At 43.7% G+C, this 72,089-nt stretch overlaps 1 protein-coding gene and 1 long non-coding RNA gene across 2 annotated transcripts; both read left to right on the top strand.

Annotated features, from left to right (window-relative positions):
• Nucleotides 1-4,498: 4,498 nt before the first annotated feature.
• On the top strand, nucleotides 4,499-5,399 carry LOC146030740 (uncharacterized). Its single transcript, XR_014456235.1, has 3 exons — nucleotides 4,499-4,625; nucleotides 5,122-5,174; nucleotides 5,290-5,399. It is a non-coding gene; the product is annotated as an uncharacterized LOC146030740 (long non-coding RNA).
• An 11,963-nt stretch (nucleotides 5,400-17,362) lies between these two features.
• RHOF (ras homolog family member F, filopodia associated) lies at nucleotides 17,363-70,889 on the top strand. The gene is made up of 5 exons (XM_083151302.1): nucleotides 17,363-17,690; nucleotides 38,084-38,171; nucleotides 55,746-55,855; nucleotides 63,837-63,971; nucleotides 68,794-70,889. Exons 1-5 carry the CDS (start codon nucleotides 17,535-17,537, stop codon nucleotides 68,959-68,961), a joined length of 657 nt encoding a protein of 218 aa, XP_083007428.1. The 5' UTR covers nucleotides 17,363-17,534; the 3' UTR covers nucleotides 68,962-70,889.
• Nucleotides 70,890-72,089: the final 1,200 nt, after the last annotated feature.

The following is a 72,089-nucleotide window of genomic DNA, read 5'->3' as shown; positions in this document are numbered from 1 at the left end:
GATCAGGCCTGAATTGGACCATGGGATGGAATTCCAGTTTGGACAAAGGGTGCAAATTGCTGTTGCCAGGGACTTTGTGTAAGGAGTGGGGACCCAATGACGTCACAGTACGATACCACTAACAATATTGGTCAGTGTGTATGCGCTATATAGTTCACCTGGGAGTTCGAGGGAAATAGTTGACAATATCATTCCTACATTATATCATCTAGTGCAGGCATTTCCAAACTTATGCCCTCCAGCTGTTGTGAAACTACAAGTCCCATCATGCCTTGCCACCGTGTCGCTATTAGAGAATGCTAAAACTGTGGCAAGGCATGCTGGGATGTGTAGATTCACAACAGCTGGAGGGCCATAGTTTGGACATGCCTGATTTAGTGTGTATTGGGCTTAAGACCATATACCTCATTCTGTAAGCTGCAGAACTATTTATGCAATGGGTATCTTATTAGTCACTTTTCTCTTACACATGTCTCTTATCTTCATGTATTACGAATCTCACATTGCAACCCATGTTGTGAGCCCAAGATGGCTGCTTCGCCTGGTTCTCACGTGTGAATTATCCTTTGGATTGATGACCCAAAATGGCTGCCACACCTTTGTATTATGTTCATGATTTGTGTACTTTTGGAAAATCTAAATCTCTGCATCATGTTAATAGTATCTGCAAAAGTGCCTTGAGTCCTAGTGGATAAAATTTCTATATAAATATAAATATTATTTTTCTCCTTTTATTATATTGTATTATTATTATTGTTATTAAATAATAATAATAATGAATTAATTAATCACGAGTTTACAAACCATATATCATGATATTAATGACTTGCATTATTTTTTACATACAATGGCCAGTATTCAATGCTGCCAGCGAGCCCGCTGCATTTTGTGGCAACTCCCGCTGTTTTGATGGCCGCCTTGCTAAAAAGAACCAGTGAGGTGGAAACGGCTCACCCTTTAGCTAGCCGGTGCTATTGAATATACCCCAATGTCTCCTTACCAATCCTTACATACTACCCAGAAGCATCAATCCATTCTAAACCTTTCTCCAGAAAATACATTTTTAAAATAACTGATATCTTGTATGATGGTATGATTACACTTCATTCATCCTATTTAGAAATCACTTTGTCTACTTTACAAAACAAACATAAAAGCACTGTACTTTGAACAGAGGGCTGCAAGAAATGAGTCAATGTGGTATCTCTTACTATAAAGAATGAAACTATTTCATTACTCAAAGGGCTACACCATGTTAGTCACTGATAAGAGGAAAAAGTGAGTTTCGTTGATGATTTTCAATAAAAAAAAATCCAACTTTTAAGCCTGAGAAGAAAAGTTTGGGACGTGTAGTGCAAAAGTAACTAATTACTATCTATATCTCGCCCAGCGCTGCAGCCTATGGTCTCCCTGCCTGTGTGTGCTCTTCCCCGCTTCACATGCGGGGAAGAGCACGGAAAGCTCCCCCTGCACTTGACCTGACAGGGACCACAGGCAGCCGGAGGGGGGATTTTGGTAGAGCCTGCGGTTCAGGGCTGTGGGCGGCCGAGTCCCGCGGCTTTGAGCCGCAGATGAGATACCCGCCGCCCGATACCACCCGCCGATTATTCCAGCTGTCAGCTGCAGTGCTCCACCGCGCAGGGCTGTGGACGGCCAGATGAGATACCCGCCCGCCTGCTACCACCCGCTGATTATTATTACAGCTGTCAGTGTCAGCTGCACCCCTGCGGCGGCCGGCCGGTAGTAGCGGTACTCACTGCTGTTGCCCGCTAGTCTCCTGCAAGCGCCGCTACTGCCCCTACTTGCGCCAGCCCAGCGGCACTGCTGCCCCTAACCCTAAAGCTGCTCCTGCCAGCGCTGCTTCTGCCCCTACTCCCACCAGCCCCTTGGTTAAATTAAATATAATCAGTGTGTGAGTGTGAAATAAAACCAGGATGCATTTTTTATATGATAGAACATGTTATATTATATAATGTGTGTCATTTCTGTGTGTAAGTGCAGTGTTAATTAACTAAACACTTACATGCTGCTGATCAGGTCCCTGCAGCAGACACTGACAGTGACACTGTGCAGCTCAGGGACAGTGGATACAGGCTGTCAGTGAGTGACAGCCTTCTCCGCTGTCCTATCACATCTGGCGTGCGTCCCTGTCACTGAGGCAGAGGAGTAGATGCCGCTTCCCCATTCAATTTCAATGGGCTTCTCAGCATCTTTTCTCCCCTACAGGTTATTCCTGCACCCTGCTGCAGGGCAGTTTTCAATTGTCAGCAGGAGGCACAGCTCACGCTGCCGCCCAGCCTCCCACAGTGTCCGCTCCAGTCCCACCTCATAAGTTAACTAATTAAAAAAAAATCGAATAAGATATTTATAACAGCATATATGAAATAAATATCATCTTTGTATTTTTTTTTAATCAGTTATGACAGGAGAGGCTCTGCATCCCCTGCCTCCCCTGACTGCACGTCACTGAAGAAAACATGTACGTCAAATTAGCGGCTAACAGAATTAGCCCCACCATCTCACTATTAATATATCAGGGTTTGTAATTGGAAGATAGGATCTGTCAACAAAGGGTCCAAAATATAGTAGAATTAATGACAACAAGACAGAACGAGGTTACCCTGCTTTCTTTATCCACAAGGGAAGTCTTTTATAGTGTTCATTAGAGATATATTTATCATACTAGGGTTCTGCTGGTCACTCACAGAACCCTACAGAGCCGGCCCTAGCCTAAATGATGCCCTAGGCAAGATTTTGGCTGGTGCCCCCTAGCACCGCCACTAGTTCCGCCTCTGACCCTGCTCCCCTTTCCCAGCACCATCAACCCTCATCATAGCAGTCATCATTTTGGTGCTCCTACCTGCAATATTTTAAATAGAAACAGGGGTGTGTTCTTGCTGGGAAGGAGCATGGCCACCCAATAGTACCCCCAATTCAAATTATGCCACACAGTAGTGCCACTTTATTCACATTATATCATGCAATGGTGTCCCTTATTCACGTTACATCACACAGTAGTACCACTTTACCTTATATACATTATTCCTCACATTATTCACATTATACCCTTAGAAAAAATCCTGAGAAAATATTGTATTTTAAGCACCTCCATATCCACACTGCAATCCAGCACAAAGCAGTGTGTGCTGGGCAGAGGAGAAGAGCTGCAGCTGCTGCTGTCACTTAAGGGGAGGGGCCCGTGGCCCCCACTGGGCCCTTCCATCAGACTTTGGCCTGGTTAATTTGTACCCCCTACCCCTTTCTCTCGGCACCCCTGATAATACCACACAGTAATGCCCCTTACACATTATTAATGTCCTTATAACCATAATGACCCTTACACATTATGCCAACCTTTATTAATGCCCTTCATATACATAATGCCACACATAATGCCCCTTACACATATGCCGAACACTATTGCACAACCAACCCACCCGCAGACAGCACTCCCACAGCTGCTAACACTGTGACCTCTGCCTCTGCTTGGATACTCTCCTCTGCTTGGATACAGACGTTTCCTCATACATCTTGCCTCAATAGGCCATGCAGCTCCTGGCCAGTTCTGCTAACGTTGGGGGCATTTTTTGCTGAAAATTCGTCTTATTTGCATTGTTATGACCAGCACACACAAGGAGCTTCCGAATGATTAAAATTATATGTGGCATGAATATATTCTGTGTGTGACTGTGGCGGTACCTGCATACGGAATGCTATGTTACAGTGATTTCCATGAGTACACTATTTCATATGCAGATACAGCCTCACTCACACACAGAATATAGGCATGCCGCATATCATTTTAATCAGCAGAAGCTGCTGATGCCCCTAGGCATTCCATATGCCCTAGGCAATTGCCTAGTTGGCCTATGCCTAAGGCCGGCTCTGGAACCCTATTATTTTATGGACAGTGTGATAGGGAAATGCAGTGCTGGTGGTTGGCATTTATAAAATATGTGGACAAATAGAAGCACAACGCTGACTACCACAATATAATTAAAACTAAAGATGACAATTGACTTCATTTATTATTTTTTGATGGATTTTTAACATAGGTACCATGAAGGAAAGGCTGTTTTTCTGTGATTCAAGAAAGTATGCAAACCACTGCCCTAATTGCAAAAATTTTATATTCCCCTAGTTTTGCAGCTGTCATCGTGAAGGACATTTTGCAACTACTATGTATTTTTTGCCGATGATGTTCAGATACTGTATTTGTAACTAACACATGCTACGTGTGATAATACCACTTCTCCCCCATATATGATGGGACTGGTATTTGATAAAAGACAGCTGAAGCATATGCCCCTGACATTTTCACCAATGCTATCTATTATACCGATATGGAGGGGCAATATTTGAGTATCAATTTCAATAGCTGCAGGTGTCGCTACCCTATTTCCACAACAGGGACAGCTGTGGTGGTTGCCGGCTCTGGGGTGCTCAGGAGATCTTGCGTGAGTAACGAGATCTCGCACATGCCTAGTACAGCCAGCCGGGCAGAGAGCCACAGCGCGTCATCACTAAGCTAATGTGCTGTGCACTCAAGGGGATATCTCCGGAGGGGGAGTTTTCACTTTCAGTAAGTCCAGGACTATTCAGAGACTGCACACAGTCATTCGATGGTGAGTGAGCTGCGAATAGATATGCAACTTTTGGCTGGGGTGCAACATCTTCGCTACCCATTTGCAGGCTTACAAAAGGCAACTGGCAGGGTGGGGGCTACCTATTTGTTAGAACTTGGGGTGGTGAGCTCAGGAGCAAAGATATAATTTGTGCCCCCCTTCTCCAAACATACCACAGTAGTGAGTGACGGGGAGATGCAGAGGGTGATAGGGAGAGGCAGGTGTGGGCAAATTGTGACAGGGAAAAACCGTGGGAGACAGGAAGAGGGTGAAAGGGGCAGCAGTGGGCCCCTTAGTACTCAGGCACCCCGGTGCACTGTACCAATGCTAATTCGCTGTTAATTTGGATTCCCAGACAGTGAAGACTAATCACAAATAAGGTCACATTATTCAGAAAGTATGGAGTAGAAGTTTAGTTTTAAATAAAGAGATTTCTAAACTCAATCTGTCTTTAAGAGCTGGAACAAAGCTGACTTTTGATGTTTCTTTTCTGCAGAATCCTTTCATTTGACCAGAGTCCATTGGCTGAATGCAAGAACAATTTAACAGGTATCCAAAAAAAAACAAAAAACAGAACTTTAGCAATATTTCACTATTGGACATGTGATCACCAAAATGATAAAAATAATACTATTTGTTTACTCCTGGACACTATTTTATGCAGGCGTATAAAGGGTAGAAGAAAGGTGAGAACGTCATTCTGATATCAATATCTACTAAACTGTGAATCAACATCTAAATCTCCTTGACAACTATGATTGGAAGAAGACTGGCACAATACTTTTTTTGACAGAATAATGGGAAGGTATTTATGCCAAATCCAGTGGTACAGTATGTCTAAGGGCACCCATTTATTAATAATAACATTTAAAATGTAATCTGGGCATGATATTAGCGCCCATAAATGAATTGCAATATGTGATTGCTCCTGGTGAATGTATTATACAGCAATGACAGGAACATGGGTTCCAAAAGTAACCCACTTTTGCCACATAAGGATTCCTGCGCATGTGTGGTCAGGGGTGGATCTACTATCAAACTAATGAAGCATAGGCTTCTGGGCAGCTTTAGGCATTTGTGCCCCCCCCCCCCCCCCGGATGGAGGTGAACTCTCTTTCCCCACCCCCCCAACAACTCGGCAGTGCGGGGTTACCCGCGGCGCTGTCTGCAAGCCGCGGTCAGGGGGGTCCCTGGGGCGCTGTGTATGAAGTTGGCGGAGTCCCTGCAGTGACTTGGAAATAACTAACGCTATCCGCCGGGCGGTGGCGGGGGAATCGCTGCTGGGTTTGCAAACACTTGCCGCACGCTGATTGGCTGAGATTACCGCAGGTGCCCCTCAGCCTTCCCCCCCCCCCCCCCCCCGAAGCCGCCCCCCACCCCCACCGTGGAGCAGGCTAGTCCCCCCCCCCTAATCGCACCGGCCATGGTTTAACTGCAAATTTTAAAAGAACAGTGCTTTTATTAGCAAAAAAAAGGGTGTATGACTGGTGCTATTACCTTGGCAACAGTTGCTGCGCTGATTCAAAGGTTTTTTGTGTTCTTTCTCAAAAGCACCACTAATTTTGCTATCACTATTTACAGTAAGCATTAGCAGATACCTGAGAGGGGGAAGTTGCACTTCCCATTGACTGTTCTTGTAAGTTGTACAATAATAACAATTAATAATTACTTATAAGTTATAAAGTACAACGGAATATGCTGCGCTATAAAATAAACTGTAAATAAATAAAGAATCAATCATAATAATATTTATTTAATAATGAATAAATAATTTATCTATAGTAATATAAACAATGAAACTGGGGTCATTCAACCCCCAGAAAAACTGACATCTGACCAATGTCAACTGTCATGAGATACCAATCGCAAGAAAAGGGGAAAAAGTTTTCCTATGCCCTTGCCTAAAGAAATAAAATGTTGTCATAAGAATTTACCATCAACCAATGTTATTATGGTTAAATTCTGATCAGACAATTTTATTTCTGCTATTTGCAATTGTATTTTGTACAAGCTTGTCTTTTTCTGTCAATAAAAGATAAAAAAAAAAAAAATGTTGTCATATTTGCTGTGCCCTAGACTACTATTCTTATATATACACAAACACCACCCCCCCCCCCCCCACGCAAGAATCATCATTGCAATACCACGTATTTGTTACGTCGTCACAAATATACGTTGTCAACAATACCAGACATCTCCAGATATAAAGGAACATGCTGGAGAATCACATACTGTATAATATATACAATAAGAATACAAGTGAACATAAAAAAGTGCGGTAACAATGAATGTACACAATTAAATGTACCTTGCTACACATTCATTGTATAATAGTGTGATTTATGGTCTCTAGTGTAATAGAGGTTCAATTGTACTTCAAACAGTTATGTCACTGTCTATACTGCTATACCAGCTATTGCAGGTTACACCCTGACAGAAAGTATTTTAAGTCACTGGCTCCTCACTTATAACTCCTTGTTATATTACAATATGCTGTGTTAGTCATTACACCAAGAACTCCTTGTTATATTACAATATGCTGTGTTAGTCATTACACCAAGAACTCCTTGTTAAAACAAAGTCGCAGGTGAATAAGGCTAATAGATTATACCGAGGGCGGACCTCGACCTTTCTTTTAAGGGGGGCTGTATTCCTCCCCAACAATTTAACAATAGAAAGATGTCATGGTTGGGGGGGTGGGGTGTAGAGGAAAAAATGCCTTAAATAATTTTGAACAATTTTATTGTTTTTTTTTGTTTGTTTATTTTAACTGCTAGTGCAAATTCAGGATTACAGCACAGTGTGCCTGTGTGGCCCTGCGCTGCTGCCTCATGCATGTGCAGAAGAGATCTGGGCTGTCTGGCAAAGTCTCTTCTTACTGCTGCCAGCCAGTATTTTTATTTATTTATACCCCTTTTACACCAAAAACGCCGGGTCGCACCCGGGTTTTTGATCCCTGCTTCAAGCCGGGTGCGACCCGGCGTTTGCTCCCTTTTACACTGCCCGTAGCCCTCCACTTGGAGATGACGTCATCTCCAAGCGCCGATTGCCGGGACCCGTACCGCTGCGCTGGGGGCAAGCCCAGCACTAAGGTAATCTGCTGGGCTGCCCCCAGCCCCCGTGCACCCACCAGCCCTTATCCAGGAGATGAATGGATGCCGCATACAGGCATCCATTCACCTCCTCCGCTGTCTGCAGGGTATAGCAGACAGCAGCGCAGGCTATCTGTGCCCCCCCCCCCCCGTCCAACCTGCGGACGCTGCGGTCCGCAGGTTGTACGTTCCCCCCATTGATGTAAATGGGAGCCAGGTCAGATGACCCAGCGTACCCATTTACACCACCCTCTACCCAGGTCCTAGCCATGTTCTACCCAGGTCAGGACCTGGGTAGAAGTCCCGTGTAAAGGGACACGACGTGTCCCATTAACACCGCTGCTGACCCGGGTCTGACCCACCTAAGACCCAGGGTTTTGCAGCGGTGGTAAAAGGGGTATAATTAACAGTTTCTTATATAGTGCAGCATATTCCGTTGTGCTTTACAAAAAGAGACAGTGATACAACAAACAGGGTATTTACAGACAGTCAAATAACCAAATGTTTAATGGTATGTTGCAGAATTGCTGCCACAAGTGCCAATAAAAAAACCTCTTCTGTTGCCACAAATCAGGGGAAATTCAAAAGTGGAGACATTTGCAGCGGTGACTTTATGTAAATGCTGGAGCCAATGGGCATCTTCTTTAAACATACACCAACAGTGGCATGCAACAATCAGCTGCACTCTCGGACATTGCATATTCCTATGGTAAGAGTAAAATGCCTGAGGAACCATGGCCACTGGCATGCTCCCACCTGTTAGCCAACGCTTGTAGGAATCACCTAGGAACACCCATCAAAATTTCCATGAATCTCCATGCAATTTCGATCTGCAGTACTGGGATGCATTCGCAGAGGGAAAGCGCCCCTTCCGTACATCCTGGCAAAAAGTCTATTCTGACTTCTGTAAATCACAGGTATTCAGGGCGCTGAGCTTAATGCAGGGAAGTGCCCATCCCCATCAGGTTAGTTATAGGCTCAGGTTAGTGCTTGCTCTCCTTTCCTTTCTCTCTCTCCCCCTCTCTCCTCCACACTCTATTTCTCTCCCTCGCTCTTCCTGACACACTCCCTCTCGCCCTGGCACTGTCATTCTCTCTCCCTGACGCTCTCTCTCTCTCCAACAGAATATTTTAAGCAGCTCTGGGACACCTCTAACATGAATGTGACACCTCACATTCCTCCATACAATACCACAGAAAAGCTTAGTGTATCCCTGGGCGCTGATTTTTGATAGGGCGAGAAAAGAAAAACAAAAATACAATCCAATAGTGAAATATTGTTTGCATGAATGTAACACTACTATTAAGGTGAAACACAGGGTATTAATAACCCGTACCGTTTGGGGTGGTCTACAAAACGTAGACTACTTTTGCATGGGGAGACACTAATGTCACCATAGGCATACAGCTCACACGTTCCCAATGATGATGGCAGTATGCAATAGAATGAATCATAAAATAGTGTAACAACCTTTTTAATAAAAATAAATACAGAATAAAACACTGGAGTCTAAGTGCAGACAGGACTCTCACCAAACAGGGTGGTTCACCAAGAAAGTAGATATTATTAGAGGCATAAGATGTCTAAAACCACACACGTCCCCGTAAGTCCTCTAAATCCCTCTCCCTGATGCTGTCACTCTCTCCCTGACATTTTTTCTGATGCTCTCTCCCTGGACTAGATGTACTAAGCTGCAAAAGTGATAAAATGGAGAGTGATAAACAGCCAACCAATCAGCTCCTACCTGCCATGTCACAGACTGTGTTTGAAAAATGTGAGGCAGGAGCTGATTGGCTGGTTGTTTATCACTCTCCATTGAATCACTTTTGAAGCTTAATGCATCTGGCCCCCTAACTGTGATCACATAGCTGCCACCCATACAGAGTGAAAACCCGCCCTGTGCACATCTGCGATTGACTTGCCAATGGATCGCTGATTTCATACCATCAGCAAATTTAAACACAACTCACTCACCATCCAATGTTTCTCCCAGTCTGTACAAGTGTGTGTAGCTCTGATCCTTCCACAACTCTGTTACAGACTGGGAAGGGTTAATGTACAGGGCAGTCAGGTTGGTAGAAGGGGATAGACCAAACATCGAACATGTGGGACTGGTGCTTACTTGCGCAGCTGGTGTTGGTTGCCCACAAAATCCCTTTGGACAGAAGGACAGAGATGGACAGTACACTGAAGTGCCTGACATAGAGGTTGTCCTAGCCTGGAATGTCAGATGATGCCCAGACCAACTGTATGTCCTGTTTCATACATTACCTTTACATTAAATTACCAGCTTGGGCCCTCCAATGCTTGTGTTTCCAGGTCTCTGCCTTACAGCAAGTTGCTGTGGACATAGCAGGTCCCCTGCCTGTGCCCTGTAGATCAGGGAAGCCATGCAGCCTCCCTGTTTTGGATGCACCAATGGAACCAGATGCTGGTGGTCTGTCCACCATTTCCCTGGAACATGTATTGGATGAGTTGGTAAGGGCAGTCCTAGGTGACAGATCATATTCCTGAAGTCATAGGTCATTTGGGGAGGATTGGAGTGCAGATCTGAGAGTTAGTGCAGATAGATGCCCAATATAAATGACAGAGATGCAGTGAGTATAGTGTGGGAGGAGGTATGGTGGCCTTGGCACTGAGGGGGTTAACTCTTGTGCTTTTGCAGCATGTATGAATGGGCCAATCAGCGTGGAGATGCCAGTCGTGCATGTGAGAGCTGTTGGCAAGGAGAAGGACTGCAGCTATAAATGGTTTAGACCAAAGCTGCAGTATAAGGCTGGCCTTTGCATGATGCTAGGGGCACAGCATGGACATGGTCCAGTGCTATAATAATCTATAAAATATACCTTGTTGTAAAGCACTGCCGCTGATCTGCAATGCATTGGCATATAAAGCAGAGTATATTTAATAGTCTGTGACATGTTTATAACTAAGATGTATTTCAAAGAGAGAAATGTTCATGACTAGAAAAGAAAATCGGTATGCTAATTCCCATTTTAAAACAAAATACTGGTGGATGACAAAGCTTTTGATATTGGCCAGTGTTCTTACCCCAGGTGATGTGCCTCGAGTTGCAGCTTCCTCTGGGAAGGTATTAGTGAAAGGAAATTCGTGAATTAGTGTTGGTGTTTATTTATGTAAAGTGTGATAAAAGTGTCTGGTTGAAAATAATTTGTTTATTTTCAAGTATAAAGGACAGGATGCAAACAATCTGTTCGTTTTCAAATTGTTTTCCTGTACCTTTTGTATGTTTAGCAAGTCAAATGTGAATATTATTGCTGTATAAACTATATACTGTAGATACTTTGGCGAAAATTGACTAAGAACAACCGATGCCTGTCAGATGGGTATGAATGGGATCGGCCGACTGACCACAAATATGAATGAATAATATGACAAATTTATGAAGCTGCTGTATTCTCCAGATTCGTATTTTCCGATGCAAATTCCTTCTCAAATGGACAAACCCATGTGCAGTGCAAGTGGGGCAGATGTAACATGTGCAGATAGAATTAGATTTGGGTGGAGTTTTTCTTCAAGTGAGATCTATATTACAGTGTAAAAATAAAGCAGTCAGTATTTTCTCTGCACAGAAACAAAATAAATCTGTCCCCTGCAGTGCACATGGTTTTGTCCATTTGAGAAGGAATTTGCCTCTGAGAATGAACCAGAATAAGGCCCTGTATTTGGTTCCCCCCGCCCAGCTATAACTATTGAAGAAGTCCTGGTATTAGAAATTCACGAAGACAAAAAAGTGGTTCCCCCCCCCCCGTATTTCTATAACCGGCTCAAAGGCCAGTCCTGGTTCCAAAAATATGGGGGACAAAATAAATAGGGGTATTTTGACAACCAGCACTGGGCCCAAATAGTCAGCAGGCTAATGTCACAGCCGGGGGAAACTTTTTATATAAGTTCCCTTGCCAAATCATTAACCTTTGACTGGTTAGCCCGGGCAAGGACCCTGGGGTTCCCCTCCAATAAAGGGTTCCCAGCTCCAGACAACCCTTTGCCTGGGCTGAATCCGGGGCTATCCCCAGTGCCCCTGGGCTATCCCCAGTGCCCCATGGCTATCCCCAGTGCCCCATGGCACTGGGCTGATAGCCAAAATGTATAAAAAATAGAATAGTCAACTTTTGAGTTAAGTTGTGGAAGCCTCCTTTGCATGCAGGGACTTGGAGAACCACAAGTCCCAGCATGCTGGGAATTAAAGGGCCTGCTGGTACTTGTTCTTCTACGACTTAACCAATAACACACAGACACCTTAGAAAAACTAAACTTTAATTCATACTGCATTCACTCATACATACTTACCTATAGGTTCCACCATAGAACAAGCACAATAATTTTTTGCAAAGGTATAACTGTGCCAATACAGGCTGCAGCACTGTGTCACACCAAGGGATACCAACCCCTCACAAACTTCTACACAAAACCAAAAAGGTGACACTGATGCGCTGTCTCTAACAGTGACGTCTATTCCTCTTTCTTCAGATGGATGTCCCTCCACAGGTAAGTACCCATACGAAGAAGAAATAGAGAAGAAAAGTCAAATAAACAATTCCACTCCAATACTCTTCAAGAATTATGGTTTCCCTTTTCAACTGACCTGTGTCACAGGCCCTATGTGCATATAAAGGTATCTTTCAGGTCATCATATACTCCGGTTCCATGAATTATAAGCTCACCTTTAACTGGTGCCCTATTTTCACTGAAAGGCTTATTTTTTGGATTTCCACAGACCATCAGTAAGATATCTTATATCCAGACTTTGTCATACAGAAAGGGTTATTCCAAAAGCAATCACAGCACATAACATTTTTTTCTTTTAGCCAATAAACATTAAATTGAAAGAAGAAAAGAGGGGGTGGTCCCCGGACATCACTAAATCCACAATGCCTCCACTCACTCGGGTTACTGAGGGAAGGTGGTCGCCCCAAGATGGAAAAGGAGCTTGTAGGAAAAGTGATGCCAGGTAGTCCTCCTCAACACCGATGCATTTCGGGCCCCAATTGGTCCTTTTTCAACTAATTTTTTAAGAAAAATTCCACTAAAAGCCTGTGCGTATATATCTTTAGGACAGGCCACTTGCATATATGGCAAATGGGTCTGCCTATTGTTCCTTGTAACCCAGCGGCTGGGTCCTTGGCCCTTATTCTGGTTTACTCGCAAAGGCAAATTCCTTTCCAAATGGACAAAACCATGTGCACTGCAGGGGGGCAGATGTAACATGTGGGTGATGTTACATTTGTGTCAGTTATTTTGTTTCTGTGCAGGAAAATACTTGCTGCTTTATTTTTACACTGCAATATAGATCTCACTTTGAAGTACAACACCCAGGCACCGGAGCGCCCCAGGTGTGTGTGTGTGGGGGGCTCTACCCGCAGAGAGCTGCGGCAAACTTACCCCTGCAGGTCCTCTGCAGTATCCCATCCAGGTCCTCTTCAGTTGCGGTCACCATAGACCTCCATCCAGGGGGGGGCTGCTCCAGACTGGTGCCCTCCAGTGGCCGGCCTAAGGCTGCCTAGTGGTGGCACCTGTCCTGAAAACACCACCCAAATCTAATTCTCTCTGCACATGTTACAGCTGCCCATAGGTGCCGATTTGTGTTTTTGCTGGCGGGTGCTCAAGCCAAAAATATAGAGGAGTGGCTTCATGGGGAAGGGGTGTGGCCACAAAATAATACTAATTTAAATTATGGAGCACAGTTGCCTCCAATATTCAAATTACAGCAACAGAGTTCCACATACATAAATGCCCCCACAGTGCAGGTACATAAATGCCCCCACAGTGCAGGTACATAAATGCCCCCACAGTGAGGGCCGGCGCCACCACTAGGCAGGTCTAGGCATTTGCCTAGGGGGCCGGCCACTGGAGGGCGGCAGTTTACACCTCGCCCCCCGTGCAAAGGAAGTACCAGCTGCGCCGTCTGGGGAGTGGGCAGGGGGGTCCATGCCGGCTTCTGACAGGATAAGATAAGATAAGATAGATAAGATAATTTATTGTCATTGTAAAAAGAACAACCAACATAGTTGCCAACACAACGAAATTCCAATCTTAGTCTCAGAGAAATACATCAGAAGACAACAGTGTTAACAGTTTAGGTTAAAATCACGCACTGCGGTAGGGAAAAAGCTATTTTTCAGACGAGAGGTTCTAGCTTTTATACTCCTCAATCGTCTATTTGATGGTAAAAAGGAAAAGGCATAATTGTAAGGGTGATGTTGATCTCGCATAATGCTTTCCCTCTTTCGTCTACAATTTTTTACGAAAATATCTGAGATGGTAGACAAATCGCAACCAATAATGGTTTCAGCGGTATGTACTACTCTGGTTAGTTTCTTCAAATCCTTAGTTAAACTATTTCCAAACCATACTATAATGCAATAAGATAAAATGCTTTCAATAACACAGCTATAAAATCTGACTAAGTTTTCCTGGGAAAAATTAGCTGCCCTCAATCTCCTCAAAAAGAAAAGACGCTGTTGGGCTTTTTTGGCTATCAACCCAATATGAGAGGTCCACTATAGGTCCTCAGAGATCATAGTCCCCAGTAACTTGAACTCCTTCACACGTTCTACCTCCAAATTGTCGATGAACAGTGGTTCTACTACAGTTTTCCTCTCCCTTCTAAAATCGATGATTATTTCTTTAGTTTTTGCCTGATTCAACAGAAGGTTGTTTTCCTTACTCCAGCTAACCAGAGTCTGAACCTCATCTCTATATGCGGATTCCTCGCCATTTGAGATGAATCCCACTATTGTGGTATCATCCGCAAATTTAATGATTAAATTAGAGTCAGATCGCGAGTGACAGTCGTGCGTAAACAAAGAGAATAAAAGTGGACTCAGCACACAACCCTGAGGGGCACCTGTGCTCAGTCTCTGCACCGATGACACACACCCCCCCAATTTAACATATTGGGGCCGGTCTAACAAGAAATCTAGAATCCAGCTACAGAATCTCGGAGGAAAGCTCAAATTCAACAATTTAGTCACTAAAATGTTAGGTATTATAGTATTAAAAGCAGAACTATAATCAATAAACAACACCCTAACATAAGAATTTGATTTTTCCAAGTGTGAGAGCGAGGGGTAGATTACCGACAGTAGTGCGTCCTCAGTGGATCTTTTGGGTTTATATGCAAACTGATTATTATCAAAACCCGGAGGCAAAAGCTTTTTAATGTGCGCCATAACCAGCCTCTCGAAGCACTTCATAATCAGCGAGGTCAGAGCAATAGGGCGGTAATCATTCAGGCTCTCAATCTTGGGTTTCTTAGGAATGGGAATGACCATCGTAGATTTAAAAATGTCAGGGACGATACAGGTCTGTAGGGACGCATTAAAGATGAGGGTAAAAATCGTAGTTAGTTCACTAGCACAACCCTTCAGGACCGTACCAGGGATACCATCGGGGCCGGCAGATTTTCTGGCATTTATACCTAACAACCCTCTTCTAACTTCATGTTCTGTCAGTAAGAGTGTTGCATCCCCCTCAAGTAAGGGGAGTTTAAAGGCCGGTGACTCATTTCCCACATCAAATCTAGCATAAAACTTACTGAGGTCATTAACCAGCGATGCCTCAGCTTTACTAATTCTAGATGCACCCCCTTTGTACTCTGTAAGGGTGTGGATTCCTTTCCACATACTCCTTGAGTCCTTATCATCCCTAAACTGAAGTTCAATTTTCCTGGAATACTCCTTTTTAGCTAAGGAGATTCCTTTTTTTAATAAAATTCTAGCTTCTCTATAAGCCCTCAAATCCCCACTCCTAAAAGCCACATCTCTATTTCGCAGTAAAGCCCGCACCTCCCCCGTAACCCAAGGCTTGTTATTTGAAAACTTTTTCACCGGCTTCAAAACTGTAACATTATCGATGCACCAATTTACGTAGGTTAATACAGTAGTCCACCATAAAATCCTTGGTGGACTCTTGAATAAACATATTCCAGTCCGTCGTGTCAAAACAGTCTCGCAAACTGTCCATGGACCCCTCCGGCCACGACCGGACGACGGTTTTAACCGGTTTAACTCGCTGCACAACGGACTTATACTTTGGTGCAAAGAATAAAGAAACGTGGTCCGAGAACCCCAAATGAGGACGCACAACCGTCTTGGAGCCTGCAGTGGTGTCCTTGACGTGCGGGTACCTGCGGCGCTGTGTATAAAGCTGGCGGTGGCGAGGGGTCCCTGCAGTGAATAAGAAATAACTAGCGCTATCGTCCGGGTTTTCAAACCCTGCGGCGCGGGAAGTGCTGCCGGGTTTGAAAACACTGGCCCCACGCTGATTGGCTGAGGTGCTTTATACACAGCACCGCAGGTACCCGCACGGCAAGGACACCACTGCAGGCTCCTGTCAGATGCCAGCATGGACCTCCCTGCCCGCTCCCCAGACGGCGCAACAGGTACCCCCGCCCCCACCCCGACTCGCCTGGGGCACTCCGGTGCCTTGCACCGGCCCTGCCCACAGTGCAGGTACATAAATGCCCCCACAATGCAGGTACCGTACTCCGCAGACAGAATACACTCTTCCCGGCACACTGTTTCCCAGGTGGCGGGTCTGGCGATGTGGGTGCTGCAGCCGCAAATTAGCAAGTTAATATGGTGGCCCAGCAGCGGGACTCGGGCCCGTGGGTGCTCATCAATTTCCGTGGGTGCTCGGGCCCTTGAGCACCCACAGAATCGGCACCTATGCAGCTGCCCCCCCCCCCCCCCGGCAGTGCACATTGTTTTGCCCATTTGAGAAGGAATTTGCCTTTGCAAGTGAACCAGAATAAGGGCCCTTATGTGGTTTATCTCACACAGGGGTAGATGTATGAAACAGTGATATCACTGCTTCATACATCTACCAAATAGTGTAACCTTTATAGAGAGGGACAGGCAGGAGGGTGGTTGCTTTGGTCCGGCCATTTTTTTATGGGCATGCCCACAAAAATGGTGATTGCGGCCATGGAAACGCTGGGGTTGCCCATGTCTGCTTGGGGCATTCACATGACGTCAGCACCTGCCCTGATTTCGCATGATAAAAGTAAGTTCAGGCTTACTTTTATATATGAAGAAAGGAGAATTCATTCGATGGTGAGTAATCTCTGTGCGGATGCATTGGCAGGTGGGCATGTGTTCGGCGGGGCGGCGGTGTTTACCTGCTGTGTAGGCAGCAAATATACTCAGCCTAGCCAGCAGGTCTGAATTACCCCATGTTTCTAAGTGGTGTCATTTGAATTGGGGGTACTATTGTGAGACCATGCCCCTTTTTATTGCGTCTTTGATGAGTGATGTTTCTTTCGATTGCTGGGAGAGCAGGCACGTACAGCCATAGCAGTGGGGAGAGAAGGGAGTTGCCGCTGCCTCCTCTGCCAGAGATCTGAACAGCGCTATACTGTACGTGAAGGAGCCCGATGCAGGAGGCAGTGAGATGGGAGAGTTCGAGTGTCCTCTAGTGAGGGATTGCAGGAATGCTGGGGATGGGGTGGACAGCTCGGTCTATACAACTTCTTCCTCTACAGAACACGTTTTCTGCAGCTAAATGCTTGCTGTCAGCCCAGCCCCGCTCATCATCAGCAGCAGCAGGTACATGTCACTTGTCTGCACTAATTGTATACTTTTTTTTTTTTCCAGCCACAACTTTTCTAGCGTGTAGCCTAAATTGGGCGTTTCACGTGACGTGCCTAGCCAATCGCCGGCAGCGGCTGTGAGTCTTTGGCTTGTGCAGGGTGGTTAGACTTGTCAGAGCTGCTGGTGTGGTGTGCGGCGGCTGCAGCAGGTGAGGTGCGGTGTCCCCTGTCCCGCTAACGCTACATGGACTGAGCTCCGGCAACATGACACAACCCAACGGGACTGTCAGCAATGGGACCAGGGAGCCGGGCAGGGGGCGCGACAAGGGCAGAAAAGAAGTCAAAATTGTCATAGTTGGAGATGGAGGATGTGGGAAGACTTCATTACTCATGGTTTATGCCAAGGGATCCTTCCCCGAGGTGGGTACAAGCCTGCCACCACCACCCTAAATCTGTCTGTCTGTCTATCTAGCTATCTACTGCACTTGTCTAACAAACCCTTAATGCAGCTGCTGACTGTCATGTCTGGAACCCATGCTAATTCCTGTATTGCCACACCTGCAACCACCATCTGTACTATATAATCCATTCTGTACCCTTCTCCAGTTTCTGTTTGGTGTGGTTATGTTCTATAGGACAGGGCAATGTACTGTATAATATAATCATTACTCCAGATCACTATATATTGGTGAATGTGTTGCTGTAGTTATTATTGGAGGTTTTACTTTGATGGTTCCAGTTTCATGGCTGTGACTCGCATAAACTCAGGGCTCGCTCTACCATTAGGCAGCTGCCCAGGGCGCTGGGATCTGGGAAATCGGTGCTGAGTCTGCCTATTAGAAAATGAATAATGGCTATAGATTGAAATTTTACTGAAGGTGGCGAAAAGATTAATGTTGGCCCTGGATAAAGCATCTCTACGGGCATGAGCCACTGCATAAGTATCCTCATAGAAACAGAGAATGTGACGGCAGATAAGAACCACTAGTCCAGTGGTCAGGGAACTCGGTCCTCATTACCCCACGCAGTGCATGTTTTGCAGGTCTCCTCACAGAATCACAAGTGAAATAATTAACTCCACCTGCGGACCTTATAAAATGTGTCTGAGAGTAATTAGTACACCTGGGTTACCAGCAAAACATGCACTGTGTGGGGTAATGAGGACCGAGTTCCCTGATCTAGTCTGCCCCCTCGTAGTTTGGAGAATCTGTGTTTTTGTCTAATGACAAGTCTGATCACAATAAACAGAAAAAACAAAGTATTTAACCAATACCTTTACAGGGTAATTGGCATTTGGATTAGAACACACCAACTTGTGGGAGTATATTCATGCTGTAATTCGTGAAATGTAAGTAAAATAAAACTGTTGACTGTAGCAAATTGCAGTTGAAATCTTATTACATGTAGAATTGTTTTTAGTAAGGCCAGGTCTACTGTATGTAGCGGGTATGGGTCATAGCTTCGACTCAAAGTCCACATACGTTGGGTATACCACTGAAGGTCGACACCTGAAGTAGATCAACATGGCTAAGGTCGAAAAGGGTCAGAAGGTCGGCACAAGTGTTGGGTCGACAGTCAAAATGTCAACACGACTTTTTTCACTTTTTTTTTGTCCTGAATGTTGACATTGTACCACTGCGCTCGCCATGCTTCAGGCACGGTGCCTCCGCTGCGCTCGGAACAATTGTATTTTCGTCCATGCCCTAGTAGGGTATGAAATACTGGGTAAGGTTTAATAGGATGAGAGATTCAGAAAGTGAGAGATTTGATAAGAAATCTCCAGTTTTTTTAAAGCGGCAATCATACTGCAAAACCAGTTTAATTTTGCAGTGTAAATGATGGCCGCTTTAAAAAAATCCCTGGAGATTTCTTATAAAATCTCTCACTCTTACTTTCACTTTCTGAATCTCTCATCCTATTAAATCTCACCCATTGCCTGTCGGCTCCATAAAAAAAAATGAAAAACTCCTGTGGACATTATGTATTGACCTAAGTCCTGACGACTGTCAGTGGTTCACCCAATGTTGATGGTGCAAGAGAGCTATTAAATTAGAGCTGAGTGTAACCGGTTTCTAGGGAACATAATATGTATGCATTTTGTTAACTTCGGAAATCAGTCAGTTCTGCCTCCTTCATGTGACAGGAGGAGGTGAGCGGGGACGGGCACCTCGGGCTGGGGTGCAGGCGGCTGTCTGCCTGGACTCACCGGTTCTGGAGCAGCAGCGGAGTGCGGGCAGCGGGAGCATGACGTGGATGTCCCGCTGCCTCCTCGCCCTCTGTGGGGGTGGGAGAGACGGCACTGGGCACAGGCAGCAGCAGCGCAGCAACAGTGTGAAAAGCCGTAAAGCCCCCCCCCCCCCCCCCTCCAATGCTCGTAGAGACAGTCTGACACAGGCAGTAGCAGCGCAGGGTGTGCTGATGATGAGAGGGACGGAGAGCAGCCAGCGGTGCAGCTGATGGAGAGCGGGCAGGGGGGCGAATGGTGAGGTGATGCCCCCAATCACCTCACCATGCGCCCCCCTGCCCGCTCTCCATCAGCTGGACTGCTGCAGTCCCTGTCAACATCAGCACACCCTGCACTGCTGCCTGTGTCGGACTGTCTCTACGAGCATTGGAAGGGGGGGGGGGGCTTTACCGCTTTTCACACTGTTGCTTTCACACCGCAAACCTGCTTTAGACCAGGTATTTACATGCGGTGTGAAAGGGGTTAAACTTGTTCTGACCCGTTTCAAAAAACGTTTTACATACCTGGTCTGAGCAGGTTTTGCGGTGTGAAAGCAGCATAAGTTTCATTTATTTAGCCATGTGTTTAGTAGTGATCTGAATGTACAGTCTAGTGTTTGTTTTTTTATTTTATTTTTAGCTTCTTATGTTTGAATACCAACAGGTTTTTTTTTTTTTTTTTAACAAATCCTGTGAAATAAAACCACTGAAGGGCACTGCAGCCAGCCTCTCCCCACCCTGACATGCTGATAACCTATAACAATAGCATAGACCTACACAAAAATGTAAATACAATGGGAATTATCTGTAGTTTCTTGCTTGCACCTCCCTGAACTGCAAGCAAAAACAAGTGTATCTATAATAACATAGTATTAGCCCAAGAGGTTTTCCAAGTACTAATATGCTGCTGCCATTCTGTTACCAGTAGTGTGCCCATTACAACAAACTTAAAACCTATTTTTTGACTACTTACTACCTTGTACCCACTGGTTATCTGGTCCTGGAAGATGGCTAAACCGAAGAGAAAGTAGACCCACAGATGTTTTTGTGGACCCGTGCACCTCCTGGAAAAGCAATCCTGGTGCCACCGCTACAACCATGGCGAATTACCCCTACCGTGTGGGTCTCTGCCAGCCTGAGCTTGTGGAATCACAGAGCAGAGCCTAGTGCTGGTTAACCTAAAATCAGGAGTGCTCCAACTTTGTGGTAACACCACTAGTCTGAAAACACTAGTTATGAAATTGGGGGATCCTCTTGCATTATTCTTGTTGGTGTGTTTTTTATTATTATTATTATTATTATTATTATTATTATTATTATTATTATTGGTTTATTTTACATTGAGGGTGCAGTGAAGCTTGCGTCATAGAAAAGCTCCCACTGTCTAGCATTTAGTTCAAATTTTGGTTAAAAGCTTCATACAAATTAGATGAAATGGCAAACGATTGTATGGCATCTGCAAATTTCCTTGAACTCCCTAATCAATGATAATATGTACAGTATGTGGTCATTGACGATGTCCTCAAATTGAGCTAGTGTTAAAGCTGGCCATACAATATTGCGACTTGGCCGATTTTATCGGATTTCGACAGATTGGGATGAGAATTTGAATGAAAAATGGCAAAATCGCATGTATTTGACATCCCATCTGATGTGCGGTCCTGTGTGCATCAGGTTGGCAATCGGGCCTGCTGCATGTATGATTAATCAGTCAAGTACAAAATAATATGGAAGGACTCCTGGGAGCTGCCAGGGGAGTTCTAGGGAAATCTGATGTGACTTGAGTCTCAGACAAGTCACAGTAGTGTATGGGGGTCTTAACACCCTGAATCGTCCAAAATCCATGCAGTTCCTCTTCTCTGCTTCGTTTGTAGTTCTTTTCTGTTGCGATTTTAGTATAGTGAGGTCTGTATTTCAGTACCGATTTGCAGACCAAGCCTGCGCTAGAATGAACAATATTGAGCTACATGTACAGCAGTGGTTCCCAAACTGTGTGCCATGGCACGCAGGGGTGCCCTTGGTTGGTGGTCCAGGACCAGTTCAAGTTTTTTATGTCCATTATAACAGTCAAATTGTGGACAAACAGAAGTGAATCCTGTCCATTACCACATAACTGACCATAATAATGAGATATAAACACAATTTATTTAAATTAATATTTGTTTCTTCCTTTCTCAATAAGAAACCTTTTAGCCTAGGGGTGCTGCAAAAAACATTTCTGATGCTTTGGGGTGCCGTGCTTCAAAAAGTTTGTGAACCCCTGATGTACAGACTGCACAGGACATTGCTTTCTACTCACAGTGCGCATGGTTAACGATAGTGTGTATACACTAGACCAGGGGTTCCCAATCTTTTTAGAATCATGGCACCCTAGAGCAGGCATTCCCAACCACGGTCCTCAAGGCACACCAACAGTGCAGGTTTTGTAGATATCCAGGCTTGAGCACAGGTGACTTAATTAGTATCTGAGGGATTCTGATTAAACCATCTGTGCTGAAGCCTGGATATCACTAAAACCTGCACTGTTGGTGTGCCTTGAGGACCGTGGTTGGGAATGCCTGCCCTAGAGCATGGGTCTTCAAACTGTGGCCCTCCAGATGTTGTGAAACTACAAATCCCATCATGCCTTGCCACAGTTTTAACACTCCCTTATATCAAAACTGTGGCAAGGCATGCTGGGATTTGTAGTTTCACAACATCTGGAGGGCCGCAGTTTGAAGACTCATGCCCTAGAGTAACAGAATTTTCCCACAGCACCCCTAGGCCCCCCCAAAAATATATAAATTTAAATAGATTGTGTTTATACAGTATGTGCTTCTTAGGTTTAGTTATGTGTTTTAAAGGGTATAATTTGCTTCTGATAGTACACATATTGTATGATTGGCAGCCACCAGCACTGGTTTTGTCCATAAATAATTGATGATAAATAGTTTGAATTGGTCCTGGACCACCAACCCGAGGCACCCCTGCAAGTGCACCCCAGGGAGCCACGGCACACAGTTTGGAAACCACTGCATTAGGCAATATGCATAAACATTTTGTTCTGACTGGTCATTATTGCGGATATTATCTAATGGGTAAGCAGCTTTATGAGTCAAATGACAATCTGATAAATGCATGAGAAGAAAAGGTTTGTGCCCAGTAACCACTACAGACAGATTATCGGGCAGATCTGATTAAAGTTTGAATTTTTTATGGATTCATACTTCATGATAGTTTTGCTAGTCAGAAATTTGTTCACTGGGTAGTATATGGCCATCTTGTGATGGAGAAATATTGTTACCTCCTTATTTATTCAATGCAAGCCAGACTCTGCATTAGCATATTAGTTGTGCGATATTGCATAGCTGCTTCCCTGTGGCTCTGCAATACCATCGGGTGGGGGCTCTGGTCCTCCCATGTACAGGCCACAAAGAAGCGAAGTATGCGCACAATAGAACCAAGAGTCAACATCACCATTAACTTTGAAATTATTTTGTAATTTTTTGTAACAGCTGGTAACTGGCATAGCATCAGCATCCATTGTAAAGCAATGTGCTTCATAGACATCAAAACAATGCACAGTGGCCCTTATTCTGGTTCACTCACAAAGGCAAATTCCTTCGCAAATGGACAGAACTATGGGCACTACAGGCAGGGCAGATATAACTTGTGCAGAGAGAATTAGATTTGGGTGGGATTTTACTTTAACGTGAGATCTATATTGCAGTGTAAAAATAAGCAGTCAGTATTTTCCCTGCACAGAAACAAAATATCTCACCACGTCTAATTCTCTCTACACATGTTACATCTGCCCCACCTGCAGTGCACATGGGGCTATACTAGTTCACTCTTTCTGACAAAATCCTTCTTAGATGGACAAAACCATGTGCACTGCAGGTGGTGCAGATGTTACTTGTGCAGAGAGAATTAGCTTTTGGTGGGGTTTTACTTCAAAGTGAGATCTATATTGCAGTGTAAAAATAAGGCAGCAAGTATTTACCCTGCACAGAAACAAAATAACTCACCCAAATCTAATTCTCTTTGCACATGTTACATCTGCCCCTCTGCAGTGCACATGGTTTTGTCCATCTAATGCTGTGTACACAGGGGGGAGATATATTGCTCAGCCATATATGGCTGAGCAATATATGGCTGAGCAATATATTGCTCAGTTTCTACTTTACATCAGCGCCCAGAGATGGTCGCTGATGAAAAAAGAAACTGCCGGGGGAGCCCGGCAGTGGTAATCAGCTGGTCGCAGGAGCATGTTCCTGCGACCAGCGATCACCACAGGGGCAAAAACGGGAGCGCGCACCTGGCGATATATCGCCGGTGCACACTCCCATTGCGGGCAATATGGTCGCTCAGCGACCATATTTCCCGTGATTTTGCACAAAATCGCCCCGTGTGTACTCACCTTTTAGAAGGATTTTGTCAGAAAGAGTGAACTAGAATAAGGCCCAAGGTACCAGAGGAGGCAGCCACCTTGGGCGCACTGTTTAGGATTACCTGAGCTTTTTCTTGATCGGTAATTGTTCAACTTTTTGTAACTGTTCATTTTCAAATAAAATATGTACACTTTTGGGCAGTATTCAATGAAAATTTTGACGATGTGCAGCGAATCCTGTTTAGGATTCGCTGCACATTCACCACTGCCCGCCGCATTCCAGAGCCTCGCCGGCTCCAGTATTCAACGAGTCAGGGGCTCACTGCCCCTGACCGGCGAATTTTAACCTGAGGACGGCGGCAGGCAGGGAGATGGAAGTCTCCCTGCCTGCCCCAGAACGTTTGTGGGGGGGAGGTGGGCTCCCCGGGAGCCAGGCAGCACAGGCTGCCCCCCGGGATAGCCAACAGGGGACCGGGTATCACCACACCCGATCGTGCATATGTAATGATCGGGTGCAGTGAATATATAAGAATATGTAATGAGAGGCTCGGCTCCTGGCCCCCTGCTGGCTGCTCTGAAAAAAAAAAAATATATATATATATCAATCATACATATACGGCGGCACTCTCAGTCGGAATAATGACAATGACACGGCTGTCTAGTGTCCAACGTTTCAGTGCTGTGTGCACTTTTATCAAGAACAGTGTAAAATTAAATATATATTCATGTGCTTACAGCACATGAATAAAAATAGCATGCCCCTCCTCAGAATAAAATTCCTGATTTTTTTTTTTTTGACACCAAATGTAAAAAACAAAACACTTTATTTTAAAAGTTCACATTCCACTTCACGTAAAAAGATAGCGATTGCTACTCGGTGAATCATGGCGATAAAAACCTTGAAATGTATTCGCCATCTGGTCATTGAATAGGGTGATTCACCGTTTTAGTAAAAAAATCGCCGTACAGCACGAAAATAGCACAAAATCTCCATAAAACATGGCGAATCAGCCTAATTGAATACTGCCCTTTGAATACTGCCCTTTGAGTAATTGATCGCACAGCTCTCCCTGCATCTAAAATATGCTAACTATGGCAATATAACAACATATACAGTGGTGCCATGGTTCAGTGGCCCTGGACCAATTCAAATGAATTATGGTCTGTATAATAGGAAAGTACAAAAAGGCGGTGGAACTCAGATCACTCTGCGCTCCCCTGGATGCTGCCTAAGTGTTTCTTGGTGTTTCTCAAACGCCTGAAATGAATTGCTATGGAAGGTGAATAAGAGACACTTTGGTCGCAAATAGGTGAAAGCACATTTATTTCATGAAAAAAAAACAAATCGATATAAAAACAGAACAATGATAAAAATTGATGATCCTCCCTTACCCAGCGATGGGGGTGGAGCCTAGGGATGGTAAACAGTGTTCCAGATGACAAAGAAGGGGACACCCCAGGTCTCACTGGATAGGGTCCTTGTATAAGCAATCCTTAGTGGCCAATGCGTTTCAAGTCTATGTGACTCTTTTTCAAGGCTAGTGATTGCTACTGAATCTCCTCTATTTATGTAAAAAAGTGCGGGAAAACTCGGAGCTGGTTTTCGGCGGACACACAAGGAGGACTTCTTTCTCAGCTACACACTTATGACAACTTCCGCACTTTTTTACATAAATAGAGGAGATTCAGTAGCAATAATGATATATTCTAGCACCCGCCATCTCTGAAAACCCATGCAGTTCTTGTTCCCTGCCTGGGGTTTCACTGTCTGCTGTGGTGTTTCTAGCACAGGTCTGGTTTGCATATCAGTGCTGATATACAGATAACACTGTGCTAGAAGCACTACAGCTACACCCCAGGCAGGGAAGAGGAACTGCATGTGTTTTCGAAGATGGTGGATGCTAGATCGAACACTATAGTCATATCTTTAATGGTTTCTTCAGTGCACTGTTTTGTAAATTTCATAAGGCTGGGTTGAATGGTGAAACTTGTAAAGTCAAAGGGAGAGATTATCTATACTGTAGGTAGGTCAGTTACAAAGAAGAACCATCCATAAGACTTTTGTTTCATTCTGGTTTACATTGGAGCATGCCCATGTTCTTCTTCTGCACAGCTGCTGTGTGCACACATTTGGAAATGTTTAGTCTTGCTTGTGAACCATGTCTATTACATACGGAGAAATTCACTCAGATCACCGATTACGGACGATCCACAGTACGAATGGGTATCACTGGGATCGGCCGTAATCAGACAAAAATATGAATGGAGAATATAGCACATTTATGGCCATAACATGATCATCATGGCAGGTCAATCCCGGGCCAGGCTGAAGCTTGGGGCGGTGGGCACCAGGCTGATGGCATTAAAGTGTGAAAGAAAAGCATAATAAACTATTGGGTTATGTCATGGAACTACAAGTTGCAGCATGCAGAGACTTGGAGAACCACAACCATTAAAGGGCCCGCTTGGTCTTGTAGTTCTACAACATAACCAGTAGCCAAATAAAACATAGACCTAGAAATAGAAATTCCAAAGCTCTGGAACTCCAATTCAATGTTTTTACCTACATAATTTTTCCCAAACATAGTAATAATAAAGTACATATAGTATATATAAACTTCACCTAGTCTAGCCAGAGCAAAATCTGTTCCTCTGGAAAAATATGGGCGTTAAACCAGCTCCTGCTGCAGGGGCGGAACTACTGCCGGTGCAGACGGGGCAGTGCACCGGGGCCCAAGGGGTTAAAGGGGCCCGGTGCTGCCGCCTGCCCGGCATGACAGAGTTCCATTTTTGATATTGTGCATGGCCGCGCGCGGGTGGCAGTGGGTACATGGCAGGGCAGCAGGTGCGTGCACGTGTGGGGCAGACATGAAAGGATGCAGAAGCAAAGGCAGCAGCGCCCGGCATCCATTCTGTGTCCGCGGTGACCGTCCTCCTTCCAACAGGCAGCCAATCGCAAGGCTGCCTGTTGCTGCTCTCAGTCTTGGAGCCTGACAGAAAGTGAATTCCTGTCTGCTCTGAGGCTGAGCACGGAGGGCTCCAGGAGGAGTGGCGGAGCGTGAGTGTCACAGACAGCAGAGCTGCCGTGCCAGGGGTAAGTTACTTGAGGGAGGTGGGGAGCGCATTATGCTATGCTGAAACATTAGGAATTATAAAGGGGGGGGGTGTGTGTGTGGCAGCGGCGCGCTGCATAAACTTGTTAAAATAAAACAGAAGCTGCTGGCAAAAAAAATTGTTATATTAAAGGGGGGGGGGGGGGGGGGGACTGAGGGTGCCGAAGAAATTAACTAAAAATGTAATAGGTGCACAAACCCTAACCCTCCCAGCCTAACTAAACATACACCCCCCTTCCCCTGCTGCCCAACTGTAACACACCCCACCCTCAGCCTAACCTTAGTTATACACACCCCAGTAACCTAGCCCTAACTATACATCCCCCATAGACTTAACCCTATATATACACCCCCTCCACAGCCCAACCATTCACCACCCACCTGCAGCCTAACCCCACTTATCCCCCTCCTCACAGCCTAAACCTACCCATACTCTCCCGCCTGTAGCAGTCTATTTCACTAACCACGCAGGCAGACACACTGCAGCCTATAACCCTAACCACACACACTGCAGCCTATAACCCTAACCATACACACACTGCAGCCTATAACCCTAACCATACACACACACCCCACAGCCTATAACCCTAACCATACACACACTGCAGCCTATAACCCTAACCATACACACTGCAGCATATAACGCTAACCATACACACTGCAGTCTATAACCCTAACCACCATACACACACACACCCCACAGCCTATAACCCTAACCACACATACACACCACTCAGTCTATAACCCTAACCACACATACACACCCTGCAGCCTATAACCCTAACCATATGATCACACCGCAGCCTATAACCCTAACCATACACACACCCCGCAGCCTATAACCCTAACCATACACACACCCCGCAGCCTATAACCCTAACCATACACACACCCCGCAGCCTATAACCCTAACCATGCACACATCACGCAGCCTACACCCCTAACCATACACACACCCCGCATTCTATAACTCTAACCATACACACACACACACCCAGAATATAACACTAACCATACATACACACCGCAGCCTATAACCCTAACCATAAACACACCCCGCAGCCTATAACCCTAACCATACACACACCCCGCAGCCTATAACCCTAACCATACAAACACACCCCGCAGCATATAACCCTAACCATACACACACCCTGCAGCCTATAACCCTAACCATACACACACCCTGCAGCCTATAACCCTAAACACACACACACCACAGCCTATAACCCTAACCATACACATACACCATGCAGCCTATAACCTAACCATACTCACACCCCCCACAGCCTATAACCCTAACCATACACACACCCCGCAGCCTATAACCCTAACCATACACACACACCGCAGCCTATAACCCTAACCACCCACACACACACACCGCAGCCTATAACCCTAACCATACACACACACACCGCAGCCTATAACCCTAACCATACACACCACGCAGCCTATAACCCTAACCATACACACACATCCCACAGCCTGTAGCCCTAATCTTACGTGCACACACACACACACACACACTGCAGCCGTCTTTGGCGCACACTGTTCCCATTTTGAGTGGGGCGGGGGGCCCAAAGAATATTTTTTGCACCTGGGCCCACTACTCGCTAGTTCCGCCTCTGTCCTGCTGTATCAGAATTAGAAGAGCCCTGCTCGCAATCTTATGGACTACAAGGACAAATCGGGTATGGCTCATTAGATTAACAGGCATGTCCAAATTATGGCCCTCCAGGTGTTGTGAAATTACAAGTCCCATCATGCCTTGCCACATTTTTCCTATTAGGGAATGCTAAAACTATGGCACGGCATGCTGGGATGTGTAGTTTCACAACAGTTAGAGGGCCATAGTTTGGACATCTCTGGTCTAGGTCAACTAGGTTGAGTACCAATTTGGTTAAAAAAAAAAAAACCATTATGAAAAAACTCATGTCAACCATTTTCCATCTGTTGATCTAAAGCATGTCCACCTAGACACTGTTAATCTAATGACCACATACCGGACAAATTTAAATGCATATAGTGTTCATTCTAGCACCCGCCATCTTTGAAAACCCATGCAGTTCCTCTTCCCTGCCTGGGGTGTCCCTGTCTGCTGTGGTGTTAGTAGAACAGGTCAGGTTTGCATATCGGTGCTAATATACAGACCACACTTTGCTAGAAGCAACACAGCAGGCAGCAACACCCCAGGCAGGGAAGAGGAACTGCGTGGGTTTTCAAAGATGGCGGGTGCTAGATTGAACACTATGCACAGATTAGTAGAACACTGTGGTGCTGTACGACACTGTATATGTTCCTTTAGCAACAGTTGCTGGGAGGAGCATATTACATCTAAACTAAACTTTGGGGTAGGTTGACCAAGGTCTGGTCTATTAATCGCTGTTTCAAAAACTATAGTAGAAATAAATGCTAATCCAGGATTTCTAAGCATTTATTTTCTATTTTACATTTATGATGGGCTACAAACTCTTTGACTCTCATTTCCTTATTTGACAATTACAATATACTGCCATCATTTATTTTGGAGGACGTTGCGATTATTGTTTGCAGATTCATACGCACACTTTCTGGCATGCGCAGTAAGGTTTTACTAGACTTTCCATGCGCAGTAGAAATATCTCCAGCGCATTGCATAAAAATGTGTGTCGGGATTGTTGACCCCTGTTCTAGAATATAACCTGCTGCAATTCAGCTGACATGTTTGCGTGGACACCTGCTCACACTAGGTATGCATTGAGATTAGTAGGAAGCAAAGTTCAGTGTTTCCGGAGATAAGACTACTAACCTTTTACTTATTGTTGTTCTGGCTTCAGAGATATTAGCTTCAGCTTCTCAAAAAAGAATTCTAAATATGTAAATATTTCAGTTAGGCTGTCAATAATTTCTAAAGATTTTTAAAAATATGTAACAGCAAGTGGTGGATAATATATTGTACAATCCAGGAGACAATTAGCAGGAACCTTTTCAAGAAGCCGTGAAGATGTTGATATTGCCAACAGCATTAAGGGCCTAATTTGAGTTGGATCGCATACGTGATTGACAGGCAGAGGCATTTGCAAGGAAGGGGTGTGGGTAGCCGGTAATTCCTTCTGAATCTGGCTGAAAATACTCCTTAAAATCTAGTCGCCAGCAGTAATTTTTGGAACAAATTGATTATCGGGCTTTTACTGTCTTGACCTGGTTACTGAGAGGTGTGAAAGGGCCTTTTGAAAAATACCGGGTCCAGCAATCCAACCCGGGTTAGAAGAAGGGTTTTACACCGATCGGACCAGGGTTGCTGGGCAGTTAATGGGTAACCCCATTCATTGCCTGATGCGCTGCAGCTCCGCCCCACCCCTTGGATGAGGTCAGCTGAGATTCCGAAAGCCTGTACACACAGCCTGTAACATGGCAGTTAGAAGGTGATTGGCTGGATGTTTATCTCTCTTTTTCACCCTTTCATTTATCTCTTGTTAAGGCTTCATACATCTGCCCCTTTGTGCCCTATTGGTGTGGCAGTTAGTGCTAATTATTACAGTTCAGGGTGGAGACTCCTAGCACAAGTCTGCACAGAGTGACAAGAGACGAATATTAAATTCTTCTCAATTCAAAAGGAGGAAAGATGAGGAAGACCTGGTGCTCCAGTCCCCACACTGTGCGGCAGAAGCTGGATAGTGTGCTCACTGCCACCGCACGGGGGAGGAAGCCATGACCGGGGCCAGTTTGTACAGTGGCTGCCAGGACAAGTGTGATGGGGTAGACCCAGTGCTCCGGTGTCAGCTTCCACACTGTGCGGCAGGAGCCAGATAGAGTATCCGCTCACTGCAGCCATGCGGAAGACAGAGCTGCGGCTAGAATCCCTTGTTACCCGAAGGTAACAAGGGAGGTGCAGAGAGATGGGCTGGTGTGTGGCAGACAAGACCGAGCACATGCATACAGACAACTTAGGGAGCGTAGCTTATCCGTGTCAGTCACATGATCTTCCCATCGAGTGGTCTGTCTGGAAACAGAGTCTGCTTGCATGGTCTAATTAAGAGTGCTGGGTGGCAGGGCGGCTCTTGCCGGGTGGACCGGCCAAAAATGTATGCCTGGGGAGAACACTGCACTTCTTTCAAGTTGCATGGAAAAGTTTAAGCAACAAGTCCTATAGGGCAAGATGCATTAATCTTCAAAAGTGATAAAATGGAGAGTGACAAACAATGAACCAATCAGCTCCTGCCTGACATTTTTCAAACACAGTCAATGACATAGCAAGCAGGAGCTGATTGGCTGGCTGTTTATCACTCTCCATTTTATCCCTTCTGAAGCTTAGTGCATCTGGCCCATAGAGCCTAATATAGAGTTGCACACTAGATAGCACTAGTACTGTATATACTGATATGCTATATATTGTGGCTCTGTAGAAAATATGTTTTAAAAGGGAAGTTACTTTGTACAGCTTGCTTGCCGGTAACAGTCTCCTCTAAATTCATCATCTCTTAAACAAAACCAGAAGCACTTCCTGTGAGTTTAGGTTGTAGCGTTGGGCCACAGAATGTGTATACGTAACTACTACATGATCTGTACAGTGCAATGCTCTTATGCTCAGCTGGCCCCAGGAGATAGATTTTCTTTGTTCCATAAACATCACACTATCAAATCAGTGACCGTTATAAATGTACACTGGATGTACAGTAGCCCGCAATTTTATTTTACAACCTTTGTTGGACAATAGAATTTTCTGTAAAAGAACCGAGGCTTATCAAATATCAGATTCAATATTCCATCCACACTATCACTATATGATCACTCAATCCCAATCACCATCCACACCATCCAATTTCTTTCTTTTTCAAATCCATACTCACCAGCACGTATTAAGTATAGGTATTCACCTATATACTGACAAACTTGACACAGCAATCACCAATAGAGACCATACAATTGTACAGATACAAGGGATATATACAACCCTTCTGTTCTAATCATGAATCCATATAGAGGATAATAACATCAGTGATTACATTGAAAATATGTTTCATAGAAGCGCTGTTACATATAGGTCATTCACCTCAATAGGACATCCATCTTCAAATACACTATATGATCACTCAATCCCAATCACCATCCACACCATCCAATTTCCTTATGAAATTTTTAGCTATGAAAATTCGGACACATTTTGTCGATATGAAAGTACTATTATCGTAAAAGTAATATAATATCATTGTAATCAGATGTAGGGAATAAGACCATTACACCAGAAGCAATGACAGAGGAGAGAATGAGGTATTTAAGGGGCTTCTGGGAGCAGGCCAGGTTGGTCCTGATGAAGCTCCCTTAGCGAAGCGTACGCTGACCAGTCAGCCTTATTTGTGACTCCCAATTCCTTCTCCCCACATACCAATGTTAAATATTGTGTGATTTTTTTTTTTTTTTTTTTTCAATTAGCTGCACCAAGCGAGCGCGAGCGTCAGTCTCCACTGAGCTCGCTGAGTCAGAGCCGCGGTGTGTGACGTCAACACCGCTGGTCTCCGGCTTGTCTGTCAGGTCAGGAACCGGCTCTCCAACACGCGCCTGGAACCTCCTGACTGTCAGCGGGTAACAGCCGCAGCTCTGTTTCTGTACGGCGTTCTGATTGTGAGGTGGCAGATCACATCATACGCCGTCCGCACTGAGGGACACCAGTGAGGCTGCGACAAACCCGGGACCCACCGCTGTGTCTCATGTGGGTCACATTATTAATACTCACTAGCATTGTACCCGATTTATAAATTCATACGGGGCACGTATGGTTAATTTAACTGCTTCAATGTGAGATTGAATGCAATTGCACCAGATTGGATACAAATACTCTGTCTCTCCAATAATGTGTACACATGTATTGCACCCCACTCTGAATTATTGTGGGGTATCTGAATGATTATTTAGTCACAGCAGTGCAAGGTGTAGTGCACCTGCAGCATATTGGAAACCAACAGTCAGTCTCCCTAATACAGCCACCAGGCACATTTACTAATTAAGTGGATTCTGACCCTGATTTCTTAAATATCCATCAGTGGGGAGAAACATTGGGCTCACACTAAGTTGGGGTATATTATCCTTTTTAAACAACATTTGTGTTTCATGTGTGTCAATTTGTTTATTGTGTGTCCATACTTCGCTATTTTTTTAGTAATAACAATAAAAAATACATTTTTATTAACCTGATCTCCAGGTGCATCACAAAGTGACATACTCTTTCTTCTGTTCCTTATGTCAATCTATGTCCAGTGATCGCACACCCTCTTGTTTTGCATAATATTCAGCATTACACCATTAATGAGGGTCCTCTCCATAAATAATTCCTTCCTGATTTTTCCTGTGTGACTGTTCTCACCCAATTCCCCGAGTGTGTTATCAAATACCCCAAAAAACTGTGTCTGACCTGGGTTCTTGAACATGGTTTCCAGTCATGTTCAGCTGCTTGAAACTGCATCACATAGCTGGCTGGAGCTGGTTATTCCCTCTGCCTGTGATTTGAGAGGGCATCAACCCGGGTGTGAAAGTGATGATTGAGTCTGGCAGTGTCTATAGTAGAAAGTTTGTGACGGGGGTGCCCAATAGTGCAATATCGTTTTTGTTTTAAAACAGATGGTCACTCTATGTACAGAACTCGTACCGAGTTACTCGTCTGGAGTGGGCTGGTTACCACTAGATTCACAACATTTCCACTGGCAAAGAACAGCTGGAAGCGTGTGCTGGATGCCAAGGGCTTGGATCACGTCACATTGGCCATGCCCCTACGCATTTCGTCAGTGACTAAGTATCTGATGAAACGCGTAGGGACGTGGCCAAAGTGACGTGATCCAAGCCCTTGGCATCAAGCACAAGCTTCCAGCCCAAACAACACTAGCCTGCAGCAGCCGGAGATGCCGGCATTCCCCGAGTCTGCCCGCAGAGGTCCCGTGAGTTCAACCATACTGTAGCGGTGACAGATGCTGTGTTTGCTGTTCTTTGCCAGTGGAAATGTTGTGAATCTAGTGGTCACCAGCCCACTCCAGACGAGTAACTCTGTACGAGTTCTGTACATAGAGTGACCATCTGTTCTAGATTTGTGTTTTAAAATAACGATATTGCACTATTGGGCACCCCCTGTCCTCTTCTCTTTTCCTAGAAATCGCCAGGTGCCTTTGGATAGGGCCCTATTCTAACAGTGGGGAGCAGCAGTCCAAAAATAAGGACAAGTGCAGATTCAATTCTGCTATCTGGAGAGCAGAACAATCCTGGGAAGGACTAATTAGAAGCAGGTGTCAGCGCTCCTTTGCCAAAAAATGATATATGTATGTGTGTATGTATGTGTGTATGTATGTGTGTGTGTATGTGTATATGTATGTATGTATATATATATATATATATATATATATATATATATATATATATATATATATATATATATATATATATATATATATATATATATAGTGTGTGTGTGTCCTTACCAACTCACAGTGTACTACAGTTGATCGTACCGACTATAATTCAGATACCTTTAAAGATACCTTTGTATGAAAGATCAACTGTAGTACACTGTGATTTGGGAAGGACATTTCTGGACACCCCATATAGAATATTATGCACTGAGGTGTCATACATCATTTATTTGGACATACCACAATGTATCACAGTTGATCACTCATAAAGGTATCTGTATGGACACCCAACAAAGGAGCGTACCCAAATCACTGTTGATTCTATGATGTAATTCGTATCAAGGTATCTTTACAATCACACGGGTTTGTTAAAAGAAAATATTTATTGGAAACACTCCAATGGACATGTAAATATATTAAAATACAAATAGCACTACTGGGACATCGGTAACAGCACAGGACATCTGTAACAGCACTACTGATGACATGATCTGTAACTGGCACTAAATATCTGCAAGAAAATGATTGCTTGGCTTTCAAATTCAGTACCTGAGCTTGAGTACCTCAAGATACAACATTGAAATATATAAAAATGTTCTGATATGCGTAACCCGTTATACAAAATTCTTCTGGTCCCGAGCATTTTGGATAAGGGATACTCATCCTGTATTTTACCAAGAGGAGGCATGTTCACTTTTTAACAGTGATATACACTTTTAAAAGGAAGTGCTTTCTGTGTCTCCGCTGTGGCCTTTTTGCACTGAAGTGTAAGTATATTTAGAAACAAACACTGCTGTTTCCTGGCTCTAAAGGCCCATACACACTTGAATATTATGAGCTGAAAGCAGCTTACTTTTGCTGCTTTCATCTTAAAAATGTCTAGTGCTGGGGTAGCCAACCCTAGTCCTCGAGAGCTACCAACAATGCATGTTTTGCAGGTCTCCTCACAGAATCACAAGTGAGCTAATTAGCTCCATCTGTGGATCTTTTAAAATGTGTCAGTGATTAATGAGTGCAGCTGTGCAGCAGCTAGGTTGTCTGGAAAATGTGAACTGTTGGTAGCGCTCGAGGGCTAGGGTTGGCTACCACTGGTCTAGTGTGTATGGCTGAGCGGTGAATGTGGATACGCGCTCCCGCGTCATCACTGGCCACCCGTACCCTGTTTGACAGGACAAGTGACCGTCTTTCCACAATCTCCTAGAGCAGGGGTGGCCAACCGGTCAGAGGTAAAGAGCCGAAAAATATCGGTAGTCAAGCTAAAGAGCCGACATCATGCGCGCGCCGAAGGCGCATGCGCCAAAAAAAGGGGTGTAGTGTATTTGGACCCCATGGGTGGGTGTCATACAATTATGCCTCCAATAGTGCAGTGCCATATATTTATATGCCCCCAATAGTGCCCCCCACACGGTGCCGGGTATGCCCCTACGGTGCCAGAAAGCTGGTATGCCCCCACAGTGCCAAAAAGCTGCTATGCCCCCACAGTGCCACAAACTGCTATGCTGCTGCTGCCAGGCGGGGAGAGGACAGTCTGGTGTCCCCCTGCAGTCCTGTCATGTCACCGAAGAGAGCAGCACAGCACACCGCGTGTCTCTTTGTGACTGGGCCATCCACCAATCAAAGCTCGCTGGCAGTCTCCTGATTGGCTGCTGGCCCGCAAGCTCTTATTGACGGACGGCCCAGTCACAAGGATGCACAGTAAGGTGTAGGAGAGATGCGCGATGCGCACTCTCCTCCCCTCAGAAGGAGAAGGGATTCAGGGAACCGGCAGCAGGGGGGACTGGGACGGACGCTGGGTGGCGGGCAGCAGAGGGAGCAGGAGCCACACTTTACAAGGGGGAGAGCCGCATGAGGCTCAAGAGCCACAGGTTGGCCACCACTGTCCTAGAGTCATTCACCCCCATGAAAATTGCTCAGTGTGTAGGCACTGAGCAATATCCAGGCCAGCGATGTGCATTTCATCAATGGCCATACATGCTGGGCAAAAATGCTCAGTGTGTATGGACCTTAAGAGATGCATAACTTGTTGCTATTCAGTTTTTTATGCTGAGGACCCACCAAGCAAAAATAAGTACTTTCATTTCTGACTCAATTTGTGATTTGACCCAGAATCACAGAGATTAGATTAGTGCATAGAGAATGTGGCCAGAACTGCTTTTATTATACAGAATTATGTGTACACACTGTTCAAGGAAAGGGTTTGTGGACATAACAAAATATAAATGAGAATTAATATGGCTTTCCTCAGAGTACAGCACAGTGGTTCTAAAACTTTCTTTGCTCAGTGTCCTTTGGGTTTGATTAGTTTATAATGTCCTTAGGCTGGCGGCAGAAACAGTTGTACAAGCTTTTTAACTGGGATGCAGTAAGAATCCTGACAGTAAATTTTGGAATTAGGGTTCGGCACTAGGGGGAGGTTTGTGTGGGTGTGGTCTACAACACGTTGGTCGACATGGGTTAAGGTTGATATGTCATTAGGTCGACATGGGCAATGTCGACAGTCAAAAGGTCAACATGGGGTTTTGTCACAGTTATTTGACCCGAATGTGGACACAGTCGTCATGGACACTGAAGCGTAGACTGTGTCCCCTCGCATGGCTTGCTACGCTTGGCCCACCTTTTTTTTTCTCCCTCCACGCCCTAGTGGATGGTAGGGCATGAAATACCACCTGCCGGCTCAAAAAAACTGTGAAAAACCCCATGTCGACCTAATGCTTGTGTGGACCTAATGACCTGTCGATCACATGACCATTTCCTTTTTTTTTTTTTTTTAATAGGGCTAGGCTGCATGATGGATGAATTAAAGTGGTATGGGTCATAGGATCGACAGTATGAAAGTCAATATACATTAGGTTGGTAGGTCGACATAAGCATTAGGTCAACAGTCAAGAGGTTGACATGAGTTTTAAACAGGTGTTTTGTCCCTGCCATGGACACCATATCAGTGTACCGCATGGCTCGCTGCACTCACAGGCTTCAGGCACGGTGCCTCTCTGCGCTTGTCACGCTATTATATTCTCCCTCCACGCCCTAGTGGTAAGGTATGAAATATCGCCTGTTTTTGTAAAAAGTAAACATGAAAAACTCATGTCAACCTTTTAAATGTTGACCTAATGCTTGTGTCGACCTTCCGACCCTGTTGACCTATTTCATGTGTCATCATAAGCCTGTCTACCTTTTTAGTGGTCGACCTAATGTACATCCACAGAGTGACTGTATTCCGTTTAGAGGTAGGAGTACGGTTTAAAATACTCGACAGTATGTGTTGGGATGCTACTGCCGACATCCAGTCCAGCAGGATTAGGATTCCATCCCATTTTTACCGCATTGTTTCTGGTTGGCATCCACCAGCTGTAGTTTGACCTATAACATAGAAGTAGGGTGGGAGATTGTGGATTAGCAAGCCATGAAGCCTGCTGAGTATCTAAGGTGATAGACTGCTGACAGCCTCTGTGCTGTGCAGTAGCTGATGTTCCATAGCGGACAGCATAGCTGATAAATAGCTGCTGGTAAAGAGCCAGTGCTCGCTTTTTAAGTATGTTTTTTTTTTTTTCTTGTTGCCTTCTTTTTTTCTTTTTTTTTGTGTATGTGTGAGCAGGACACTTCCCTCTAGAACAGCCATGATTGCTAATACTCTTTTTTTTTTTTTCATCTCCCATACTCTTCAAAAATATATTCAATAACATGATTTGTTATTTTTACTAAGGACATGACTATTGTGTTTTGTTTTAACAGCATTATGCTCCATCCGTCTTTGAAAAATATACAACCACTATCACCATTGGAAACAAGGAAATCTTTCTGCACTTGTATGATACAGCAGGTAACTATTTCTGATGACTGAGTCATTTTTGAGGCAGCTGTTAAGGAAAATGATAGTCTGAAACAAATTGCAGTTTTATTAGGTACAGTTTGTCTTTTCTACTATGCATTAACATTTGTAGTGTTTTAGGAAACGTTACCTAATTCATTGATTTTTAGCTGCTCTTCTCTATTCATGTAATTTTGCAAATACTGATTTTGTATTCAAATTTCTGTAACTTTATCAATTGGCAGGAAACTGCGTTCTTGTGAGTAATCAGCCCAGTGGGTTGTGTCAACAGCCCATGGGCAGGAAGCTGCCAACGCTGACCCCAGCATGTTTACTTACTTGGGCCAGACTTAGGGCTCTGTTTAGAAATAATTGCAATAATAATCGGAGAACCTATACATGAACAACACTTAGAGGACAGTGGTTGCATTTATGCTGTCCCTACGAAGTCCCCATGTCTATCCTGTTTTTTTTCTAGTATTTCTTATGCTCCGATTTCACTTTTACAGCAGATGTAGGGGGTTATTCTGGACACTTGCGAAACCCTGGCCGGCCGCTGCCGCCCCCCCTTCCCCCTTGCAGCATGTGTTCGCATGCACTGGCTGCAAATGGATGTTTGATATAAACATCTATTGCAGGCTGCAGGGGAACACCCACATCATTTGATAGTCGGCAACCATCGAATGATGGCGAAGGTACAAGCTTATAAGAGTCACTTACATATGTGCGGACGCACGGGAGGAAGTGGGTGGCTGGGCGGTGATGTCGGCTGGCCGCCCCCCCCGCACCCGCATCATCGGGGCATTTGCATGAGAATGCCCAGGAAACACCGGGCGTTCCCATATGTAAATGGCCCATCCCACACCCCCCGCCCTCAATGTTGGGTGAACAGTTTTATTCCCCCGTGGCTGCATGCACAGACACAAAACATCAGCCCCGTGCGAACGAAGGGGGCGATGCAAACAGACCAGAATAAGGTCCATAGTGTGTTTTACACACACACACACACACACACACACACACACACACACACACACACACACACACACACACACACACACACACACACACACACACACACACACACACACACACACATAGTATATACACATAGTTCTCCTAATGGGACGTTGTTGATCCGTCTCAATGTAGGTAATATCTAAAAAGTAATGAGAACAGCGCTCTATAGTGTAGTAGATTAGTGAGTTCACCGTGATTTGTATTTCAATTGTGCGTACCATGTAATAAAGAAAATAGTGCTCATCAAATTACTGTTTTCCCTCCTTGGTTGAGCTGGTTACCAGGATCTTCCCGGCTATTATCCAGATTGGACCTTTTGTTTGGTCCCCCAAGTGAGTCCATAAGTGTGCTCCAATTTTTGTGCAGTGGTGATTGCCAAAAAAAAGAGAGGAATAAACTCCAATTAAATTTAAATGAGGAGTTTATAAAGTGCATAGACATAGAATAAAATTAGACTTCCATAAAGTGATTAGAGGTGTTTAAAAGAAGATTGGGTAGAGGCCTGTTCTTCTGCTATGTGGTGTCATTGATGTAGAAGATAATTGTGTTATCCTTTTGGTAACTTACTTTCCTAAAACCTTCCACATGATTTAAGTGAAATTATACTTGCTAAATAGTCCCTTTGTGACAATCCTGTCCCTCTGTTCATGCGTGATCTAGTGTATCACAAGACATGTCAGCATACAGTATCACAGGACAATGTCGACATGTACAGTGTATGGGATTGTGTCATGTTTTTGTACATATGTGAGTGGAAAGGTTTTCTTTTTGTTGTGCTAGCCATACATCAGGACGACCTGCTCACAATCATTACTTGTGCGCAGATTTCTCTTCAACAAGACCACAGGGGAATGCCCACATCTTTCAATGTTGCGGACCACCAAATGATGTGGACAGTGCACGCGTATGTAAGGTTACTCTGAGCATTCTTACATATGCGTGCACGTTCACCAGATGTCAGATGCCCCCCCCTCCCCCCACATCATGGCCTCATTAGCATGAGAACATGATATGGGAACACTGGGTGTTCCCATATGCAAAAGGGGCTGCCCCCACCCACCCGCTATCCTGGGTGTGCTACCCAGCGATCATGTGCAGAAATGCGCATGCGCACTGAAACAACATCGGTCCCCATTGCGAACGAACTATGTGATTTATCTATATATGAATAATCCAGTGCTGAATTGTATATCGAAAAAGACACATTTAGGGAGCATACACACGGGTGATTTTGGTCCTATTTCTAAGTGATCTGTCTAGATCGCTTAGAAATTAAGCAAGGATCGCTTCTTGTGTAGGCCTCCGAGTGATGGCGATGCGTGGTCCCGCACATCACCATCGTCAAGTTTTGTTTATATGTCATACACAAAGTAAACGTACAATAAAATGTGCTGGATGAAAAAGTTGGTCAACTCAGCAAAAATAACACACTGAATACAAAAATGCAACATGAAGGTATGCATTTAAGGATACAGAATCTAAATAAAATACAAATGGCACAAATCAGGATTAAAATACAGTGCTATGGGTTAAAGTTCAATAACCTAATGGACTGAGGATAGAAACAATTTTTGAGTCTTGTAGTACGAGCAGCCATTCTCCTGTACCTCCTCCCCGATGAAGAAGGAGAAAAATAAAGTGGTAAAACATCAGGAAAACTGTTTTATAAGGGCTAATATGATAACGCCCACTGATACATCATACTGTATGTGTGGTGATGCCTTTAGTGGCTCTTTCATATCTAACAACAACAACTTTTGTTATAATGCTAATTAAAACCAGCATTCATTGTACTATAAGTATGCATTTGAGCTTGATGCACCCTTTACAAACATAAGTATATGCAGAGTTTGTAGTTAGAGCATGTCAGGAATGCAAAGTCTAGGGCAATTTTTCCAAGCTTCACCGTCACTTTATTTTTCTCTGACTCAAGAATCGTGTACTGCAGGCTTGGTGACAAATAGATCATTGGTATTCTGCAACTGCTTTAAAAGCCCCTAGAAATGGCATGTCCTCTCCTGAAAGTTACACGGCTACTTATCCTAAGGCATCAAAACAAGTCTATAATTAGCTGCATCTTTTCCATTCTTCGGTTATGAGAATGTTGTTTATGACTAAGATGGGCCTAGTAAATATTTCTTAGCTCCAGAAAATGTTACCTGTGTTAAGGACCTCATACATCTTTGACAAACGTCACAATTTTTCTCTGTCCCAACACCTGAATCGGGAATATTCAGCAAGTTTAAAAACCACGATTCCCCATCTTGACTGAAAATGGACAGGGTCTGCAAATTGCGGATTTGATAAACTCTTCTGGTTTATGGTTTTAATGACTTTTCCATCAGCATATCTGCAGCTAATTTTCTTTGCTTGTGCAAGGGTGCCGGACAGGATCCCGACAGTCATTTACCCGACGTCGGGATCCCAACTGTCAAAATGCCGACAGCCGGGTGCCCGCCGGCCACCCGCTATTTTCCCTCGTGGGGGTCCACGACCCCCATAGAGGGAGAATAGAATAGGTGGCTCGCGAGCCTGAAAGGGGATTTTTTGCGCTCGCCATGCTGTCTGACTCCGGGCAGTCGGGATAATGACTGTCGGAGTCCCATACCACACCCCTTGTGCAATTCAGTTAATCACTGTGATGTCGGGTGTTAATTCTACAATGCGTCAGTTGAGTGAAGTGTATGAAAAAGTGGGGAAGTCACCCTGAAACCCACAAAAAGTACCAAATTTTCTAGTGACCATAAGCAGAAGTATTGGTTCTTTTAAAAAGTTGTCAATTGCTGTTTTATATAAAAAAAATGTAAGTAATTCTGGAAAAACTAGCAAGTGTTTTGTTTTTTGGACAGGGACTATCCGCACACAGTTCGCTGAGGAAATTGCAACTAGGCAGTGAAATTCATCAGAATGGTGCTCGGTACTAACCTTGTATCGTGCTTTTTTTTAACCAGGCTCAACTCGTATTATGTCTAGTTGTTGTAGCATTATTTTTATCATGTTAAGATACCCATACAATCCGCGATAGGCATCTTGCGTTTTCAACTAGATGTGATGCAGTGCTAAAGCACCGTGCATTTCTTAATAGATTATGGGCCGTATTCAATGAGAATATTGATGGCGTGCAGCGAATCCTGTTTAGGATTCGCTGCACACTCGCCACTGCCCGCCTTGTTCCGGAGCCTCGCTGTCCCCCCTATTCAACGTCGCAGGGGCTCGCTGCCCCTGACGATGAGTGTGAACCCCTGCGGCGGATGCCGCAGGGAGCCTGAGGAAGGTGGCAGGCAGGGAGATGGAAGTCTCCCTGCCTGCCCCAGAATGTATGTGGGGCGGGGAGGTGGGCTCCCCGTGAGCCAGGCAGCACAGGCTGCCCCCCCGGGAGAGCCAACAGGGGACCAGGTATTCACTGCACCCGATCATGCATATATAATGATTGGGTGCAGTGGATATATGAATATCTAATGAGCCGCTCTCGGCCCCCTGCTGGCTGCTCTGTGTAAAAAATATATATTTTTTTATTAAATATATATTCATGTGCTATAAGCACATGAATAAAAATAGCATGCCCCTTCTCAGAATAAAATTCCTGATTTTTTTTTTACACCAAATGTAAAAAAAAAACAACTTTATTTTAAAAGTTCACTTTCCACTTCACCATGAAAAGATGGCGCTTTGCTACACGGTGAGGGACGGCCAAAATCACTTCACCGTGCAAAGACGGCGAGAAGTGCACATTGAATAGGGTGATTCGCTTTCTGACCCCAAAAAAATCACCTTCCAACGCGAAAATAGCACAAATTCGCCGTGAAACAGGGTGAATTATCCTCATTGAATACTGCCTTATGATGCAATCTAGTTAAAGTATGGGCATTACATACAAAATGTACCGTGTATGGGCGGCTTTAGTCAGCCGATATTTTTTATTATTGTTTTGGAGCTGTGATATTTTATCTTTCTCCACAATTTCCAATGAATTTTTCAGTAACCCTTTCATACTGTAGCTGCATCAATATGACATACATATGTATATACAGTATGTGGTGCCTGGACTGATCGGGGATGCTCTGAGTTGTAACTGTATTTCGTTTGAAATTTTACATCTTATTCGCATCAGCAGTGCAGCGAAACGCTGCTCAGTGTAATGGAGAAACTACTCTGTGACTGTAAACGTGCAGGTTAAACACTCATGGCCAAATGTAATATCCACGGAGTTCGGGGGCTGTGTGGGATGCCGGCTGAACTCAGAGTTTCTTTTTTTTTAAAGTGGCAACTATTTTACAAGGCAAAATGATACATTGTAAATGAATTCCCCTTTAAAAAAAAAAAAACCTTTGAGTTCAGTCCGCATTTGGCCATCATAGTCCGTTGCATGCAGGTGTACAAATGTCATACACCCTAATGATCAGTGGGCTTCAGAGTTGATCCCTGATGTGCGAATTCGCAGATTGAGTGATTATCGATTGACCAGGCAGGCGTACGGATCGTAGCACGTATGCACAAGCTAAAACCACAACACAAATAGCGTATGTATCATCATCATCCCCTCACAATTTGACTGACGGGAAGCTGGCGTTTGGGGGTGGTAACCTGCCGTTTTCTGGGAGTGAGAAAAAAACCACAGGCGTGCCCAATCATTTTAAGGGAGGATGTGTGTGATGTCGGCGCCAGCCTGTCTCTGTTACAGATGAGTGGTCGGGTAAGACTTACATTTGCACAGATTGGAGAAGTCATTTGATGGTTCTGAAATTGCATATGCATCAGGATAGCGATATTCTCACAATTTATTCACCGATTTACACAGGGCGGGTTTTCTTTGCAGATGAGCGATCAACACTAAACACAGGCCCTGTGATCACTAGCAATGTAGTTTTGTCTCTTCTAAAAAGAGGTGTGATGCAGCCGATTCCCCAATATCTGTCGCGATGAAGGGGCATTGATGAAGCAACAGTAAGAATGTACCAGCATCATAGGAATTTATATGGAGAAACACAATGCTGCTATTTTAATTCCAGTCATTATAGTCGGGCTTTCATTTTAAACTTGGCTTGTCTGGTCAGTAATCCACATCTGATGAGGTATTGTTGGATTACCGGCTTTAATATATATATATATATATATATATATATATATATATATATATATATATATATATATATATATATACAGTATATAAAATGCAGAGGTATATTTAGATAGTGACTGTCTTAAATCTACACATTAAGCTGTAAAGTATTATTTAGAATTCCCTGTTAAACTATATAAATCTCTTCTCTTTCTGTTCTCTTTAAAACAATGATGGTGCTTACATTATCTATGGCTGTACTAAACGACTATGAAATGTTTCATCTACCCCAGAGAAATTTAAGGAATGTTTTGAAATCTAAACAAGCCTTAAAGGTTTGGATTAATAAACAGGAACTGTAGGCCCGTTACTACTATTATTATACTTTATTTATATGGTGCCACAAAGTACATAATAAATGAGCAAAACAAGAAAACAGTGACTGGCAGTACAAAACGATGTAGGACAAAGTATATAAAGATTGCTGTATCAAGGTGGCACAAACCGGGTCAGGGGCTGTTGAAGAGTATGAAGTAAATACTAGTTGTAAGCTGGCAATACATTAGTGCTGTGGTTCCCAAACTTTTTTGAATCACGGCACCCTAAATTATTAGATTTTTTTTTTATGGCACCCCTTGACCAAAAAACAATGTAGAAATACAAAATAAAATTAAGTAGGTTCTGTTTATCGGTCATCATTCGGGTCAGGTGAGGGACCAGATTGGCTTCTGTTTGTACAGTACACACATGATTGGCAGCCACCATCACTGGTTTTGTCTATTACATGTACAATTTCAATTTGTCCTGGACTACCAATTCCTGGCACCCCTGCAAGAGGTACCCCAGGGTGCCACACAGTTTGGGAACCACTGCAGTAGTGCGATTTGCCCACTTTTTTCACCGAATTTCAATGGATCGGCCAAGAAATCTGTGGCCTAATCGCATGTGTTTTCACATCCGTGCATCGGATCAGAATTGTAGATTGGACATGTTGTACCTCCGACCATTGACTCGGACAACTTCCCGGCAGCGGGGAATGGGAACGCATGCGATATACCTCATGCAAAATATCCGCATACAATATATCATATGTGATCCTGCCACTCGGGAAGCTCCTGGGAGGTTCAAGGGGCATCGAATGCGACTTCTCCCCTCAGAGAAGTCGCTTAATGTATGGGGGCTTAAGTAAGAGAAGGAAAAGCACATGAGGGGTAGAGGGTCCTGCTCGTTAGATCAGGGGAATACAGACATAGGTGTCCTAGATGTGCATTACCTGACCCAGGCACTAGCAGAATAAGACATCTCCCAAATTTATTACATTTACAGGCCCCAGAAGTGTCCGTAATAATTAGAAGTTTGTCAGTAGACAGACCAGCATTACAATGCAGAATGTTTTTTCCTTATGCGACAGGAAGTATATTGTCATCATTATGTGTGGCAAGTGTTTTGCAGCGTGTTCCTTACATTTCACAAGGCCACGTATTTTTGTTTGAAGTGTGACTACACTATTACATAGAAGTTTAGTCTAACTGTGAAGTTGGCTTTTACAACTTGAAGCCTATAACTATGTATTTCTGTTAGTAACCATATATGCAGCAAATTGTAAGCACTTCTCTGTGTTGTCTGCAATGTTTGCATTCTGATTGTATTCTCTATGAGCAGCTACCCAGTGACCACTTCCCAGGGCTGACGTGTGTGCTGTATGTACTTCTCAATAGCTATTATTTAGCTTCACGTGAACATTACATTTAATGAAGGATATGAAAATGCAGTCCTCATTATGGGGATATGGTTACTAGGTCCACCATTAAAGGTCGTCGGGACTTAGGGCGATATGAGAAATAGGTTGACGGGGTCAGAAGGTCGACGCAAGCATTAGTTGGACAATGGGAAGGTTGACAAAGTTTTTCACTTTCCCCCCCCCAAAAACCAGGCGGGATTTCATATCCTACCATCCACTAGTGCATGATGGGAGAACAGTATAGTGTGCCAAATGCAGCGAGGCACCGTGCTCGAAGCATGGTGAGCACAGCGAAACACTGACACGTTGCCAATGTCGACTTGTGTCGCTGTTACTTATGTTTACTGTGCCTATATGTTTTCAAGTAAAGATGCAGCTTCCGACTAGCTATATAGAAGCTACAGTAAGGCCTATGATTACCTCCATGCTGCGAGCACCATACCCTCTTCCCCTCACCTAGGTATTATATGATGACCAATATAAGACTTTATCACTGCTGCATAGCTAGGAACAGTAATGTAAATTGTGTGGGTTTCCTGCATTTATTTTGGTGTCCATATTTAGATTTTGTCACGTGGCCCCTAAGTCAGTGTGCTATGTCCCTATGCATAGCTCGCTCCGCTCACCGCGCTTTCTGACAGGTGAAAAAGTAAAAAAATAAAAAAAATTAACTTTTTGTATGTCATTGTTGACGCTGTGCATGTTGACCATATACTGTTGACCTATCACTGTCAACCGGATACCTTTATTCCATACTAGTTACTGTACCATAACTAAAGTCGGCACTGGTGGTTGTTAACGCTCCAGTGGAGAAATACTTGAATTGCTCCATTAGGCACCATCTATTGACTGCCTATGCGCAACCTTGTATTCCCGCCATAGAGACGACGATACGAAAAACAAATATTAGTCGGAAAATCTTCTTTATTTCTTTCAAATCAATATGATTAGGTTTAGTTTAGTCTGAGCTGAAAATACTGACTGCAGGTAATGAACATTTTACACTGGGAATTAGGCCATTGCTTGCTATAGTTGGATGGCTGGCGGTGTTATTTATTTATTTATTTTATTTATTTATTATCAGTTTGTTATATAGCGCACAAATTACGCAGCGCTTTACAGAGCATAGTTATGAACAAAACACAGAACGAATTACATTACAAGACAATTTAGGACAAGTACATGGTTAATATGGATAGTTGCATCAGGGGAAAGGACACTGAAACAATCATCAGGGTGGCAGTGGTTTATATATTCTAAGAAAGGCACATGAGGAGAGAGGGCCCTGCTCGTGAGAGCTTACATTCTAAAGGGGAGGGTTAGACAGACAGGGGTGACACAGAAGGGGGAGAAGTGAGCATAAACAGGTTAAGGTGAGAAATGGTCAGGTTTTATGTCCTGTTATGTGTGTTCTGTTTGGTGCAGCATATAGACCAGCATCCATTGTGTAGAAGTATGCTTTCTGATCATTCCTGCATCAATGTGGACTGACATGTTTGAGAAACACCCTGTGATAAATGTATACAGTTGAAGCTTAGAGAGGAGTTGGCCTATATATTTAGCCTTACCACGAAATGTTATGCACATTCCAGGCTACCACAGACTGTCATGCTTGTTAAAAGGAAAACCAGATTTTCTGCAAATGTGTCTCCTTCAGTTGTAGTCTGTGTGACTATTGACACAGTGTAAATTATTATCCAGCTGTTGGTCTGGAGGAGCAAGTGGCCCAGCAGCTTTCCACCAGTAGCCGCAGCATAAATAATCTGGGCAGATGTAGTTTGTCTATATAGTGAATACAACATATGATCAATATAAAAACCATGACCTATATATTATACACAGTGCATGGCTGGGCACTCTATTGACCACTGCAGTATGAGCATGGTTTTCTAATGACAGTTGTACAGTCCCAACCCTGTAAGTTCCAGTGGTTTTGGCATGGGTACATTCACCCTCTAACATCCTTTATCACCTTTGTAGATTAAATCCACCCTCCTCTTGCGTATTGAAACTATTACCTCTATAAATAGCCCTTACAAACACACGCACACACATACACACACACACACCTCTCTTTATTTACAACCCCCATGTATTTCAGAATGTGGAATCTGGGGTGAGAAACCACTTCACAGAAAATTGATGTTGAAATAGAAATCAAATAATGGAAAAAAAAAGTTGTTTCGAAATTATCTTTAGTTGAAGTTTGGACTGGAAAGATGAATATATATTTACTGGTTTTGAAACTAAATATATTTCTTAATTTCTCCACCTTTTCTAGCTGACTGGTGTTCAAGTGTTTGGGTATAAGTAGTGCTTAACATTCCTGTACATCTGTGAAGCATAAACCTTGAAGGACGTGTACCACAGTGGTAATTATGTGAGGCCAGTCAGGGTGGGTGAGGTCTGTTGTCTGCCATTAACAGAGCACTATACTTTGGGCATTTTCTGTGTCTGGGTGGAATTTAAAGAGAACATTCCAACCCTCCCCCCCAAAAAAATTAGATACATATCTTGAAAAAAAAAATTATATATATATATTTCCTCCTTGTTGTTTGTGTAAATGGCTAATTTGTATTTAAGATTTTAAAAGCCAAGTTTGTTTAAAGTAGGGATGGCCAGGCTTTTGTGACCTGGGACCCATTTTCATGTACTAAGCTGCACAATCACTTACAATGAGACTTTATCCAGCTTCTCCCCCAGCCTCAGAGACTGCTCCATGGAGCTGTTATTCAACAATGTCAATGCTCTGTACTGTAAGTCCCCTTTTTCGTGTGGTTCCCAAACTTTTTGAATCACAGCACCCTAGAGCAGTGGTTCACATCCTGGGGTAATTGTAAGTACTTGAAAATAATAATGGTAATGGCGGAAAAAGATGTAGTAGTCTCCCGATGGTGGAAGAAGTTCCCATTGCCGTTGAGATGAACCACTTTGTTACTTCCAGTTCCGTCTGCAGCGTCTCCTCATGCTTTTACTACCTGCGCTGCCATCAGACATCACTGTTGATCTGTCCTTCGCTGACATGGTTGGAGGAAGCAGCAGCAGCGGGATTAATCCGACAGGAATTAGCGGGAACCCCTTAGACAGTACACAGCCAGCTGCCAAACACAGAGGGACCTGATTCCTGACCGCACACTACTCCTCTATGACTTCTTAATATAAGGGCTCACTTCCATTCCACTCTTCAGTACTGAGGATATTTCAAATTGAGAGTAGGGGGTACTCCTGCCCTAGAGTATCAGTATTTTTCTCCTTTATTCACAGGGGACACTGACATCTGCATTTATATTGGGTAAAAGAGTGTTAGCTAGGAGTCTGTCCTTTAAGGTTTTAGTTGAAGGGATGTAGGCTCCTCCCCTCTACTTCCTCCCAGACCTCAGTCTTCGAAAAAGTGCCATAGGAATTAGATCCCTGGTGCTTGGTCTCCTCATGGGAGGCTGAGTTTTTATTTCATAGTGTTTTCTACTGTGAACAGACAGGTTGCCGCTGTTTGTCTTGCACTGTGGGACACCCCTGATGGGTCCGGTTGTCACCATCCTCACACGTCCGCGCCATCTTTCCCACATAAGGCTTTATGAGTCCCAGTCTCTGGTGCATATAGCCACAGTCCAGGGCCAGCGCACCTTCCACAGCCACTGTAAGTGCACTTACATTGCTGGTGGAAGTGTTTTCTAACGGAGTGTCGGTAGGGATGTTAATCTGGGGATTGGGGCTCTTCTCTACTTTATCCTTGTTTTTTTCTGTGGGTGTGTGGCATGTTACTGCTATTATGACAGGCAAGAGAACTTCATCTAAAGTGCCCCAAAAACCATTATTTTGCAAACACTGCGAGGAAATGTTTTCTCCTCACATAAAAGGGGTTAATTTTTGTGAAGCCTGTTATGATCTGCTGGTCCCTCAGAGGTGCAGACACCTGCCTCTGTACCTCCTAAGAGGGACATCATGTTTTCTGAATTAGCCCAGTCCTGCAGAGACAGAGAGTTTTTTGATAATCACCTCACATCTTTTACTACTATAGAGCCATCTTGGGCCAGGGCCCTAGTTACCTCGTGGACTCCTTAGTTAAAACAGTTAACTCCCCACCTTCAGGCTTCTCTTTTGCCTAGGAAAAGGACTATTCCTCTAATTGTACATTCAGACGAGGATGGTCCTGAAGAGTGGGAGTTTGTTCAGAATCTCCTTGTACAGGACCTTGAGGAGGATTCTAAGGGTATTGAGGTCTTGATTAAAGCAGTACGTCTTACACTTAACATGGTAGACACTGAAGCCCAGCTCAGACATCTCTTTTTAGTAGACACAGAAAAGCTGCTCTTACTTTTCCTGTGTCTGAAGATCTGGAACGTCCTTTACGAAGGCCTGGAAATCTCCAGACAAAAAAGTTCCAACTGTCTAGACGGTTAAAGTTTATACTATCCATTTCCAGGGGACTCCCACGATAAATGGGAGACTTCACCTCCTGCAGATATCTCTGTGTCTCACTTGTCCAAAAAGTCCACATTGCCAGTTCCAGGGGCAGTGGCTTTAAAGGATTCTTCAGATCGGAGGCTTGAAACCTTGCTAAAAAAAATTTGTGACAGCTGGGATTCTCTTATACCCTGCTTTAGTGGCTTCTCAAGTCAACAAGGCAATGGAGAAATGAGATGAACTACTGACTACAGCCCTAGAGGAGGACCGTCCTTGGGCCAAACTACTAACCCTGGTGGAACACATCAGGGAATCATCTGTCCATTTAGGGGAGGCATCCCAGGATGTGTCTGAATTGGCTGCCAAGATATTGGCTTCTTCTATTTCACGCACGCTATGGCAGGCGGAAGCAGAAAAGGGCAATGGAATCCCTTCCTTACTCGGGCGATGCCCTGTTTGGACATGAGCTAGATAAACTCTTTGCTCAGGCCTGGAGGGTAAGACCCTCTTTTTTTTTTTTTTTGTAATCTTTTTATTGTAATTTTCAATAAACAACATACATACATGAAGAGGAAAATTGTTATTTGCATGTAAATTTGTACAATACGTATAATCCAACAGTTCAATAAGTGTCAGGTGCCAAGACCCTCTTTTTACCTTCAGCTCCACCTCCCCTGAAGTGTGCATTTTCGGGCTCCCCAAAATTCAAGGGTATGTCTAGAGGCTCCTTTTTCTTCAACCAGAGGCAGAGGTAGACGTGCCCTTGCTTCCTCGCTGTCTTCCACAGCTGCTGCACATCACCCAGAGCTCAAGTCCACAGATAAACCCTTGCCATGACGGGCTCCCCACCCACCTGGGGCACCCCAGAGTGGTAGCTCATCTATTCGTCTTTTGAGATCAGTGGTTACAGACTTGCAACCACAATTGGTTCTGGAATATAGTCATCTGCGGGTACTGGAATCCCGGTTCCAGAAGGTCAGCACGGAATGGGTTTCTTTTAGTCTTTTTGTCGTGCCAAAACCAGACGGCTCAGTTCTGAACGATTTTGTGATTTACCGAAAATTCAAGATAGAATCGTTACATTTGGTTGAGCGTCTGGAACCTTTGGAATTCATGAGATCATTCGATATCTAGGATGCATACCTGCATGTCCCCATTTGGGATCAACATCAACTGTTCCTTAGATTTGCAGTTCAGGATCTACAATTTCAGGCCCTCCCTTTTGTCCTATACTCCGCACCTCGGGTGTTTACCAAAATGATGGCAACCTTACGATTATAGGGTATCACAATAGTTCCCTACCCCGGCGACCTGTTGCTAAAAGCCTCCTCAATAGAAGAGTTAAGAAGAGATTCTTCCCACACTTGTCACTTTTTGATCCAACATGCGTGGATTTTAAACTTTAAAAAGTTCTAACTATTACCCACTCAGAGGCTGTTGTTTCTAGGATTGATCTGGATACTGTCTAGGTAAAAGTTTTTTTTTCTTCCACTAGAAAAGGTTCAGTCCTTAGGAACTAGTCAGACAGGTGTTACGGGAGCACAGGGTCTCAGTTCATCTTTGCACGCGACTACTTTCGAAGCCATTCCGTTTGACCATTCCACTCCAGGACTTTTTACTTGGATGTTCTCAAACAGTGGTTAGGATCCCACCTTCATCTACACAAGATGGTGGTGTTGGCACTGGAAACCTGGTTGTCTCTCCATTGGTGGTTAAACACCAAAAATCTCTTGCAGGGTCGCAGCTTTGCAAGTTGGGAATGGACGATATTGATGACTGGCGCCAGTCTCCGAGGCTCGGGGGCGGTAGTCCTTCAACATCATTTTTAGGGCCGTTGCTCCCATCAAGAGTCCAAACTACCCATAAATATTTTGGAACTCAGGGCAATCTATCTGGCCTTGACACAGGCACAACCCCTGCTTCAGAGGATGGCCACCAGGACAATGCTATGGCTGAAGCTTATATTAACAATCAAGGAGGTACTGGAAGCCGTCAAGCCATGCGAGAAGTACGCCCGATGCTTTCCTGGGCAGAACACCATTAATCTATCAGCCATATTTATCCCAGGGGTGGAGAATTGGGAGGCAGAAAACCTCAGCCGCGGGGATCTCTACCAGGGAGAATGGTCTCTCCACCTGATGGTATTTTTACAGCTGACTCGTCGGTGGGGAGTCCCCCAAATAGATCTTATGGCATCCAGACTGAACCTCAAGCTTCCTCTATATTGTTCGAAAACACAGTATCCCAAGGCAGTAGCGGAGGATGCCTTGACTATCCCATGAAACTATTCTCTAGTTTACCTGTTCCCGCCTTTTCCTCTCATACCCAGGCTACTCAGACAGATCAAACGGGAAACTACATCAGTCATCCTCGTCGCTCCAGATTGACTTCACAGACCATGGTACTCGGACCTCTATTGGCTCTTGGCGGACGATCCTTGGTGACTTCCACTGCAGGAAGATCTTCTTCTCCAACTAGAACCGTGCATCTTCCCTGACTTACCATGGCTGCGTTTAACGGCGTGGCTGTTGAATCTGAATTATTGAACAGTTATACCAACTATGCTGAAGGTGCGCAAGTATGTCATTTCTGCACATTACCACCGCATCTGGAAGGCATAAGTGGTCTGGTGCAAACACGAACAGTTGCCTACGGCTGTTTTCAGTCTGTCCTGCCTTCTTCATTTTCTACAAGCTGTTTTTTTTAAATGTATTCATTTGGGTACCCTCAGAGTTCAAATTTTGGCCTTATCGGTCTTCTTTCATCGCAAATTGGCATTGTTACCTGAAGTCCAAACATTCTTGAAAAGTGTTCTTCATCTTCAACCTCCGGTGGTGGCCCCCACGGCTCTTTGGGACCTCCCTTTTGGTTCTTCTTTTCTTAAATCTGAATGTGTTGAACCACTGGAATCCATCGATTTTACAATCACTCAGATGGAAAACGGTCCTTCTCTTGACCCTTGCATCAGCCAGGAGGGTTTTTGAACTGGGAGCACTCTCCTGTCGCTCTCCATTTTTGATTTTTCATGAAGCTAGAGCAGAACTAAAGTTGTCTCTTCCTACCAGCTAAATCAGCCCATTGTAGTAACCATTAATCGGGCAAGGACAGTGCCTTGGACGTTGTCAGAATTTTACGCATTTACGTGGACAGGACTGCATCGCTAAGGAAGTCTGATTCTTTGTTTGTTCTCTATGCTGGGAATAAGAGAGGCTGGCCTGCCTCCAAGGAGGCATATGTAGCGGCAAATATGACACCACCGGCATCAGTTTCAGCACATTCCACCTGCTCCGTCGTCCATCTTGGGTGGTGGCTTGGGGGTCTCATTATCAGTTGTGTAAAGCGGCCACCTGGTCCAGTTCTACAGGTTCGACATCTTTGCAAGGTCTGCTTCTCGCTTTGGTTGTGTGGGATTGGTCAGTGCTCTTCCACCCGGGCGGGTAGCTTTAGAAAACCCCCAATGTAAATACAGATGTCAGTGTATCCTGTGAATGAAGGAGAAAACAGGAATTTAGTACTTATGATAATTCCCTTTCTCCGAGTTCACAGGGGACACTGACTGTGCTGCGTCTTGTTTATGTGTTTCCTCCTCCTTCTCCTGAGGTCCCTGGTCTCTTCTCCTCCTCTGAGGCACAGTTTTTTTTTCTAAGACTGAGGTCTGGGGGGAAGTAGAGGGGAGGAGCCTACATCACTTCAACTAAAAACTTGCCCGACTCCTAGCTAACGCTCTCTCTATTCCCCAATGTAAATACAGATGTCCGTGTACCCTGTGAACTCTGACAAAGGGAATTATCGGTAAGTACCAAATCCCTTTTTTTTTTTCACGGCACCCCTATGCCAAAAGTTTTTTGTTTTTTTGGGGGGAGAAATTTAGAAAAAAAATAATAATTATGGAAATTGTGTTTATAGGCCACCCTTAGGGTCAGATATGTAGTCAGGGAAATGATTTGCTTATGTATACACATTTTAGGATTGGAAGTTACAAGTTTTGCCTATTAAATTGACCATAAATAATTTTCATTGGTCTTGGACCACCAACCCAAGTGCTGTCAACCCCCTGTGGCACCTTTTTTATAAATAAATAATAATGCATGTATACTTTGTGTGCAGATGAAAATGTCCTGAGTAAAGGATGCCTCATTTTCTTTGCATTGTATAAATATATGATAGTCTGCGGAATCTAATTATTTCTAAATTTGTATTTTTCCAAAATGATTTCAGAAATACATATCCTTATATCAATATATGCCCGCAGCGTGCTGTTTGTGTATGTAGTAATAGCTAGCCTGGCAATTCTAATTGTAAACAGAAATTGCAGCTTCAGTTCTCAAAGTCGGTCCTCAGGACCCCACACAGTGCATATTTTGCAGGTCTCCTCACAGAATCAAACAGATTAGCTTCACCTGTTTTAAAATGTGTCACTATGTTATGACTGCACCTGTGCATGTGCCGAATGACCTGGAAAACCTGAACCATGTGAGGTCCTGAGGATTGAGTTTGAGACCCTCTGCTTTAGATTATAGGTGTGCTGAAGCAACAATGGACTGGGTACAGTAGGTGGCTACTGGAAATAACAATGTTAAAACTGATTACAAAAAGAATGAGGAACACCATTTTGTATTCTAGGGGGAAAATCCCTGGTGTTTTTATTTTCTCCCTCAGGCTTATTTGGGTTAAAAGCGCATTCCATTCCATATAAGACAGTGTGCTTTCTTTTTTGATTGGTTGGGGGGTGTTCTGTTAATCTTTCCCCATTTATTTTCCCAACTAAACTATTTTATGTTGTGGTTTTATTTCTGACTGTTCTGTTTCCTGTCACAGGGCCTCCTCTACTAAATAAAACAGAAGGGGGAAATAAACTACTCATCTGCCTTCTATAAACTCATTACCTGCCTCAGAGCAAAACAGTCTGGGGATAGTTCTGACAAGAGTGAGGAAGGCAGCGCAGCCCTCATTATAAATCCAACCAGCTCCCAGCCTTGGGCATTTCAGTCCTTGCACAATCAGGGGCACTGGTGTGCACCAGGGAAGGGCTTTGTAGCAGCATTTGTGGCAATAGATGCGTCTATCCACCTCTGAGTCTAACCCCTCCCCTTCCTGCAAATACAATTCCCTGATATGATAAAACATCTAAAGATGTTAATGGTATTTTATTATAACTATCTCGCTGATCGGCATTACATTTTAAGGTGTACATACACTGCAAGGGTTGCGTGTTGAGTAAACCTTATACAGTTGTGTTCTGTATGTAGTGTGTGATCTCTGACAGGGCAAGTAGATGATGACAGACTATAGTGCATCCTCTTTCTTATCAAGTTCTGCACAATTGTGTATTGTCTGTAATGTGTGCTCTCTTCTATCACAGGGCAGGAAGATTATGACAGACTACGTCCTCTTTCTTATCAGGATGTTCATTTGGTTTTAATCTGCTATGATGTTACAAGCCCTACCAGTTTTGACAATGTATTAGTAAAGGTAAGGCTGAACTTCCCTTTTTTTTTCATTATATACAGTAGTTTATTCCAGAACACAGTAGGTATTGTGCAACGGCCTTTGCATGTCCCTTCTGATGGCCTTCACCTTCCAATAAAATGTATTATTTTGGATTTTAAATAATTACTGTAATTTGTAATGAGTGAAACTGAAAAGAGGTTACCGTAATCCTGTGGGTTTTTGTTTTGATCTCCAGTCATACAGGGAGTCGCCCAAGTACTGATGCTTCTTATAATAAGATCTGGGACAATTTTCAGAGTTTTGCTGAATTGATCTCTGCTTTTAATACAAATCCTACACCTCCAACAACTTTATATTCTGTTACACTCTCTTTAAAGAGTCCGTTTTGGAGACTTGTGGTTCTACACCTGGAGAACCACTTGTGGCTTCTGGCTTATACTGCACATATTATGCAAATTTGTGTCTCTTTGGCCATATAGTTCTATTCCCCGTTCCACCACATTGTTCTGGGAAAGGTCCTGAGGCCTAATCTGCCATTTCTGATGAGAGAAGCAACAGATGATTGGTTTTCTCTGAAAGAATTGGTAGGCACTGATTAAGTTACTTGCTAGTCTGCTCTGTGCAGACAGGGGTGTGGCTCGTTTGGTCTACAACAACTAGGTTGACAGGCATTGGGTCGACAGGCAGCAAGGTCGACACAAGCATTAGGTCGACAGTCAAAAGGTCAACATGGGGTTTTTCGCTTTTTTTAATCCGAATGTCGACATGGACACAGTTTGAAGTGCACCGCATCGCTCACACCACGGCCTAGTGGATGGTAGGGCATGAAATACCGCCTGTCGGCTCAAAAAAAACCCATGTCGACCTAATGCTTGTGTCGACCTAATACTTGTGTTGACCTTAACCCATGTCAACCTTATTGCCTGTCGACCTAGTGGTGTCGACCCAATGCTTGTCAGCTTAGTTGCTGTAGACCTAATGACCGTATCCCGCAGACAGTAGTCAGTCAGGCTGCAGGTGCTTCTATAGTGCTATAATACTGTTTATATTAAATGATGATTTTTCTACTGGTGTGTACACATGGTAGATATGCCGTGCTATGCGAGTCCTGATACGATCAGATCGTATCGGGACTCACATAGCATGGCATGCATGCAGTGGCACAATTTTGACTATATAGTGCAGATCTGCACTTTATAGTCAAGGCAGCCAAGACTATCTGCCTTGCGAAACGCGAACGCGCATCAGGATCGTAAGGGTTAAAACCCTTACGGTCTGCATGCGATGCTGACACGATGTTGACTATATTGTCCACATAGGGAGGCATATTGTACACACTATTACACACTCTGATGTTACTGCAGGCTAATGTTTTGAAAATAAACTTAGAAAGCCATCATACAAAGGGTATTTGTTGCAAATATTTTAATAACTTTGAGCTGTCACCTATGAGGGAGATGAAATTGCCACAACTACAAGTTACATGTCTGTTTCTAGTATCGCAATCCTTTAGATTAAGATTTGTTTTAATTTATTATTGAAATCCAGCTTTAATCCTTTGAGTGCCATGGGAATTAGTCATAGGTTTGCTGTGAAAGATATCATATCAAAATATCTGTTAAAAATGCCAGCTTCACTCACTGCGACTGTTCTTTTTTTTTTGGTTCTAAAATGTAACTAAACTTCAATGAATGGACTTGGCTGTATTTGTATTTATACTAAAAGAACAGTCGCTGTGAGCGATGCTGGCATTTTTGACAGATATTTTGAGGATCGCTCACGGCAATGTTGGCACTCATAGGGACCTGTTGAAACTTTACATTGTATGTATAGGCCAGGGCTCGACAAACCCCGTCGCCAGGTCGCCATGGCGACCAGATTTTTCTGTCTGGCGACTAGATTCTGCGGGATGTCACCTGACGCCTGCCGTCTATTGAGGTGATAGGTAGAGCTGCGACAGTGGTGTGTCTCATTTGCCGGCTATTGGAATCCCGCTCCCCCCCCCCTGCCCGCATAGCTGAGCGCCGCGGGTGTCAGCGCAGGAGCTGGTGTTAGCGCAGGAGCTACTGTCAGTAACATTCACTGCTCCAGCTCCTGCGCTGTGTGATTTGTCCCCCTAGCCTAGCTGAATGCGGCTCCCCCACTGCCCGCATAGCAGATCAGATACCTGCGGGTGTCAGCTGTTACGCCGGCTATTTGAATTCCACTCCGGCATAACTAAGCGGAGTGCTGCTGGGGAGGGCGCAGGACACTTGGCTTAACAGACACTACTCCAGCTCCTGCGGTGGCCGGCTACTAGTGATCCGAATTCAAATAGCCGGCTACTGCACACAGCTGACACCCGCAGGTATCTGATCTGCTATGCGGGCAGTGGGGGAGCCGCATTCAGCTAGGGGGACAAATCACACAGCGCTGGAGCAGTGAATGTTACTGACACCAGCTCCTGCACTGACATCCGCAGCGCTCAGCTGCGGACCCGATTCCTATTACGTTTATTTTGCAGGGTGCTGCGCCGTGGCCATTTTGTAACGAACTGTAAGTATAGTCTATATTTGAAAGCACCCGCCAATCGGAGCTCTGCTGCTAGCAGCCGGGGTCAGTGATTGGCTGAGGAGCTGGCTTCAGATTTTGAAATAGCTGCCGGGGTCATTGGTGGGAAAAGTGCAATCTCTGCTTCTCCCCTCAGCAGAAGAGGGCGGTGCGGTGAGCATTACTAGTGCACTACATCTCTGTCACTGCTGGGTGTGTTATACACTGTATATTTCACTGCTGGGGGTATTACATGTGTGTCACTGCTGGGGGCATTATATTAGTGTCACTGCTGGGGGGCATTATATGTGTGTCACTGCTGGGGGGGGCATTATATGTGTGTCACTGCTGGGGGCATTACTTGGGTGTCACTGCTGGGGGCATTACTTGGGTGTCACTGCTGGGGGGATTACATGGGTGTCACTGCTGGGGGGATTACATGTGTGTCACTGCTGGGGGCATTACTTGGGTGTCACTGCTGGGGGCATTACTTGGGTGTCACTGCCGGGGGCATTACTTGGGTGTCACTGCTGGGGGCATTACTTGGGTGTCACTGCTGGGGGCATTACTTGGGTGTCACTGCTGGGGGCATTATTTGGGTGTCACTGCTGGGGGCATTATTTGGGTGTCACTGCTGGGGGCATTACTTGGGTGTCACTTCTGGGGGATTATATGTGTTAATGCTGGTGAAATTATGGCGATGGCACTATTGGGATAATTATATCTGTGTCACTATTGGCAGCATGGCACTACTGGGGCATTATTACTGTATAATGTGCCCTGCCATAAAAAAATCAAAGAGTGAACACTATTTGCCCGCATTGCTGAGTGGAGTTCAGCTCCGTCCTCATCAGGTGTAAGCACAGGAGCTGGTATAGTGACAATGAGTAGTTTTTTTCTTTTTTAAATGTGATATTTTGAAAGGGACAATCGGGGTTCATTTACTAAGCATAGGTTGTTATGGTGCTGTTTTGCAAACTGCCATTGTTCAAACCCTGCTCCCACTGCAATTCTAAAAAGAGCTATACATACTGCATTTCTACAATAAAAGTCAGTAACTGCATAATGTCAACTACATTTTTGTTGAAATTATCCAGTTACTGGCTTTATTCTAGAAATGCAGTATATATTGCTCTTATGTGCATAGTAATAGCTTGTTTGACTGCAGTTGAGGATCAGGAATTATATTAGTGTTCATTATTAAATCTCTGCAGCATATTTATTTACAGTTTCTTATATAGCGCAGCATATTCCATTGTGCTTTATCTCTGTGTTTGGTGGCCCGCCGTTTTAAATCCACCTGTGCATATATCCCTATACATGTGGTGTGGCAGTCAAATAAGTAATTATTATGCAGAAAAGAGCTATACATACTGCATTTCTACAATAAAGTCAGTAACTGGATAATGTCAAGTAATTATAGTTGAAATTATCCAGTTACTGGCTTTATTATAGAAATGCAGTATATATTGCTCTTCTGTGCATAATAATTGCTTGTTTGACTGCAGTTGAGGATCAGGAATTATATTTGTGTCTAAATCTCTGCAGCATATCTGTGTTTGGTGGCCCGCCGTTTTAAATCCACCTGTGCATGCATCCCTATACATTTGGTGTGGCAGTCAAATAATTATTATGCCGAAAAGAGCTATACTTGTGCTATAGGGTGTAAAGGTTAGCATTACAGCCTCACAGCACTGAGGTCTTGGGTTCCATTCCCACCATGGCTCTAACTGTGCGGAGTTTGTATATTCTCCTCATACTTGCGTGGGTTTCTTCTGGCTGCTCCCACAAATACAAAAATATACTGGTAGGTTATTTGGCTCCTCACAAAATTAACCCGAATGAATGTGTGTGCATGTACATTTGGTATGGAGTATAGATTGTAAGCTCCACTGGGGCAGGGACTGATGTGAATGTTCAACTATTCTCTGTCATTGGAACGGTCGGCACCACAGACAGGACTGCATACTCCCTGAGCCCTCTGAAGCTTGTTGGAATACAACCAACTGCATAGCAGCATCATCCAAAGGCCACCATCTACAGAACCTGGGCGGCACAGAAATACCAAAGGCCTTAAGCGATTGCACAATGGAATGCTGCATAGCACACTTACAGATCCATATGTTTTTGTATAGATCAGTTATAATTGTTCTGTTTTTTTTTACACACAGTTTGCACTTCATCTTTGGCTCAACTATAAAATGAAGCGTACACATGGAAAAAACACTGCTATTAATGAAAATCCCAAACAGTTACGACTGACACATTTTTTTACTAAGCCTTCTGAAGTAAATTTAAACTCTACTGAGAGAGAAGAAAGACCCATATGTACAGAGAGAGAAGAAAGACCCATACGTACAGAGAGAGAAGAAAGACCCATATGTTCCACTAGCTGCGATGAACAGATTGAGGTGTCGACATCCACAAGTTTTGAAAATAGCTCAAGCACAACTTCTACTACAACCTCTACTCCTGTAGTTCTGGTTCAACCCTTGAGGAGAAGGAAATTCAAAACCGAATGGTGCAAGGAACTTCCATGGCTGATCTATGATCAGACTACCGGTATTGCTAAATGTGATATGTGTGCCTCATTTCCTGAAATGGCAGATGGAAATTCAAAGATAGTCCAAGGTTATTCAGGGCCATTCAAGATGGACAGCTTTCGAAAGCATCAAAAATCGTACCAGCATCAAAAGTGTGTAAAAGCTCGAGATGCGCAACTTGCTCCAGAAGCTACTCCTTGGGCTGCATGCATAAAGAAAATGGATGAAAAGATGTTTGATCAATTAAAAACTCTTTTTAATGTGGCCTACTACATAGCAAAAAATAACAAGCCCTTTTCTGATTTTGAGGGTTTACTGAAGTTGTCAAGAAAATTGGGGGTTAAAACAACAAATGAATATGGCAATGACAAAAGATGTAAAGAATTTATCTCCTCCATTGCAAACGTTATCAAGGATCGTTAGATTTCTGAACTAAAAGAAGCTAAATATGTTCCTATACTACTTGATGGATCAACTGATAATAATGATGTTGAAGAGTTAATCCTGTATGTGAGATACATCAAGAACAAAGCTGTATGTGAAACCTTTTTGTCAGTTGTTTCTCTTGAAAGTGCTACTTCAGAAGGCTACGTAAATACAATGGAGAAGGAACTAGAAAAACTTGGCCTTCTAAAATCACTGTTCTACGATCAACTTCTAATTGGTATTGGAACGGACGGTGCAGCAAACATGATCGGTGCAGAAAACGGGCTGGTACAGAAAATTAAGCAAAAAGTGAAACATGTTATTGGTGTCCATTGTATTGCACATAGATTAAACTTGAGTGTTCTATCTTCCGTCAAAAATGTGAAGTACATGCAGGACCTTGACATGGTCTTGAAGACGCTGTATAAATTCTATCAGCAGTCTCCAAAAAGAATGCGAGAATTTAAAAATTGTTGCTGAAAACCTGGAACTCAAGATTAAAAAGTTTCAATACTTGCATAATGTACGGTGGGTTGCAAGCAAGGTGGGTGCTCTCTCAGCCCTTGTTACAGATTGGAAGTGTGTCACCATTCATCTGGAAAGTGTTGCAGCAGGACATAATGATACCACTTCATCAGTTGCAAAAGGATTGTTGAAAAAACTCACAGATTACAAATTTGTGCACATGCTGCACTTCATGCTGGACTACCTGGTGTTACACAAAAATATTTCACTCTTGTTTCAAAGAGAAGAGCTTTTTCTGAGCACAGTAGAGATGCATGTTAAAAACACAATCTCATCTCTTTTATCACTTAAATCTTCCAATGGAGATTACGAAGAAAAGTTTCTGAATGCTACTACTTTAACTGGGAAGTATCAAGATGTGCAGCTGCACGGTGTAAGTAATGCAGAAGCATCTTCTGTCCAATTAAACAAGGAAAATTTAATTGAAAATGCCGTCAAATACTTAAAAGAGAGATTCCTCAGCATGCAAGAAATTGAGAAATGCACTACAATTTTCGATTCGTTCTCTTGGCCAACTGAAAGCAGCTTGGAAAGTTATGGTGTCCTTGAAATAAAAAAAATAGCACTTCATTTTAAAGAATTGCTGTCAGAAGATAAAGTTTTTTGTGAAACAAATCTAGTCAATCAGTGGTATGAATTCAAAGTTCTTGGCAAAGGGAAAAAACTGAGTGACCTCCTTCAGTTATCACTGACTAATCCAGACAGATTTCCGATTCTGGGAAGGTTGTTGTGCATTGTCTCTGTGTTGCCCGTTTCCACGGTGTCCTGTGAGAGAGGATTTAGCCTGATGAATGTCATTAAAAACAAGCTAAGATCATCCATGCAAGAGGAAAGTTTAGGTGACCTGATGATGATCCATATGAACGGTCCATCTACTGAAGATTTCGATCCTGACATGTCTGTTGACAGGTGGTACTTCAACTCCAAAGGAACACGCCATGTACATGGACACAAACACAACAAATAGGTTCATTAGTGATAGGCATTATTGTTATTTGCATGTCCTGTTTCATGCTGCTTTAATTAAAGTACACCTTGTTCAAGTTTTCAGTCTTTTTATTTTTTGGGGGCGATTTAGTTTGTCTGGCTCCTACACTTTTGTCCTGGCTCCTAGATTTTAGAAAAATTTGTCAAGCCCTGGTATAGGCTATATACTGTAGGATGATGAGCCACTTTTTGTTATTTATTACAAATGGAGTGTACAAACAGTAATAGCTGTCAGCAGTTGCTAATGTTAATGGTACATGCAATAAGGTCATTATGATCTCCTTACCAAAACAGCAACTTATCTGTAGGGAAAGGGTGTGTGTTGGGACTGCAATAAGGTGGGCAGGGCAGGCTACCATATGTTAGAGTGAAGGTAGAACAATGACCTGGGCTAGTCACCACATAATACCCATACAGTGATGCACCAAATGTGATCTGTTTAGATGATCAATAAACTTAGATGATCAATAAACTTCACTATAGACATACACCCCCCCATTGCATGCAAAACCGGACAGGTGAAAAATGCGGGTATCCATCGTATCTCTCTCCCCCCCCCCCCAACCTATCCTATTGTTATGCACAAGCTAATTAGCAGCAGTACTTTTCTGCTGCAAATTGGAGACTGGTTTAGGAGGAGTATTCCAATACCCACTAGCCCACTAGAAATTTCCTACTGCAATAAATGTCCTGTTTTGGGAGAAAGACATAGGATCTGGGATAATGTCTTGGACCAATGTATTTTCCTGAAAAAATTGGGTTCTGTGGGATGTTTATTACTGGGCGCTGTAAATTACCATGGCTAATTGTTTACTCCTATAAATGTTTGTTCTAAATGCAACAGAACACCTTCACCAACACGCCTTTTCAGATATAGCTAACACTCTTGAAATGATAGGTATTCCAATTAATAATACCATTTAACAAAGTGTAATATCTGAATTTATTAATGGGTGCGCTTTAACCCCTGTTATGCCTTTTTTGTCTTTCAGTGGTATCCTGAAGTGCATCACTTCTGCCAAGGTGTGCCTATTGTGCTGATTGGCTGTAAAACAGATCTGCGCATGGACAAAGAACGCCTGCGCAAACTTAAATCTTCTCAGCTGGAACCAATCACATACTTTCAGGTAAATAGAACAGAGAGACTTGTAGTGGATTCCATTTAAGGGGCAGTCCTTAGACTTAGAGAATAATGATATATCATGGGGTAATGTACCTCTTGATAAGGCCATTCTAAAGCTAGTTTATACTTAAAAATGTTTTACCAGGTAGGTATTCCGAATGGCAAACTCTTGTATGTGGCAGTAAACCCGTCAGCGGGCAACAGCTTTTAGAATAGTTAAGGGCCCCATACATCAGCAATTAATTGTGACAATTTTCAGATATGGAGATGATTGCCACAATTAATTTTAGATGTGTGGGCTCTCCCTTTTGGCAATCCCAATCAAAATCGCCAATCGATTGCTTAATCAGGTTTTTAAACATGTTTAATAATCTGGTATTATCTGCAGATCTTTTTTATATGTGTGGGTATTCCCAATTCGTCTTCATGTATTTACATTATGAACAGCTGAAATGACAATCGATTGGGGCAATTTCCAGATATGAAGATGCAATCTTTAGATGGAAAAATCTGCCGATCACTGAAATAAATCTGTAATGTGTGGGCAAAGTCAGATAGATTGTAAAATCCATTTATCTGGCCAAAATATCCCTATATCTGAAAATCCATAAATTGTGATTGCTGATGTATGGGGCCCATTAGACGTTCATCTTATTGGGGAAATATATGGATGACCAACTGTCAGAATACAGACACCAGCATCCAGAAGGAGGGAACCCCCCACTTTAAATGCCTCTACCCTTAATCACCCTGCAGCCTAATGGGCCCCATACATCAGCAATCACAATTTATGGATTTCCAGATATAGGGATATTTTGGCCAGATAAATGGATTTTACAATCTATCTGACTTTGCCCACACATTACAGATTTATTTCAGTGATCGGCAGATTTTTCCATCTAAAGATTGCATCTTCATATCTGGAAATTGCCCCAATCGATTGTCATTTCAGCTGTTCATAATAGATGAAGAAGACGAATTGGGAATGCCCACACATATAAAAAAGATCTGCAGATAATACCAGATTATTAAACATGTTTAAAAACCTGATTAAGCAATCGATTGGCGATTTTGATTGGGATTGCCAAAAGGGGGAGCCCACACATCTAAAATTAATTGTGGCAATCATCTCCATATCTGAAAATTGTCACAATCAATTGCTGATGTATGTGGTCCTTTACATGAAGTCCCCTCACTAGAGCCTAAAGTGCCCCCCCCCCCCCCCCCCCCCCCCCCCCCACACACACACACACACACACACACACACACACACACACACACACACACACACACACACACACACACACACACACACACACACACACACACACACACACACACACACACTTCCCCTGGCTGCCGCAAATGCTCCCTGCATACTTAACTTCTGCATTCTAGTTGATGTTTTGCTTCTGGCATTGGCATCAATGTTCCTTCTAATTTTATGAAGGCTGTGTGTGGCAAAAGAATTTTGTGCATCACATAACGGTATAAAGGCCTAGTAAATGAAATGGTTAACTTTTAATAATTAACCAATACTGTATAATGCCAAAATTCACATAATGCCACAGGGATTGAGACAAAATTCCCAATATGCTCCATAAACAGGGACATCAAAAAGTTACCCTGTAATGCCCATTACACATTACTGCCAATACCAAAAAGCAGCCTATGAGTCTGGCACCAGTCTGGCACTGAGGAGAAAATACTGTGCCATTTTGATACCCCCCCACCACATAGGGCACTGCAGTCACTAGCCAGCCGAACAGCCTCCAGCCCTGCGGCTCCTGCCCCTCTACCCACAGAGCAGACCAGCACTGTGCAGCTGCTCAGCTACTCACTAGACCCAGTGCAGGACGGCATCTACAGGCTCCTCTATTCTTCCTGACCGATGGGCGCTGCCTCGCCAGTACCAAAGCTGCCACGACCGGGTAGGCTGTTGTGTCCCGCTGGCACTAGCGTCTCCAGGTGCCGACCCCAGGCAGAGGGTCTTTTATAAACATGTTACCTCAAACCATATTTGATCCTTATTTTTTTGTAAGGATATCAATATGCCTATCCCAAGCATGTTTAAATTGTACCACTGTATTTGCCTCTACCACCTCTGATGGGAGGCTATTCCACTTATCTACTACTCTTTCTGTGAAGTAATTCTTCCTCAAATTTCCCCTGAATCTTCCTCCCTCTAGTTTCAGTGCATGTCCTCTTGTTCTGCTGCTCCTCTTCCTGTGAAGAATGTCTCCCACCTGTACCTTGTTAAAGCCCTTGATATATTTGAAAGTTTCTATCATGTCCCCCCTTTCCCTTCTCTGCTCCAAAGTATACATATTAAGATATTTTAGTCTTTCCTGGTATGTTTTGTGATGTAGGCCATGCACCATTTTAGTTGCCCTTCTTTGTACAGTCTCTAATGTATTTATATCCTTCTGGAGATATGACCTCCAGACACAAACACAATACTCTAGGTGAGGTCATACCAATGACCTATACAGTGGCATTATTACTTCTTTCTTTCTACTGCTGAGGCAGGAGACTGTTCTGCGGGAGGCAGTGAAAAGAGTGGAGAAGTGAGCCAGCTTCTACTACCTCTTAGTATTCACGTGCAGTGCACATGGTTTTATCCATTTGAGAAGGAATTTGCCTTTGCGAGTAAACCAAAATAAGGGACTCTAGGTGGAGATTTTCTGCAGTACGATTGGTGACTCAATATATATTTAATAAAGACTATGAGATGCTGTGCTTTTTATCCAGGGTTTTATTCACTTGTGCTGTCAATGTCCAGGGCAAGTGGATGGGGCTGGGGTCCGTGTGGGGCAAATTAGGATAGGTGATCGGGGCAGTAAGCTGGGGGTAAGCAGTCACAAGGTACAGTCCGGTGTTTAGGTGAACGTGTCGTGGGAGGCTGGTGTCCCATCCTACCAGCGATACACGCTTACCTGTCTTCCTGCATCCCTTATCGCTCTCCCTCAGCAAGCGGTCCTGGTTAATCCAGGACCCTTCTGAGCAATATCTTTTTAAAATATTGTCTAGTGTATGCGGCTTTGTCACAGTATGGCAGCAAGAACTAGACATGTCATTTCAACTTTCCACATTTGGAAGTCACAAAAAACTGCTGTGGGAATAGTTGTCCCTTGTTATCTAAGGCTTATGTTGTTTAGTGGAGTATGTTGTAGCTTTTCAATGTTCTAGAACAGTGGTTTTCAACTCCAGTCCTCAAGTAGAACAAGTGTGTAATTCTACTGTGCTGGGTCAATCATTGTTCCACCTGTTTCCGCATACAGGAATCCACAAAACATGACCTGCTGGGAAAACGTAAGGGTTAAGGACTGATCTAGAAATAGATTTACAAAAAATCAGTACCAGAGACAAACATTCCTGGTTCTTATAAAGCACAAATCCTACATTATGGGAGTTGTAAGCAAATAAAGTTAGCATTAGGAGCAGTGTCCTATACAATGAGCTCTTGTAAAACCATCACAGTAACCTATGAAATGTAATAGCGAAATGTGTCATGTATGATTCAGAATTTACTCCCACCATCCCGTCCTGTGGTTTTTCTGTGTATGTTTGGCATGCTTTTGTCTCCTATCTGAGAATGTGGATGATTCATGTAAGCCGGGTCTAAACCAGGGAGCTGATATGTGAATACAGTGGATAATATTAGCTGACATTTGTGATGTGTGGCTGCATATTTGTTATATACAGCTCTGTGAACGTCTGTTGCATACTAGACTGTAAAATAGCTTAGACCAGACTTTGCCAAGCTCCACCTTTTGCAGTCCAGGTTTTAACGATACCCAAAGTGGAACCCAAATGGTTAAATTAAATTGACTGTGATATAAATAAAGTTGCCTGTGCTTTCCATCCTCTGAATTGCATGAAAAGGGCCTAACTCGCACTAGTGGAAGGGTGCCTTTAGTGTCTGAATGCAGGAATAACAACTACATTCCACATCTCTATAAAATATGCCGATTTCATCATCTGAAGATTTCAAAATCTGAGAGTGGTGTCATTATCTTTGTCTAAAACACAGGTTCTCAAACTCGGTCCTCAGGACCCCACACAGTGCATGTTTTGCAGGTCTCCTCACAGAATCAAGTGAAATAATTAGCTCCACCTGTGGATTTTTTTGTTTTAAAGTGTGTCAATAAGTAATTCTGCACCTGCTGAGTGACCTGGAAAGTGAACCGTGTGGGGCCCTAAGTACCGAGTTTGAGAACCCCTCTTCTCAAACATTAGACTTCTCGCGGGCTATGATTCAGGTTAGCTAAAATTTTAATTGTGCAAGAGGGCTCATGTTGTAACCATCTTTCTCTTTATGTTGGTTATTTCAGCCCACAACCTCATTATTCATAAAGACTGTGCATGAGAAAACCAGCCACTAACTTCCCCTTCACAATAGTTGCATTGTTGGGAATATGGGTTAACACTAACCAGTAATAAAACACCCTTTTCCTTGTACATCTTCATCCAGTACAATAAAAGGAAGGCAAGAACCCTCTGTTGTAACAGGGATGAAACTGGTAGACTATTTTATCCAGATTGATCCACTATTGTGAATGAGCATCAGTGATTTATCATTGAATAACCCGACCACAATGTCCTGGGCAATTATTAGTAATCAGACACTTGGATTCCATTTACCGAGGATGTTCATTAATCTAGTTGTTGTTTTAATATTAGGATGAATAGCAATATTTTAATTTGTTATAATTGTTTTCTCTTTAGTGGTTTCATTTCTTATAAATCATAAATTACAATGTACCGAACATATTAAGATCGTTCATGCCCCCACATGATCTGTAAATGATTACCTGTTTTTACAGGGAGAAGCAACAGGCAAAACCATACAAGCCGAGGACTACCTTGAATGTTCAGCCAAGTTTCAGGAAAATGTTGAGAATGTTTTTAGAGAAGCCACACTGATCGCACTGAATGGCATGAAAAAGGAACAGAGGATGAAAAAGAAAAGCAGGAACTGTCTGCTTCTCTGAGACTCTAGAAGTCGGCAGTATCATGATGACCCAAAGTATCCAGACTGTTTTATTGTAAATAGATGTCATTTTAACTACCAAGTATTTTCCAGTCCGTGTCTCTTTAAGGCAATTAGTAAAGTTTTTATGAAAAGAGAATGGTGACCCTGCATCTCTGACTTGCATACTGATGGTGTAATGAAAGTGTTCGGGTAGCTGGAGATCTATCGTGCACATAACTCACAACCGGCAAGGTGATGCTTTTTCACTGGATTATGCTGGTCAGCCCTGTTTATGAGAAGCTTCATAGATTACAATAAAAGCCTTGTGTGGGCGGGACCAACATGCTGAAGAAGAATGGTAGAAGTTTCCTGGGACACAGTGGCTGTTGGCTCCCAACAATACTTAAGGCTTGTGTTTGTTACCAGGAATGAACCATCTTGCCCAAGTAGAAGAGGGGAAATCCGTATGTATCTATTGGCAACATTTGGAAGAAACATGAATCCAAGCCATATCTTTCAATTAATGGAACAAGTAGAATAACAGTTTGAGAGTTTTTCCATTGTCAGCACAAACATATGTACCACCAGGAGGGCTGGAAGAGTTTGTAAAATTGACCGGAATGTACCAGAGTGCTGAAGCTGTCAGGTTTTCTCCACTTGCTATTGGATAAGAGGCTTATGGCAGGTTTTTTATTTTTTGGGGGGGTTCATTTTTTACTGTTTCCAATTTTTGCCTTTGGTTAGAAAAACCTGACAGCTTGGTGCAGGAGTATTTACCACAAATGTTTGTGGAAAGTGTATCCAGATCCAATAGCCATTTTATTTCAGAGTAACAAAGCATCTCCTTCAGATGGCATAGGTTAGGCATGTCCAAACTATGGCCCTTCAGCTGCTGTGAAACTACAAGTCCCATCATGCCTTGCCACAGTTTTGCTATTAGAGAATGCTAAAAATATGGCAAGGCATGCTGGGATGTAGCATTTCACAACAGCTGGAGGGCCACAGTTTAGACATGCCTGGCGTATGAAGAGCATTGTTGTGTAAAGCTGGGTACACACTAGAGCAGGCATTCCCAACCACGGTCCTCAAGGCACACCAACAGTGCAGGTTTTAGTGATATCCAGGCTTGAGCACAGATGGTTTAATCAGAATCCCTCAGATACTGATTAAGTCACCTGTGCTCAAGCCTGGATATCTACAAAACCTGCACTGTTGGTGTGCCTTGAGGACCGTGGTTGGGAATGCATGCACTCGAGTGACAGGGGGATTTGATTTGACATTAGAACAAATCCCATCAGCCCACATTCCTACACACGCTGGAGAGATATTAATGAAGGACAGAAAAATCATGTTCTGTCCTTTTATTAGCATAATACATAACTCTAGCGATATTGTCATGTTTGCTGTGCAGCACATAACATGCGACAGTATGTAAGCTTAACTTTGTAAGTACTGTAGTCCAATCTGTTGGTATATTGCTCACTGTCTACCCAATTAAAGGGCTAATTGATTGAGGTTTAAATAAATACAATTTGTAAAGTAGAAGTGGGGGAGGGGGTACAGCTTTATAGTCTGAGTAGTGCAAAACTCAGTCTTTTGACTTTTTGAATTTTTTGGGAATTCAGTGATTTTGTTCTATGCTGAAAATATATGCACTTTTTTGGGGCGGTTACTGTTGGGATGATGCAGCATAAATCATATCCTTTTAATTGGTTCAATGACAAATGTAATGTTTTTCTTCATGTTTTGATTTATTGTTTAAAACAAAAGGAATAGAGATATATTCAGAATCCTGACCCTCAGAAACCCAACAGCCACATTGTGTATTAAAGTCGCGACTCATGATTCTACCCAGCAGCATTTCATTCCCAACCCTAAACATGAATTAGAGTACAGATTATGGGGTTAAAACTATCTTCTATTTATTGTACATGGGCTATTTTTTTTTTTTAAATAAAATTGGATATATATTTCATCTTTTAAATTTGTTGAGAAGTATGTGAAATGTCATACATGTACAGGGACTAAACTGCACATAGTTTTCTAGAGGGGAGAGTATTATTCAGAACAGCAACACAATCCTCCTGGGCAAATACTCTACGGTGACAAGAACATTTGTTCACAATAAAATACAAACTACCATGAGTAACCCCGCACACATACATCCTTTGATTTTTTTTTTTTAACGAAGCAAAACTATTAACCTGTATTTTTCATAAGAATTTTTGGTACTTGTGTATTATCACGGCGCCCAGTTTTACTACGTACGACACCATAGGGAAATCACATCGCATGCTCTCTCAGCCCCGGGGCATTGCATCAAATCGCATCGCATGTCCCGCAAAATTGCATGGGATTATATAGGGTGTGCGATACAGTGATATTATGGTATAGCTAATGTCATGGCATGACATACAATGATGTTTTAGGCCCCCCCCCCCCACACTATCAACGCCACCCCGTAGCGTGGCGAGTGGCGGCGGACCGCATCCTCCGACCTTTTCATTCCCCAACTATCCACGTCGGCGTGGAGTTGATTTTATATAGTGTGGAGAGCACAGCGAGCCACCGAGCCCAAAGTGTGGCGAGCGGACGTGGATTACTTTACATGTATTCCACGTCCGCTCGCCACACTATATGAATTCAACTCCACACCGACGTGGATAGTGGGGTAATGAAAAAGTCGGAGGACGCGTTCCGCCGCTGCTCGCCACGCTTCGGGGTGGCGTTGATAGTGTGCTTGTGTGTGTGTGGGTGGGGGGGGGGGTGGGGGGGGTGGGGGCTAGGGCTAAAACATCACTGTATGTCATACAATCATTTTATGGTATAGGTAATGTCATGGCATCACACACCCTATAAAATTGCATGCGATTTTGCGGCAGGTGCAATGCAATGCAATGCGATACGATCCCCCGGGGCTGAGAGAGCAGTGAATAAATTGCTTAGTGGGCGCTGTGATAATACACAAGTACTGAATAATTTTTGTACATGATCTGGATTGGTAAACCTGCTTTAAAAAAAACCAACAATGGAAAATTTCACAACTTCTCATATGATATGATGAAAAAGAAACTGCCAGGGAGCCCGGCATTGGAAATCAGCTGGTCGCAGGAGCATGTTCCTGCGACCAGCGATCACTACGTGGGA

This window comes from Crinia signifera, chromosome 1 (genome assembly GCF_055691185.1).
Source record: "Crinia signifera chromosome 1, ASM5569118v1, whole genome shotgun sequence".
NCBI lineage: Eukaryota > Metazoa > Chordata > Amphibia > Anura > Myobatrachidae > Crinia > Crinia signifera.
This window is presented reverse-complemented; position numbering and strand designations above follow the sequence as displayed.

Bases quoted from the DNA above. Each gene is read 5' to 3' on its own strand.
- RHOF (XM_083151302.1), top strand. From the start codon at position 17,535: ATGACACAACCCAACGGGACTGTCAGCAATGGGACCAGGGAGCCGGGC. The intron at 38,172-55,745 runs GTAACTATTTCT...CTTCTATCACAG, and splicing joins GCACTTGTATGATACAGCAG to GGCAGGAAGATTATGACAGA. The intron at 55,856-63,836 runs GTAAGGCTGAAC...TTTGTCTTTCAG, and splicing joins TTGACAATGTATTAGTAAAG to TGGTATCCTGAAGTGCATCA.